This window comes from Asparagus officinalis, chromosome 7 (assembly GCF_001876935.1).
Source record: "Asparagus officinalis chromosome 7, Aspof.V1, whole genome shotgun sequence".
NCBI classification, from domain to species: domain Eukaryota; kingdom Viridiplantae; phylum Streptophyta; class Magnoliopsida; order Asparagales; family Asparagaceae; genus Asparagus; species Asparagus officinalis.
In genome coordinates, this window is record NC_033800.1 from 35,260,942 (window position 1) to 35,333,030 (window position 72,089).

Here is a 72,089-nt window from a genome sequence, read left to right on the forward strand (position 1 = left end):
TACAAGTAAAAGTTGTTTTGATAAAAATAAAATGAAAATATGGTAAGTATCAACTTGAAAAAAGTTAAATTGGTTTTCATATAAAAACCCTATTGAAATCGGTACATGTAATTGTTTCTAATTGATCCCTCCAACAAAGATTAGCAATGCAATAACATGATATAATAGTAGGGACCTAAAGTAATTTCAATAAATTTAAAGACTAAAATATTAATGTAAAAACCCATAATTTCTTTGAAAATATTATGAAAATAACATTTAATAATTTTTTATTATAGTTGATACTATTCTGAGGTGAATGAGTATGTTAATAACCAGTTTGGGATTGATTAAGTATGTATGTGAAGAAATATAGTGTAAACATGCACGAACACATGAGAAACTGTCGCTTGAGACCACCTCTGATCAGTCGACTGATTATTAAAATCAATGGACCAATAGGTATTGGTCGATCGACTGATAAATGAGCATCAGTCGACCGATCAGTGCACGAGTCTGGGTTTCAAGTTGGGTCAGGATTTGTTTCTGTTTGGGTTTGTTTGTACATATATGAGTATATATATTCAAAATTTTCATTTTTCTTCATATTTTTACGTAAACAACAGCCACCCCTTCCCTCAAAACCCCTAGAGTTGGTTCTCGTGAGTTTGAAGAGCTTTGTGAAGCTAAAACCTAGAGGAGGGCGAGTTTCTCGGCGTTTGGTGAAGGACGATCATATCTCTCGCGTGTTTGAGGAGCTCAGCATGATTTTGAGTCGAGTTTCATCTCCTCTAAACTCATCCCTGTTGTTCTTAGTTTTATTTGGTTTTGTTGGATTTTACAAACCTGGTTGACGTATAAAGATCACTCTTTAAAATTGTTTAATACAAAGATTTGATCTTTTTGATTTAAAATATTATGAACTGGGTTCTCTGATTTGGGTTTAAGATTTAAATGTGATTTAACATGAGTTTTGTTAAAAATATCTATTTTCATGATGAAATTACAAATATAATCAATTTAAATGTGATTTAACATGAGTTTTGTTAAAAATATCTATTTTCATGATGAAATTACAAATATAATCAAGTTAGGGTTTCTAGTTTCCTTCGAAATTGAATATCTATTTTCATGATGAAATTACAAATATAATCAAGTTAGGGTTTCTAGTTTCCTTCGAAATTGATATTTATGTTTTCAAGTAGCAAAGTGAACCCTAAATACTATAAACAAGATTTTACACATGAAGTTTTATTGAGAATTTTTGATTTTTGATAAATTTATGGGAATATCTAACCTTAGTTGAAAACTAGGTTTTCAACTCTGGTCGGTCGATTGATCATGATGAATCAGTCGACCGATAATTTCATCAGCAAACAGGGTTTTGCTCTGGTCGATCGACCCAACCCATATCACCGGTCGACTTATCCAGGCTGTAGTTCTTGTGCACGTTTTGTGCAAGCCATTGGTTGACTGATGGGATATAATCGGTCGACCGGTCATATGCGGTTTTGTGAACTTTGTTTTTTTTCTCACATGCTTTGATCGCGAACATGTGCATAGTTTGTGAGGGTTCAAGTATTGGATTTGAGCATGCATGAGCTTTTGAAGGTGCGTAGTCTCTATATTTTGAATTTTGTCATGATAGTGAGTGACACATATTGTATTTTATGATAGTTGTGAATGCTTGAGTGGTTTATTGTCACTCCGCAATGAGACCATGGGGGACTACACTTAGAGCGGGTTAGTTGGTATAGTACAATGAGACTGTGGTAGATTACACTCTATGTTGCATCATTCCGGATCGAGCCAATATGCCTATTTTCACAGGGTGATTGAGTAAGGTAGTTGATGCCACATGATATTGTGAGCGCCTTACTCAGCATTATTATTATTTTCTGTTAGAGGATCACACAAATTTATTTTCATGCTCCCATGTTATTTGCCCCAAGAGTAGGGTATAAGATTGAGGTTATTTTACACGATATATATTAAGTGAGATTCTTTTATCAGATTATTATTTTTGTGACTGTGCCACCTACCGAGGGTAGTGTATGTTATTTTGACACGATTTATTTCGGATGAGGCTTGGTAACGTATTATCCTTTGTTTTATTATTCTTATTCATAGGATTTGGAGTTGGTATTTAGCAATTCATAATTTGAGATACGAGGTATATACATGAGGATTTCCTTGTTTGGATTATTTAGCTCGACGCATCCATTCTTGTGTTGTGGATTTCTAAATATCAGTTTCCTCTTAGTTCAAGATAGATGATTTATGTATCTATATGTACTAACTTATATTTTTATACTCCTAACATCCTTCCCCCTAAGGGCGGTGGAGATGATCTCGCTAGAGCTTTGACGGTCGTTGTTTCCCCACTTTTCAATCAACGAGTTAGGCGTTCGGAGAGTCATAGGTCGACAGAGATTTAGCTTACTTCCGTCATTTATTATTAGTAGTTTATTTGTGCTCCATAGTAGTTACTTATTGCTTATTGTTAGACTTTAGAGATGCATTTCATGTTGGAGGCAAAGTGACTTAGTATTCTTTTCATTTGACTCTATGTATTGAGATATTTCACATTTGTTATAGACATCGGAACGCGAGCGAGCCCGCGATGTATCAGACTGAGGAGAAATAAGTACTAGACCTTTTTTGCTCAATTTAATACGCTAAGCGTCAAGCAATATAATGTGAAGTCACAAGTCCCCGATCACAGTTAGCAAGAATATAATAAACAACTCAGAACAAAATAATCCATATCATAAAAGAAATATCATCCAAGACATAATACTCAGATCATACATGCCATAATACAAAACTATCCAACTAAATACTGGATAAAATATAAAAATACATCGACCCAACGGGAATGGAAAGTGCTACAAGGTAAACCAAAGACCATCAACTAATTAAAGAAATAACTAAGCTTCAGCTTCTACTCTGTCTGCAAGGCACTCTTGCTGAGGATACTCTGGCTCTTGCACGTCTCCAAGCTGAACCTGTCCGTCCTCTAAATCTTACGTACAACCCGAGAGAACAAGAGTACGCCAGCGTACATGGCACATGGTAAGATCCCACAAGGAAGAATAGAAACGGTCGAATAACCAATGCAATAATAGCCTGCAACTGGAATTCGAACAATCTAGATATAATCCACCACTAGAGTATAATAATCAGAAGAATCCAAAAATCAACCAAGTAACGAGGTCAAGCAGCTAGCCTTCCTATAATAGATCATTGGTCCACATCTCAAATAAAGTCAACATTCATATTATCGGATAACTGACTATTTACAAATCCTCTATGTGCATCCAAACCCGCGAAACGGTTTAGTGAGAGGACTACACACAATCCGATTTCAGCCAGGTACAAACTCAAGCAAAACTCAGGTGACGAAACGATTTCATTTACCAAGTGCGAAATGATTCACTGGCCCAATAGACCAACCCAATGCGAAACGGTTCATTGGTGCGAGTCTGGAAGATACATCAATAACCACATCCAATCACATGAACCAACACCTTCCCATCCTAACGTTTCTTATGTTTCTAAGTCAACACACACACACACACACACATGTCTCAAGGTCTTGTTCATAATACGCAAGGGTCAGTAAGTCATGAACTCCTATTGGTTCTCAAACACGACAAGGAGTAATAAATACAACTAATTTTATGTAATAATATCATGGCATATCAAATACATTAAAATAAAGATCGTAAAACATGAATAGTAACTATGAATAGTACAATATGTATGGACAGTGACTGTGAACAGTATATGCATGCAAACTGATTTCATCAATATTTTACTATTCAGATCTCTAAACTTCTCATAAAATTATTCTAAAATAATCTTTTAAAATAATAAATTTATTTATTTAAAATAATCCTTTTGCAAAATAAATTCTTTTAATTTATTTCTCATTATAATAATTTAAAATAATCCCCTTTTCCAAAATAAATTCCTTTAAATTATTTATAAAATTAATAATTCAAAATAATCTTTAAAAATATCCTTTCTTTCAAAGACATCTCATAATTAATCATAATCTAGTTTTCAACATATACACTCATCATATATGGGCTTAAAAATACATATCATGCTCATCACTTCATAGATATAACTACAACAATATTATTTATCATATTATTATTATTTAATATCATTCATCAACAAACCCACACATATTATCACAATATATCCTACAACATAATCATATTACGACCTGATTATGCACATAATTAATTCACATCAGATCTAAAAATTATAATGACGAGTCAATAAGAAAAGGACCTTACCTCGGGGACGTCAAGGGTATTGTAGAGGAGAAGTGGGGGTCATCAGGGTGGCTGTGCTGTTCACAACGGGTTTCGTGGCCTCGCCGGAAGGTCAATCGGTTAGAATACAAAAGAGAGATGTAAGTAATGATGAGTGATATTCGAAGCGATATATTGAGAGGTAGACAATAATCCCAAGAGAGAGGGAAATATCATGTGATAGATAATATAAAGGGCTACACACCGGCGAAGACAGTGACGGAAATAGAGATCGAAGGTGATCGGAAAGCACGTACGAAGTCGGCACAAAGCTGCAGTTTTCTGTGAACTGTTTATCATCTAGTGATGTTTAGGATGATATCGAGAGAGATAGAGAGTGAGTTAGAGCATGATACGAATTGGAGGTGATAAACGACATATAGGGTTACTCATCGGAGAAGACGGTAGCAGAAACGGAGGTCGGAGGTGATCGGAAACTGCGTGCAAAGTCAGCACAAGGCTACAATTTTCTGCGAACTGCTTACCATCCAGCGATATTTAGGATGATACTGAGAGAGATAAAGAGTGAGTTAGAGTGTGATACAAATTGAAGATGATAAACAACATATAGTGCTACTCACCGGAGAAGACGGTGGTGGAAACAAAGACCGGAGGTGGCCGAAAAGTGTATGTGAAGTTTATGGCACATGGCTGTCGAAATCTGCTCACTGTTCGGTCATTGTTCGGGCTCGTTCCTCACTGTTTGGAGTATTTCCCCACTGTTCGGGCTTATCGAAGGTGGGAGAAGGTTGCCGGGGGGAGCGGCAGGTTAGTGATGACATCAGGGAAGAAGAACGAAGGAAGAGGGAGAGAGCTTGAGCTGGGGGAGGGAGTAGAGAGAGATGAAGAGGGGAGAGAGGGGGTTCTTTTGAGGAGAGAGATGTAGCAGGAGAAACACGAGGGAGGGGATGTGCGGGAAATGAGGAGGAAAATAAGGAAGTGGGGTAGGGAGAGATGAGAGATTAGAGAGAGAGAGAGAGAGAGAGAGAGAGAGAGGAAAACACAGGAAAAAAACTCTTTTCAAAAAAAATAATATTTAAAATAGCAAAAAAATTATTCAAATCAATATTAAAAAATTTATAGTCATTACAGACATGCTTATATTTACTTTTGGATCTTTTCTCTATATTGTGTTCATTGGATTATTATCATTGTTCTATCTGCTTTGTACATACACTTGATCATTGTTTGACACCCACTAGAGAGATATTATTGTGATGGTGAAACATGTTATTGCATAGTGTGGGTGCATGGCATGTTTAACATCTTTAGGTTCACCCTGAACTGGGTTCACCATGTATATATATATATATATATATAAAAGAAAAAATACACTTTGTGAAAAGGATGGTTTTGGATGGTCGGTGGGATTCCTCTACGGGCTGTTTGGTTGCTTTCCACCATTTTTCATGTCTAACAATCCCACTTTTTGGTGTTTTTTCACTTTCATGAAAGTTATTTCTTGTGTTTATTTTGTCAAAAACATGGAAAATAATTACTTTCTATCACTTTTATTTGTTTGGTTCAATTTAAAAAAAGAAGAAAGTAGTTGATGTATGAGCAAATTCCTCATTTTGTAGTATTTTTTTGCAAACTAGAAAATAAAGAAAACATGATTGTGGTTACCATGGTGTGATTACCGCCCATATAGGACAAATTTATTGGCAATAGAAATTGAGGGGCCAACATGCTTTCCATCACACAAAAATGTGAATATTTGAGGGAGAAATTTTAAAACATTTAAAGATATGAGGGAGTAATTTGCAAAAATGTTTAAAGATTTGAAAGTGTTCACATATGAATGTTTGAGGAAATTTTTTTTTTTAAAACTTCAAAGATTTGGGGGGACTTAATTTTAACTTTGAGGACATAATGTGATCCCCAAATACTGTAGAATAAGTTCTATTATGCTCAATTTTGGTCTATGTCGTCATAATATGTCTCGCCATGAAATCTATAGTAGCAATGTTGGTTGTATATATTGCCCCACCAATAGATTACTCGTATAAACTTTGGTTGCATACAGTAAAAAAAGACCATCATCGTAGCATAATATCACATACTCAATGTCATAACAATCATTTCAACCAACTAATAACAAATATTCTCAATCTTAATCCTAAAACCAAATTGTATAACCAAGAATCAATTATATAACCAAGAACTAAGAACTAAGTTCATGGAGAACACCTGATGAATCAACTAGAGTTATTAACAATGCTAACATTTATAGCAATCTGCATAAGTCAAGCACACAACCAGGAAGCCTTTCAAACCATCACCTTATCTAACTTGTAAACTTGTCAAACAAGTATGCATAAACAATCAAATTCTCAATATAACATTGTGACTATCTATGTTCGAAACACCCTAAAAAAAGACTTGTAATATAGCCAAAAATAATTATTAAAAAAAGGGAATGAGGAAAACCTACAGCATGGAGATTCCACTGTCTTAGACTCCTAGTGATGATTACCACAAGAGTCTGCAGATAATACTATTCTTGCAAAGTTCTAAGTTACTGCAAGTCAGTTTAACACCTAATGTATATATAGTTCTAATCTAAGGTGACAAGAAAATTCAATCTCAAATATGCTCATTCACCTATTAAGAATTATCATTAGGTTCCTGTCGATAAAACCTATATGTTTAATAAATGAACACAGACAATATTAGCAACATATTAAGATTTGGAGGATTAACTGTATTGGGCATAAATAGTAACACATTCATAATCCGGCATTTCCAAATAATACAATGCTATGCTTCTGTTAGAAATATCACATTTATTGTAGCTTAAACAAGAACAACTTATCACCATGAAGAATTACTAATGAGAAACGAAGGTAACTTTCACAAAATTACCTGACTAGCATGTACTGTCAAAATTGCAGGAAATACAATGAAATGTTGAACATTATTGCAAACAGTATTAACAGCTTGAAATAAAGGATCTAAAAGTATCCTTGAAAACATAAGCAGAGGAGAACATTATAGAAGATATATATATATGCTAGAGTAGTGTTATATACCCTTAAACATCCAATACTCCAATACATTTTTATTGATTATTAATTGAGTTTATTATTGCACATGTTGTTTGGGTATCTTTTTATATAATTGTTATATTACCCTTAGAGATTATTTTCTTAGATCATGCACTGTGATGGTCACTTGCTTGGAGATATGATCTAATTCAGAGATTTCTTAAATTTGTGCTTAACCTATAACTAGTAAAGGATAGCTTAGTTATGACAGGTTATTATGCATGACAACAACATATTAGATGTGATGATTGATCTTAGCTATCGGGAATGAAGATTCCCCCGGGTGTATGTCATAAGCGCATATTTGATATGTGTAGCGCAAGACCTTATTTGGATTCTCTAGGATGAGTCACCTAAGAGAGAGAGAATCCGAATTGTTACATGGTCCCTTAGACTTGATGATATTATCATTTTTTATTTGATAATCTAATATACTTTGATATGATGGTTAAGCTTGTTTTACAAGTGTTATACAGCCTGAAATATTGGGTTATTAGATTTCATTTAGGGAAATGATGGATATCTAGATAGGATCCAGTATACTCATTTTTATGAGTTAATTTATTATGCATATCCCATGAACATTTTTATGAGTTAATTTATTATGCATATCCCATGAATATATTAAATTCCCGTCGACGGGTGGTTTTTTGAAAATTATTTTTCTAAATTTATTTTCTTATAAAATAAAATATTTTTGATGTTTCGAAAATGGTTTTTATTTATGATCATGGGATTATAATTTTAGGAATGAGCAAGTAGGTGATTTGTCTTGCTCAATAAAGTTTCCTAAAACCTATTGATACTGGAGAGGACTGAATGTAAGATAATATTATTCATAAATATTTAATCCCATATTATGGAAGAGCTTTTATGAACAATTGGTTGGATAGGGATTTGATTGTTAAATTAAAATTATTAATTTGATTAATAATTGGTTCTCGATATGGGACCCAATTGGTCTCACTAATGTCATTAGAAGAGGTATACATACAATGCAATTCTAATTTTATCCTTAATTATTATGGATAAAGTTTTTGAACAAATCTATTTCCATCCTAATTGTTAAGGAAAGAATATTCTATCTTTAAATATTATGGATAAGAGTTTTAAACAATTAAGAATTGTTTTAAAATTGAAATCCATAAGGCATATCCAATCCTATATATAGGGTTCATATGTAGCCTCAAAAGGAGATGAAAAAAAGAAATAGATTTTGAGAACCTATCTCTCTGTATTGTTCCTCTTCGGTGACGGGTGGATTTCAGTTGGAGGTTTTTTCTCTTGAGAAAGCTACTATATTGATCTTGGGACGGATTATCAAAGAAATTCAGAAAGCGTTTCAGGTATTTTTCTAGATTTTAATTAATTTCGATTAATCTACGAGCACAATCCAAAACTGAAATATGACAGATCAATCACAAACACAGAGATATACGTGGTTCGGCAATTTGCCTACATCCACGGGGAGAGGATGGGGAGATTCTATTAAATCAATGAGAGTACAAAGGTTTACAATCTCACAAAACTCACAAACTAACCCTCAACCAAAGCTCTCAACTTGCTCACAATATATCCCTCTCATAATGCTCAAAAGTCTATCTAATCTTTGATTACGACTCTCCTCTTTTTGATGATCCTAATCTCTTCTAAGGCGTTTCATATATATAGAAAACCTAAAACCAAAACAGACTAGGAATTTTAAAACAAAAAATAAAACAAATTAGGAATCCTAATAACCTATTACTAAAATAGATTAAGAACCTGCTATCCAACAATTCTCCACCACGGCGAAGTATTCCCAAAACTGAACCGACATCAACATGAGCACCAATACGTCGTCTCACCAAATTCGGTTGTACCAATGTGGTTGCCTACGTACCCCTTCTCCCAAGGGATCAAGCCGCTCGTAGTTTATCCAAATGACTGCTAACGGCCTCAACAATCATGAATGTGCAATAAGCTTCTACAATAATCAAACTTGTTGCTCGGAACCACCTTAGTGAGCATATTCGCCGGATTATCCTTCGTGTGGACCTTCACAATATCCACATCACCATTTTCAAGAACATCTTGAATGAAGTGATAACGAACGTCAATGTGCTTCGTCCTCGTATGAAAAACCTGATTCTTCGCCAAATAGATAGTTCTCATACTATCACAATAAATAGTGACGAATCGCTACGATATACTAAGTTCCTCTAAAAGTCCTTGAAGCCAAATAGCCTCATTCACAGCCTCCTTAATAGCCATATACTTTGCATCCATCGTAGACAAAGCCACCATGGACTGTAAGGTGCATCTCCAACACAGCGACACACAGGTCAAAGTGAACACATACCCCGTCGTAGACCGGCGCTTATCCAAATCTCCGATAAAATCCGAATCAACATAGCCAATGCATAACTGCCCACCTGTAGTGTCCCGCTTATTAACCAAACCAACATTGAGCGTACCTCAAATGTACCTCAAAATCCATCTCACGGCATCCCAATGACCCACTTCTGGATCGTGCATGTATCTCGAAACCATGCTCACCGCCTGTGATAAATCTGGCCTCGTACATACCATCATGTACATCAAGCTCTCAACCGTACTCGCATATAGAGTCTTCAACATCAACTCTCAATCTTCAACTGTCTTCGGTGAGAGGTCAATTAAAAGCTTCAAATGGGCTCCCAAAGATACACTAACTGGCTTCGTATCCATGCTAACATGAAATCGCTATAGAACATTCTTCAAATAAACCACCTGTGTCAAATAAATTCTGTCATTCTCTTTGTCTCTACCGATCTCCATCCCCAAAATGCATTTAGCTTCACCCAAATCTTTCATCTCAAACTCCTTTGAAAGTTGTGCCTTCAACTCATCTATAAAAGACCTAAAAATGGAGGCAACCGACATGTCATTAACATAGAGCAAAAAATAGATGTACGCACCACCTCCTTTCAACTTATGAAAATACACGCAAGGATCAAACTGGTTTCGAGTGTACGAATGACCAAGCATAAAACCATCGAATCTCTTATATCACTGTCGAGGAGACTGCTTCAAACCGTATAATAATTTCTTCAACCTGCAAACCAGGTTTTCCTTCCCTGCAGCTTAGAATCCCAATGGCTGAGTCATATATATTTCTTCATCAAGATCATCATGAAGAAATATCTTCTTCATATCCAACTGATCTAACTCTAATCTATACTATGTCACCAAAGCTAATAAAATCTGAATTGAAGAATGCTTCACAGCTGGAGAGAAAACCTCATTATAATCAATACCTTCCTCTTGTGCATAGCCCTTCGCAACTAACCTAGCTTTAAACCTCAATGGAGTACTCTCAATGCCCTCATTCTTCCTGTATACCTACTTGCAACTAATTTCCTTCCGCCCCTTTGGAAGCTCAACAAGCTCCCATGTATCATTCTTGTGAAGAGAGTCCATCTCCTCCTGAATAGACACCTGCCACAAATCTGCCTCTAAACTTTGCTCGATCTCTCTGAATATAGTAGGCACCAATTCATTGATACTCATGTAGGTAATAAAAATTGTCTTTAATCCTTATCAGAGAAGTTCAGAACAAAACTGCTAAATCCTCGCCCGAAATAGCAAAAAAGAGGGAAAACGCTGATATCTCTCAAACCGGAAGGAATTTGGCAAAATAGACAGAAAAAACCGAACCCTATGGGGTTGGTTTGGTCAGCTTCGTCTCATCGAGATAGCTGATTTTTATATATAATTCATCCAATTCTGACTTACGGTTTGAAAGTTATGGCCTATTCTTCGAAGCATGTTCAGTAGCTCGCCTAAAGGCTGAAGCTCGCCTGTAAAGGGGGAAAACGCTGATATCTCTCAAACCGGAAGGAATTTGGCAAAATAGACAGAAAAAACCGAACCCTATGGGGTTGGTTTGGTCAGCTTCGTCTCATCGAGATAGCTGATTTTTATATATAATTCATCCAATTCTGACTTACGGTTTGAAAGTTATGGCCTATTCTTCGAAGCATGTTCAGTAGCTCGCCTAAAGGCTGAAGCTCGCCTGTAAAGGCTAAAGCTCGCCTTCAAGGAAGTCCACCTGCAAGGATAGAGCTCGCCTAACAGTGTTGAAGCTCGCCTGGATAAGATTTGCCTGCACAGCTCACTTGCACAGCCTCGCCTGCACATGCTCACCTGCACATTGAACCAAGCTCGCCTGTAAAGGCTGAAGCTCGCCTGCAAGGACGTCCGTCTGCAAGGATAGAGCTCGCCTAACAGTGTTGAAGCTCACCTGGATGAGATTCGCCTGCATAGCTCGCCTACACAGCTTCGCCTGCACAGCCTCGCCTGCACAGCTCGCCTGCACAGCCTCACTGCATATTAAACCAAGATCGTCTGAAGGCTTAGCTTGTCTGACAGCTCGAAGCTCTCCTGTTTAGCCGACTTGCCAGCATGAAGGTTCAAGCTCGCCTGAAGACCAAGCTTGCCTGACAGCTTGCACCTCGCCTGCGTGGACTAAGCTCGCCTAACAACTACAAACCCGCCAGCATTGTCAGCTGCCCACTTAGAGTATGAGAACAGTCACATCAGTGGTCAAATCCCACGAATCAAGGGAGAAAGCATGACTCTCCTTACCTAGCAAGAATAGGGTGGCTGACAAGACCCCTAAGTGGTCACATCCCACAACTAGGGCGGCTGGCTCCCTCACCCCTACTAGTGACAAATCCCACAAATCAATGGATGACCCATGCCATCCCTTGCCTATTTAAAGCCACTTTCAGCCAACATGAAAGGGGTTGATTAGCTGCTGCTAGCTTAGCTGGCTAATCTTCCAAAGGTTGAACCTTGGCTCATTTGCTAAAGGCTCTCTCATTTGAAAAGACTCGTCTGAACTCTCAAACTTGAGGCTCTTAGGCTCTTTGCAACCTCGATCAAGCACAAGCCTCCGTTTGGCCTCAGTTGATCGAACTCACCCAATCAAGCTTCTACTGCGTACTGAAGCTCTAATGCAACCTCGATCGAATCGTCCAAGGGAAGCAAACTCGGTGTAAGAACTAAGCGAGGCATCCTATCGCTACCAAAGACCCCACGTTAAACAAGGAGGACATTCCCTCCGTTTCTGTTATAATTTTGATTCATTTAGTTTGTAATAAACTGTTCTTATCAATACAAACAAAATCCATGTTTCGGGATATCAAAATTTACCCCTACAGAAGATGGCGACCACAGTGGGAGAAACCATTCATTCATATGAATTGGTGGTGGTGCAGTTTGACAGAGTTGCAGAAGGGACTATCGTTGAGTCCCTCTTCATCGAGTTTGATCAAACGAAGTATGAAGAATACTTGTCTTCGACTTCCTCTTACGGCAAAATGTCATGCAAATACCGAAAGGTTGTGCTTGTAAGTCAGCCCAAGCAAATCGAGAGCCTTACCAGCGTAATCGTTGGGGGCTCTATTCCCCCCAAGGCTATTGATGCTAAGGACGAACGTTAAGTTCCTAATTCTGGCGAACTACGTCAATCAGGTAAGCCCACTTATTCAGACAGGCTTCTCTCCATTGGCAGAGTTTCCAAATCTGGCGAACTCAGTGTCCTAAGCGTGTCTAACAGTCCAGGTGAGCTTTGCGTTGTGAGCAAGGTTCCCAATTCTGACCAACCGCTCAAATCAGGCGAGCCTACCAAATCAGGCGAGCTTACTTACTTAGGCGGGCTTCACTTCATTAGCAAAGTTCTCAAATTTGACGAACGGCCTAAATCAGGCGAACTTAACAATTCAGGTGAAGTTCCCAATTATTGCAAACTTCGCAAATCTGGCAAACTCAATAGTTCAGGCGAAGTTTATCAAGCTCGTTTGATAGCCCTAGCTCGCCCGCAAGTTCAAACAGGCGGACTTCACCAAGCTCGCCTGACGGTTCAAGTTCGCAAGATGGCCGAACTTTGCCAACAAACCCGAGCTCGCCTAATGGCACAACTTCGTTCGCAAGCCGCTTTGCAAGAAAGGCAAAGCTGCAGGTTGCCCAACAGGCGAGCCTCGACAGGCAGAACCTCGCCAGATTTCAACACTTGGAGATTTTCCCAAGTGTTCTCCCAAGTGCTCTCTTGAGCCCTCTTCTTGCAAGCACTCGTTTGGTCTTTCTGACACTAGGGATTGTCACTATCAACCTACATGGGATCTCAGGGGACGCTTGACTTACAAACGCACGCCCCATGAGACTTACGATGATGTGGAACTCCCCGTCGCAACTGTCAATGTGACGGGGAAGTCTAAGGTCGTTGAGCGTGAACGTATCCACCAACGCACTCGCGCCCGAACGGGGTTGGCCATTCCGTTTGACTACACACGCCTAGTTTCCATCTCTGACAATGACGATGATGATTGCTCGGAAGTGGCGGCATCACAAACCTCAAGCTCAGTTCAGGGTGAGCACGCAATTGTGCACATGACCGACATCCCTGATGAGATATCCAGGAGACTCAACGAGCAACAAGTAACCATCGATTCCCTGAAGGAGATGTTGGAACAGCTTTTGAGCGAGAAGAAGAAGATGAAAGAGAGGACTTCGCGGGCTTCGTACAAATCCACGAAGCACAAAGAGCGGGTGCCTACTCCTTCTCACTCCTCATCTGAGTCATCTAGAGGAGCGTCATCTTTAGATCATAATCCGAGGGACAAAAGGCTAGACAAGTTCCAAAGCCAACTCGACGCCTTGAAGCTCCAAAAGCATATGAACAAGCTGGAGATTGTCAGACCATATCCAATCGAATGGGATACAGTCTCCTACCTGGTGAAGTTTCAGCCACTGAACCCCTGCAGTTCGATGACAAGGCTTCTCCTATCCAGCACATCTCTACTTCCAGGTGCAAACTAGACACATAGTGGGGAATGATCCCACTATGACTTGACTGTTCATTGGCACCCTTAAGGGGGTCGCTTTTGAATGGTTCCGTAGATTGGAGCCTGAATCCATCACCTGCTAGAAGGACATAGAACAGCTCTTCATGGCCAGATTCTTTGACGATGACGAAGAAATATCTGTGGCCACCCTGCTAACTGTAAAGCAGGGGAAGACAGAGTCTGTAAGCGACTTTGTTAAGAGGTTCAAGAATCGATCACTGCATACACGTGATCAAGTTTCTGAGGTCACTCTCATTGAGATGTGCCGGAACAATTTCTTCATCGACACCCTATCTAATATGGGCGTAGTCATAGCTCACTCGTGGAAAGACTTAATCTGCCAAGGAGAACATGTCGAGAGCATGCTCAAGCGTATGGATGCTGAAGAGCCATGTGAATTTGAAGGAGATGATGATCAAAGCAATTTCACTTTGATAGTAGAAACCACTTCCCCTCTCGATGCCTTCCAAGGATGAGAGGTCCACTTTCTAGATAATCAAACCTTCTCACAGTCCGGTGCATCTCAAATCTCCCACCTGGTCAAATCTTCCTACAGTTAGGATCAAAGCCAAATTTCCTCGTCGATCCTTACTAATAAGACGACGGGTCCCTGAAACTATCAAGTTAACTGCTACCTCTGATAGCTATTTCTCCATCAGTTTCGTTCAACTGGACGATGGATCTATTAAAACTATCAAGTTAACAGTTACCTCTGATAGTCATTTCTCCATCAGTCTCATTCAACTGGACGATAGATCTATTAAAACTATTAAGTTAATTGTTACCTCTGATAGTCTCCTCCAAATTTCCCCCGTCGATCCTCTCCAACAGGACGACGGGACCACTCCCACTGTCATGTTAACACTACACATCTGACAAAATCAACTTACCAATCCTCTTTAATAGTATGGTAGGTCCTCAAAGTCGCTCCGATTGTGATAATTCCTATCACGTTAACGATTACCTCTGATTCATTTGAAGAGACTCGTCTGAACTCTCAGACTTGAGGCTCTTAGGCTCTTTGCAAGTTCTTGCATGGTAGATCTCTCCAAGCAGTTAGCCGACAAGCACAAGCCTCCGTTTGGCCTCAGTTGATCGAACTCACCCAATCAAGCTTCTACTGCGTACTGAAGCTCTAATGCAACCTCGATCGAATCGTCCAAGGGAAGCAAACTCGGTGTAAGAACTAAGCGAGGCATCCTATCGCTACCAAAGACCCCACGTTAAACAAGGAGGACATTCCCTCCGTTTCTGTTATAATTTTGATTCATTTAGTTTGTAATAAACTGTTCTTATCAATACAAACAAAATCCATGTTTCGGGATATCAAAATTTACCCCTACAGAAGATGGCGACCACAGTGGGAGAAACCATTCATTCATATGAATTGGTGGTGGTGCAGTTTGACAGAGTTGCAGAAGGGACTATCGTTGAGTCCCTCTTCATCGAGTTTGATCAAACGAAGTATGAAGAATACTTGTCTTCGACTTCCTCTTACGGCAAAATGTCATGCAAATACCGAAAGGTTGTGCTTGTAAGTCAGCCCAAGCAAATCGAGAGCCTTACCAGCGTAATCGTTGGGGGCTCTATTCCCCCCAAGGCTATTGATGCTAAGGACGAACGTTAAGTTCCTAATTCTGGCGAACTACGTCAATCAGGAGCTCGCCTAACGGCACAACTTCGTTCGCAAGCCGACCTTTGCAAGAAAGGCAAAGCTGCAGGTTGCCCAACAGGCGAGCCTCGACAGGCAGAACCTCGCCAGATTTCAACACTTGGAGATTTTCCCAAGTGTTCTCCCAAGTGCTCTCTTGAGCCCTCTTCTTGCAAGCACTCGTTTGGTCTTTCTGACACTAGGGATTGTCACTATCAACCTACATGGGATCTCAGGGGACGCTTGACTTACAAACGCACGCCCCATGAGACTTACGATGATGTGGAACTCCCCGTCGCAACTGTCAATGTGACGGGGAAGTCTAAGGTCGTTGAGCGTGAACGTATCCACCAACGCACTCGCGCCCGAACGGGGTTGGCCATTCCGTTTGACTACACACGCCTAGTTTCCATCTCTGACAATGACGATGATGATTGCTCGGAAGTGGCGGCATCACAAACCTCAAGCTCAGTTCAGGGTGAGCACGCAATTGTGCACATGACCGACATCCCTGATGAGATATCCAGGAGACTCAACGAGCAACAAGTAACCATCGATTCCCTGAAGGAGATGTTGGAACAGCTTTTGAGCGAGAAGAAGAAGATGAAAGAGAGGACTTCGCGGGCTTCGTACAAATCCACGAAGCACAAAGAGCGGGTGCCTACTCCTTCTCACTCCTCATCTGAGTCATCTAGAGGAGCGTCATCTTTAGATCATAATCCGAGGGACAAAAGGCTAGACAAGTTCCAAAGCCAACTCGACGCCTTGAAGCTCCAAAAGCATATGAACAAGCTGGAGATTGTCAGACCATATCCAATCGAATGGGATACAGTCTCCTACCTGGTGAAGTTTCAGCCACTGAACCCCTGCAGTTCGATGACAAGGCTTCTCCTATCCAGCACATCTCTACTTCCAGGTGCAAACTAGACACATAGTGGGGAATGATCCCACTATGACTTGACTGTTCATTGGCACCCTTAAGGGGGTCGCTTTTGAATGGTTCCGTAGATTGGAGCCTGAATCCATCACCTGCTAGAAGGACATAGAACAGCTCTTCATGGCCAGATTCTTTGACGATGACGAAGAAATATCTGTGGCCACCCTGCTAACTGTAAAGCAGGGGAAGACAGAGTCTGTAAGCGACTTTGTTAAGAGGTTCAAGAATCGATCACTGCATACACGTGATCAAGTTTCTGAGGTCACTCTCATTGAGATGTGCCGGAACAATTTCTTCATCGACACCCTATCTAATATGGGCGTAGTCATAGCTCACTCGTGGAAAGACTTAATCTGCCAAGGAGAACATGTCGAGAGCATGCTCAAGCGTATGGATGCTGAAGAGCCATGTGAATTTGAAGGAGATGATGATCAAAGCAATTTCACTTTGATAGTAGAAACCACTTCCCCTCTCGATGCCTTCCAAGGATGAGAGGTCCACTTTCTAGATAATCAAACCTTCTCACAGTCCGGTGCATCTCAAATCTCCCACCTGGTCAAATCTTCCTACAGTTAGGATCAAAGCCAAATTTCCTCGTCGATCCTTACTAATAAGACGACGGGTCCCTGAAACTATCAAGTTAACTGCTACCTCTGATAGCTATTTCTCCATCAGTTTCGTTCAACTGGACGATGGATCTATTAAAACTATCAAGTTAACAGTTACCTCTGATAGTCATTTCTCCATCAGTCTCATTCAACTGGACGATAGATCTATTAAAACTATTAAGTTAATTGTTACCTCTGATAGTCTCCTCCAAATTTCCCCCGTCGATCCTCTCCAACAGGACGACGGGACCACTCCTACTGTCATGTTAACACTACACATCTGACAAAATCAACTTACCAATCCTCTTTAATAGTATGGTAGGTCCTCAAAGTCGCTCCGATTGTGATAATTCCTATCACGTTAACGATTACCTCTGATAGCCGACACCGTTATTCCGTAAATGTCGTTGTCCAATCAATCGTCATGCTCATACGTCGCTGAATGACTTGATCCATTCCGAGTGTTCTGATATTTCCTTAGAACAATCGATGGGTAGTAGCCTACCACGCGATGACTCCTATAGCAATCAATCGTCACACTAATACATCCCTGAACGATTTGATTCCCCCATCACCGTCTTTCCCGTAAAAGGCGTTGTTGTTTGATAATGACCTACCATGCGATGTGCCGCTATTTCAAGGTTCGTCTTTACCCCAAGAGAAGACAAATCAGGATTCGTCTTTGCTCCAAGAGAAGACAAATCAAGGTTCGTCTTTGCCCCAAGAGAAAACAAATCAGGGTTCATCTTTGCCCTAAGAGAAGACAAGCTTCTCTCCTTGACTCTACTGGGTATACGAGTATAAACTATTTCCCAAACCTCCAATTGATACATGAGCATAAACTGCTCCCTTATACTCCAACTGGTGCAAGAGTCTAAACTGCCCCCTTATCCTCCAACCGGTGCATGAGGCTAAACTACTCCTTTCCTCCAATCGGTGCACAAGTATAAACCGCTCATTTTCTCCAACCGGTGCACGAGGTTAAACTACCCCTTTATACTCCTACTAGTGCAAGGGTCTAAACTGTCCCATTATCCTTTAACCGGTGTAGGAGGCTAAACTGCTCTTTTCCTCCAACCGGTGCACGAGTATAAACTGCTCATTTCCTCCAACCAGTGCACGAGGCTAAACCGCTCCTTTCCTCCAACTGAGATAAGATTCTTCTTTAACTAAGAAACAAATCTCACCTCCTTCAATTCACGGACTACTCCATCGTGTATCCGAATCCTCATAGTACATATCCCACAAATGCCACATGATTGATCATTTCCTATAACAACAACACCCCCATCGAGTCTCTCAAATGATGAAAATAAATCTCGCCTAGGAGTCACATGATAAGTAGCGCCAGAATCAAGCATCCAATCTGATGCATCCAAGTGGTAGGAGTCACATGATAAGTAGCGCCAGAATCAAGCATCCAATCTGATGCATCCAAGTGGTTCACCTCCGGAGTAATCAATAGAGAAAAGAGCGCCAGAATCAAGCATCCAATCTGATGCATCCAAGTGGTTCACCTCCGGAGTAATCAATAGAGAAAAGATTGAATCATCGAAATCACCGCCTTTCGCAACATTCACCTCATTAGCCTTCGAGCCCTTCTCCTTGCTATTCTCCTTTTCCTTGATCTTTGGACAGTCTCTCTTCCAATGTCTCTACTCCTTACAGAATGCACAATAGTTCTTTCCTAGTTGATGATGACCTCTTGACATTGACTTTCCTCTATTATCACCTTTTGGAAATGGGCTTCTACCTCTCGTCGACAAGGTCTCTCTTGAAGTACTAACGCGAGAAGTCTCTTTGTCCTTCCTCCTCAAATCATAGTTTATCAAAGCATTAGTAACTTCACTATAGCTGATAGAAGATCTCTCATTCAACAAAGTAAGCACAAATGTATCATACTCCTTATCTGGTAAGGAGCCCAAAAGAATAATAGCCTTGTACTCGTCCGATATTTTATCATCCACATTAGCCAAGTCCGACAATAACTTAGTGTAGTTGTTCACATAAACTGCTAGTAACATCTAAAATCTGAATAACCTGTGCAGCAAGTACAATCTGTTCTCAACACTCTTCGTAAGGTACTTGTTGTTGAGAATTTACCATATCTTCATTACAGACGTTACCCCAATCACATCATATTTCAGCTCTTGTTCTAAACAAGACCTAATCACCCCATAAGCATTCATATTCATCTTTTTTTATACCGACTTTTCATATTTAGGTGGACTCTCATTGACCATGAAGGTCTCCTCCAAATTCTGAGTATTGAGCGCATTCTGAACATCGCTCATCCACAAACCAAAATTAGTCTTACCGTCATACTTCACCACACTAATCTTAGTGTTCTGAAACCTAATTTGAACTGTACCTGTCATCTTGTTGCTTTCACTAACTTCTTTACCCATAATCATAAACTCCAAATTGCAAAGAAAGATTCAAACTTTGAAAAGAATAAGAAATTACCCAACTGAACCCTAGATTAGATTCCAAATAGAACTCCTAACCACACGAGGAAAGCAAGATCTCCATTGACAACTTCAAATCCTATCTCTACCAAAGCCTAAAACTCCAAGAGCCAAGCTTCCACGACGAATCTTCCTCCACCTAATGTCAAAACCCTAGATCTAAAATCTGAACTCTGATACCAATTGTTGTGCTCTGATACCAATTGTCGCACGCTTATGCAGAAACATGCTCGCTCACCAAACAACTCGTAAGCACGGGAGAAGAATAACATATCACACACGAGCATGATCCAAAACTAAAATACGACAGATCAATCACAAACACAGAGATATACGTGGTTCCGTAATTTGCCTACGTCCGCAGGGAGAGGATGAGAAGATTCCACTAAATCAAGGAGAGTACAAAGGGTTACAATCTCACAAAACTCACAAACTAACCCTCAACCAAAGTGAAAGCACCCTAATACCACTAGGAAAGAACCCTAGAGGGGGTGAATAGGGTTTATGCTAATCTAATCCGATTTATGTCAATTTAAAACTTTACCAACAAATATATCCTAGCACAAGAGATATGAACAATATATGTGCAAGGATAATAAATTAACACAAGGGTGAAATAAACATAAAGAAGATAAACAAGATAGTAGGCAATATAAACAAAGACCAATAGACAATGGCGATATAAACAATAAGTACGAATATAAATGAATGCCAATGACAAACTCAAACAAATGATATAATCATAGAGTTCGGTCCCCACGAACTACGTCTCCGTTCCTCACCTCGAGGAGATCTTCACTATCACACCGGGTTTTCTACGCTTACCCGAAAAACGTTTACATCTCACAATGTCGGTTTTTAACCCTCACCGATCAACGTTCATAATCACTCACAATGTAACTACACTAACTACCACCATAAGTATTGGTCTCTAGCTTGTGTCTCCCTCAAGTGTTAGGAATTAAAACCTCTCTCTAGGCATTATCACCTACCTCACTCCTATTAGGACGCCCCCGTCTCTCACCACACACTTCTCTTAGTGTACTGGTGTAGTACAATATGAACCTCACAATATAGCTCAACAACAAATAAATGTTCTCTATACAATATGAGAACTTAATTAAGCACAACTCAAAGTTATAATCTCTTATAGCCCTATAGGCTATCTAAAAATTACTGCAGATAGCTGATCCCCATCAAACACCGATGATGGAAGTTATAATTTGACGGTTTCCAGAAGGCTATAATTTAAAGATTTTCATATAGATCGATGAATGTTACAATCTGACGATCTTCACAACAACTGATGAAAACTCTAATCAACAGCCTTTATAATCAGTAGCGAGAGTTACAATCTGACGACTCTTACATATCAAAGAGCTGAAGCAAAGATTACAAAATGACGATCTTTGCAACGCACTGACAAAAAGAGACCACAAATTTACAGTCTCCTCAAACCAAGATGTGGAAGTCCTCCTCATGTTTCAGCATCAAGACGTAGTGCCAATTCAACCACGGACGCAGCTCCTTATCAGCCATCACTGACGAAGTTCAAGCCCATGGACGCAGCTCATGTTCGGTCGCAAATGCAGCTTTCGAAAGCTGCCAACGCAGCTTCCAACAAGATGCCAATGCAGCTTCCAACAAGCTGCCAACGCAGCTTCCAAATTGCTGTAAACGCAACTTCCAAATGCTACAAGCGCAGCTTCCAGACACTGCAAACGAGCTTCCAAACACTGCGTTTGGACGCAGAATTCATACCAGAACGCGGATTTTGTGTTTGACTCGTTCAAACACGAGCTGAACGGTTTCAAAACCGTTTCCTATGATCTGAGGGGATCACAACTCCACTCAGGAGTGATTTAAGGGGGCAATTACATCCCATTAGCCCCACAAAGGAGCGATTTTAGGGGCGATTACACTCCTAATCGCTTATAAATAGCTTAAAGACCAGCTTAGTTCGGATTGGAGAGGGGGTGGGTATCTTTGGATCTTTGAGAATTTTGGAGATCTAGAGATCGGCTTCTGCGGATCATCTTCTTGGCAACAAATTCTTGGGGCTATCTTCGCACTTAGCTTGTCTAACCTATTATGATTAAGATTAATCAACTCTTTTACAGGAGTTTAAACTCGCTCTGAGTTATCAACTCGTTCAGAGTTTTAAACTTGCCACGTAAGTCCTTCACAATGTCAAATCGTGATGAGAAGATACCATTCCAGTAAAACAAGATGTTCGGATCGTCAACAAGAAGCAAACTCAGTGCGAGCATTCGAGGGAGGCATCTTATCGCTACCGTGAAGAACCCAGACTTAAACAAAGGGGAAATTTCACATCAATTCTCCTCTCTTTTGTAATCGGGAATTCAAATTGTAATTGAGATTGAGAAAATACAAATCAAATTTCTTTCATTTTTATTTACTATAAAATTTCCACTAAACAAACCATTGGATGTGTCTGTTAATAAGGTAATTAATGCATGTGTCTGTTGACTGTTTGACTGAATCCTAGCCATTGGATGATATTGGTTTTTAGTATTTAGGCTAAGTAGGTTTTTATTAGAACCTCCCCATATATATAAGGAAAAATTAATGAATTTAGGAGCAACATTGGATTTATAGCCTAAACAAAATACATTCATATTCAAGATATATATGTGAAAATATGCAAGCAAGACTAATGTAATCATAACTAGATTAGCACAAATAAGATAACTTGGATCTTTAACTCAAGGCGGTTAGACCTTAAATCAAAGAGCACCAAGCTCTGATACCAATTGTTAGACCCTAGAGGGGGGGTGATTAGGGTCTTATGCTAATCTAATCCGATTAAATGCCAATTAAAATTAATTAACAAGTTATCCTAGCAAGTATGAAATACCACAAGAATTATGAGCTAGGATAAGCAATGTAAACAATGAGATATATCCTATATGATGAAATATATATATATGCAAGGATATATAAACTAACACAAGGGGTAAACAATGTGAACTAGATAGTGGATCATATAAATAATGAGCTAATGACAATGGCGATAAGAAATATAAACACAAGTATAAATAAACGCCAAAGCACACTCAAACACAAGATATGATCACGGAGTTCGGACCTTCCGTCCTACGTCTCCGCTCCCCACTCCCGGGGAGAAATCCACTAACACAATCCGGTTTGGAAGCCGGAACTTCTTCTACACACTCGGTTTTCTAGCTAACCGAAAACTCTACAACTCACACTCTTGCAATCACACTCTACACCCACTAAGTGTTGGACCTAGCCGTGTCTCCCTCAAGTGCTCGGTTACAACCTCTCTCTAGGCACGTCAACCGACGCCACTCCTCTTGGGACGATCCCCGACTCTCACCACACACTTCTCACTCGGTGTACAAGTGTATTACAAAGTGATTCTCACAATTAGGCTCAATATAACAAATGATTGTTCTCTCTAACAAGGTGAGAACTCAATTAAGCACAACTCTAAGTCACAAACCCCACAACCCAAAATATACTATGAATGTAAATACTATAAGCTCAATATGTTGTGTGTGAACAAAGAGAGAAAACAATATAAACTCAATATAAAATCTAGCTTATGAAATTAAGAACAAAACTTATAAAATGCTAGAATTGAGTTTAAGGAAAACTTCTCTATAGATGACAAGAGAGAGGGAGAAGAGTGATTGCTCAAACACCAAATGATGATCTCCACTTGCTCTTGTGAAATTGTCTTCACAAACCAAAACACTCAAATGCTTAAAAGCTTCTTAAACCAAACTTAAACAAACACTAAACAAGTTTAAACCCTTGTTAAACTATTTTAAAACATTCTCATGTATGTTGAAAGAAAACAACAAAGGGGTATTTATACCCACTCCAAAACTCAGCCAAAACCCCAAGCAAAAGTCCAAAAAGCCCCAGAAAAATCAGCTCAGAAAATAGCCGTTGGAGTGCAACGGATCTATTGTCGGTCGACCGAAAATTCTGTCGGTCGACCGATGGAGAATTTCGGTCGACCGACGGAAAAATCCGGTCGACCGCGAGCAGGTCTGAAAAACAAAAAACAGGCAGAGACTTCGTCGGTCGACCGGTGCGGTCGACCGATGGAGCTTTCGGTCGACCGGACCGTTCGACCGACAGACTCTCTGTCGTATAGTAAGAAATGAACAAATGATCGGTCGACCGGTGCGGTCGACCGAAATCTGACACATGAAAAAAACTGTTTTGCTAATTTTAAAACACTATTTAAAAATATCAAATAAATTCCAAAAAATGTAAAACTTTGGTGAATGATTGTAGACATAATAATAAACATGCTACAATGACTGGTTTCGAAAAAGGACTTCCCAAATGAAAAATATCATCATTTTACAAAATAGTCCAAAACATGAAAATGTAAACACATGAGTTTGATGTTTTGACCTAAACCAACTTTTAAAACTTTACAAAATGATTTTATAGACTTAGTAAAACATGTATAAACTGATATTGAAGTCTATAAACTAAGAATACAATATTTTCACAAATACAATAGAAAATGAAACCTATGAGTATGTATATGAAAATATATTTGTTTCATATCTAAGTAGATAAACCAAATCACAATATGAAACATGTAATTTCATATTTATAAACATGAAAACTAAAACTTGTGTTGTATATATATGTGACTACATATATATACAAGGAAACCAATAAAATGTGTGTGTATAGATAATTGAGCTTAGAGTACTTAACACACATAATATAAATCCTAAACTTTACCAAGCATTGATCTTGATCTTCATTGAGCTCAACTTGGTACACGTGCGGATGAAGCTTGAACTTGATCTTTAACTTGAATTGCAAGGCTTCAACCCGACATTCCGCCAACCTCCTTTGGATATCATCGTTGAAGCGCAATCTATCCAACCTCCAACAATGTTGTTTGTCTACAATAAATACAAAAACACAAATACTAGACAAACAACATTAGTGGTAAATTATTTGTTAAATATCATCAAAACAAGAAGGCCAACAATCTCCCTATTTTTGATGATGACAAACAATTTACAAAAAGGATATATGCATGAAAGGAAATGAACATACAATGTATAATATATCATGCATATAAACGAGAAAGAATATACTCATAATATTTCTCCCCCTTTGACAACATCAAAAAGGGGACAAAAGAATAAGAGAGCGAAAGCTCCCCCTATCAATAAGCACGGGTGAGTATCAAACATAAAAAGATATAGGGATTGCTCCCTTATCAAAATACCATATAGAATATGTGAAATGAAGATCATGACAAACATATGTGAGCAAGCATAGATGAAAAATATGTTAAACACCACTCACATACAAAAGGACAATGAGAACACATATAAATATGTTAATATGAAAGAAGTGTCTCATTAGCACAAAAAAATATAAAAACCATATAAAAGAATAGATTTATGAAATCAAAAGAAGAGGAACATGAGAAACATGCAAAAAGTTTTCAAATAAAAACAAATCAACCAATGAAATCATAAATCAAAGTTTAAATCCAAAAACGATGTTTGATCAATGAAGAACTTGATCAAACCACTCATAGAATACATTATAAACCACGAATAGATGATCCATAAGCACAAACACATAAATATCATCATATAAGTGAAGTATAATGAATTCAAAGCAACCGATCAAAACTAAATTTTTAAGAGAGGCAACAATTATATCAAGCTCTTGAGCTTGTTCTAACCCATATAATCATTTTAGCATCCCCCAGAGGGTTATATAAGTACAAACCTCTCATCAAAACAAAACAAATAATCATGAAAACAAAAGATTTTATCAATTATAAATTTATTTTCATAATCAAAATATTTTAAGACATAATTTTAAAACCAAGAAAGGAAAAACTAAGAACACTAAAATTATTGGTTTAAAGTTTAAATTTATTTTGGTACCCAAAAACTCTTGGTACCAAAAGATTTAGGGACATGACCCCTATCATTTAAGCTCAAAGCCTTAGGGTTATGAACCCTCTTAGGCATATATGGTGCACTAACTCGGTCAAAGCAATATTTACTCAAATGACCCTTCCGATTGCAATTTTTGCAATGAAAGAGATCCATTTGTTTTTGTGGACCTTTAGCTCGTGCACGGGAATCATTTGCAAATAAAGATTTTCTTTTAAAATTATTTTGCAAATGAGAAACATTATTAAACAAATGTGGTCCTTTTGAAGCAAATTGCAAATTTGAAGCATTTTGCAAATCAAAACAAAATTTAGCAAGATGTCCAATCCTACCACAAACATCACATTTGTAAACATGTGGTCTACTAGAAACATTTGGCAAATGAGACTTATTTTTAAAATCAAAACAATATTTGGCCAAATAACCAAAACGACCACAAATATCACACTTGAACACACTAGCATGCTTATGATGAATTTTGTGAGAATGAGCATGTGAGTGTGTAAGTGTACAAGATGAAGAAGCTACATGAGATGCACAAGGAGCATTAAAATTCTTAAGTTTGTGTGCATCATAGCAAAACTTAGCTAAATGACCTTGACGGTCGCAAATAGAACACTTATAAGTTTTGCTATACATGTGTGCATAATGAGTGGATGATTTTGACTTAGTCTTAGCACACATGTCCATAAGCCTCTTATGATTATTAATGCATATTTTTAAAGTTGAATCTAAAGATGAAATACTATTTTTCATAAGATTCAAATCTTCATTTTTAGGCACATATGCATTTTTAGAGGTAGAATATAAATAGTTATTAATAAAAGAAGCTGTATCATTCTTTATGTTATCTACTTCTAACATGGAATCAATCTTAGCATGAGATAGGCTAGCAATAGATGAAATCAAATTTCCATTTTCCAAATTTAATAAGTCATTGCTTTCTTTAAGCATAGTATTTTCATTTTCAATGACATCAAATTTGGACACTAGCTTCTCATGATCGGATTTTAAAACATCATGCTTGCTTTTTAAATCATTAAAATCATTTTACAATTTGTTATAGGCATGCGATAATTTTTCACTAGCACAAGCAAGTTCATCACTAGATAAATCATTATCGGGTTCGAACTCGCAAACCTCACTAGGGCTATCGCCTAGTGGCCGTGTGCATGTTGCTCCGTATGAACTTGAAGTTAGATCCTCCAAAGCTTGTTAGATCGCCTCCAAGTCCCCTTGATGTGCTTCTATAAATTTCCAAACTTTGTAAGCACTATAAAAATGAACAAACTTGTTAGACATAGATGAATTAAAAGCATTTTGCAAATATTCTAACAAAATATTGTTCATTGTGCACATACGATGATCATTTTTGTTCCACTTGGATTTCTCCAAAGTGGGCACAGTATAAGCATCATCTATAATTTCCCATAAATCAAAGTGTTTAGATTGAATAAAAAGTTTAAATCTAACACACCATTGGGCATAGGGGAAATTATCTAATCTAGGAGCAATATTGATGGCATAACCTAAACCATGCACATCCATAATATAAAAGGCAAGCAAGATACAAATAAAGCTCAAAATTAGATTAGCACAATAAGCTAACTTGGATATTTAACTCAAGGCGATTAGACCTTAAATCAAAGAGCACCAAGCTCTGATACCAATTGTTAGACCCTAGAGGGGGGGTGATTAGGGTCTTATGCTAATCTAATCCGATTAAATGCCAATTAAAACAAATTAACAAGTTATCCTAGCAAGAATGAAATACCACAATGTAAATGAGCTAGGATAAGCAATGTAAACAGCAATGAGACATATCCTATATGATGAATATATATATATGAAAGGATATATAAACTAACACAAGATGATATATCCTATCAAAGAGATATACAATATGATATATGCAAGGGTATATAAACTAACACAAGGGGTAAACAATCTAAACAAGATAGTGGATGAAATAAATGATGAGCTAATGACAATGGCGATATAAGATATGAACATAAATATAAATGAACGCCAAAGCACACACAAACACAATCAAATGATCACGGAGTTCACACAATCCGGTTTGGAAGCCGGAACTTCTTCTACACACTCGGTTTTCTAGCTAACCGAAAACTCTACAACTCACACTCTTGCAATCACACTCTACCCCCACTAAGTGTTGGCCCTAGCCGTGTCTCCCTCAAGTGCTCGGTTACAACCTCTCTCTAGGCACGTCAACCGACGCCACTCCTCTTGGGACGATCCCCGACTCTCACCACACACTCCTCACTTGGTGTACAAGTGTATTACAAAGTGATTCTCACAATAAGCACAAATATGACAAATGATTGTTCTCAAAACAAGGTGAGAACTCAATTAAGCACAACTCTTAGTCACAAACCCACAACCCCAAATTATACTATGAATGTAAATACAATAAGCTCAAAAGGTTGTGTGTGAACAAAGAGATATAAATCAAAACTAAACTCAATGTAGTTCTAGCTTAATAACAATGATAATCAAATATATAAAAAAGCTAGAAATAGAGTTTAGAAAACTTCTCAATATATCAAGAGTTGGAGGGAGAATAGTTGAATGCCCAAACACCAATAGATGATCTCCTCAAGCTCTTGTAGAATTGAATCACAAAAACAAACTCTCAATTTGCTTAAAAGCTTTTTAAACACACTTAAACCAAACTAAAACCCTTGTTAAAAACTTTATTAAACTTGATTAAAAAACTCTCTTAATCAACTTGAAAAGACATCAGCAATGGGGTATATATACCCACTCAAAGCTCAGCCAAAAACACCCAAAACAAAAGACAGAAAAGCCCCCAGAAATCTGCTCAGGAAATAGCCGTTAGAAGTCCAACGGCTACATTGTCGGTCGACCGAAAATCCCGTCGGTCGATCATCGGTCGACTGGTGCGGTCGACCGATGGAGCTTTCGGTCGACCGGACCGGTCGACCGACAGACTCTCTGTCGCCCAATGCTGAAAAACCAACTGATCGGTCGACCGGGTCGGTCGACCGAAATCTGACACAGCTGAAAAACCTGATTTGCTGATTTTAAAAAGCTGTTTAAAAATATCAAATAAATTCCAAAAAATGTAAAACTTTGGGGAATGATTGTAGACATGATAATAAACATGCTACAATGACTGGTTATCAAAAAGGACTTCCCAAATGAAAAATATCATCATTTTACAAAATAGTCCAAAACATAAAAATATGATATACTTGAATTTTGATGTTTTGACATAAACCAACTTTTGAAACTTTGTGAAATGTTTTTATAGACTTAGTAAAACATGTATAAACTGATATTGAAGTCTACAAACTAAGAATACAATATTTTCACAAAATTGCATATTCTATGCAATGTTTTCAAAAACACAATAGTAAATATGAAATATGTGATTTCATATTATAAACATGAAAACCCAAAACCATGCATGTATATATATAACTAGATATATATATACATAGAAAACAAAACTTATGTATATATATATATAACTATATATATATATATATATACGAAGAAACCAATAAGTGTGTGTGTATACGATATTGAGCTTAGAGTATCTAACACACATAATATAACACCTAAACTAAAATTACCCAAGCATTGATCTTGATCTTCATTGAGCTCAACTTGGTACACGTGCGGATGAAGCTTGAACTTGATCTTTAACTTGAATTGCAAGGCTTCAACCCGACATTCCGCCAACCTCCTTTGGATATCATCGTTGAAGCGCAATCCATCCAACCTCCAACAACGTTGTTTGTCTACAATAAATACAAAAACATAAATACTATACAAACAACATTAGTGGTAAATTGTTTGTTAAACATCATCAAAACAAGAAGGCCAACAGGATACACATCTTAATGTATGGATTGAGCTATTTCAATAGACGTTTCGCTTCATTCATCGTGATCTAAATGCCTTAAAACATCTATAAAATAAAAGTCATGATGTTTGAATATTTATTATATATATTTTTAAATTTTGTCTTTGTTGTTTTGTCGTAAAATCATTAATTTTTCTATCACTTGATGCATTAGTAACTACAACCCACTATGCCTAATTTTTGGTTTGTATACCATCCAAATCATTTAGATCAAAATAAACGGAGTGGATCAAGTAAATTGATTGTGTATAATATAACTTTGAATATGCATCCTTAGATTCAATCTAATGTGGCTCCTTAAAATCATATTTCCATACGCGCGCGCGCACACACACAAACTGAACATACGCAACAATCCAAAACCCAAGAAACACATCCGTTCCATGAGGAATTTCATCAAACAATGAGCATGCAAACTTGTATTGTGATTATGCGAGCCAAATACAAGTTCGACGAGCTTGATCAGTTCCATTGGTTACTCGATGAAATGGGTAAAAATGGATTTTGCCACTGATTTGCATACTCTATAACCATACTAAACAATTCCTCAAAAATCTCATATATAAAGTCATAAAAATCCCACCTTTCTAAGGAAATACCGAGAATCCTCTTCACCAACAAACTTATTTGCCAATAATATATCAAAAAATCAAGTTTATAGATCAATGATAAACATAAATCCATCAATAATTCCTTAAAAAAATAGGACAGAGATCTATGAATCTGTGATTATATATGATAATTTGCCAAATATTTGCAAAAACTAAAAATTAAAATAGCATATCGGAGAACAAAGGATGTACCTTTAATGGTGGAGAGAGCGTTGGAGTTGGAGATCAGACAGAGCGGTGCCGCTCAAAGAACCAACAAAAGGTGGCAGGAGAAATTAGAGGGAGAGGGTGAAATGAGAGGGAGAACGACACGATGATGGTAAACCCTGGAGGGAAAGGAGAGCGGAAAAGCAAACAGTATGATTCCTAATTTTTTTTATTCCCTTGGGTTAGTTTTTGAGCGATTTTGGAGGTTTTGTGAAGGAAAGACTCTTTTTAGTTTATATGAATTGGCAATTGTTTTCGGTTCCCCTTTTATTTTTTTTCCTGACAGCCCAAACACAAGAAAATAAAAGTAAAGATGTAATTTTAGGTCATTTTCTTGGTTGTTAGTTTTCTAAATGAAATATACCCCAATGATCCAAAAACATGGGATCCTACATGAGACATGTGAGATGTCGGCTCTCTGTCTCATGATGCACTGTTACACCTCACATGTCCAATGTAAGGTCTCATGTTTTTGGGTCTCTGTAGCACCATCCTTTTTAAATAGATCTTTCTTCATTTTTTTAGCCAACAAGCTCTTACAGTAAGGGCGTGTTTGGTTCTCATTTTTTTTGGTTGAATCCCTGCCATAGTGTCAGAAACATGTCAGAAATCACCCCAAAACGACTTTTTTTGGGGAGATTTTGGAGTGAAACCTGCCACAGATGGGACACTGTGGCAGGCTTTCCCCTGTTTTCACACTAAAAAATAGGAACCAAACAGCGCCTAAAAGTAGCTGTCTCTCCCTGCCACGTGGGCTCTAGTTCTCGACAGTCTGGCTATATAACTGCCCTAGGACATCGAGTTATCTACGAAATTGTCCTTTATCTTCTATCCACATACATTGCATTATCGCTGGCGGCGGCGTCAAAATCTTTGTACCGACTGGAGTTAAAATGGTCATTTTTGTATTTTTTTCCGCTCATTTTCTTGGCGTTTTAGTAATTTTAGGAGGCAAACCAATCGTCCTCCGCACTCTGACAAAGTTAAAATTAAGACCGAGGACGATGCAGTCACTGTAATAGTATTGTTACCTCCTTATTTGTTTTGTCGTGACTTAGACAATTATGAGAGCGTAGGTATGCGGTAAAGTTATCGGATCATCGCGGTGACCTGATGAAAATTTTGATTAAGAGGAGGATATTTACGTCATTATCTGGAATTTAAGCTAAATTCGAGTAGGGGCAGGTGGCGAGGTAAAGGAATAATCGAAATTTACAGGAATGCAGAATTGTTGTTGAAGTATTCTTTAAGTTTCCTTTGCATTTTAATACCTTTTTAAATTCTTCCTTTTAATTACTATTTAATACAAACTTTAATTTGCAACGGGAAGAAAAATGCTTATAAGTAAAAAGAAAATGAAAATTACATATACAACTTAAAATTACATATGTTATTATTAAATTATACACGTTGAATATAAGTGGCTGCGTCATTTTAACAAAATAAATTATCAAGAATTATGAATAGATCTCAACACCATTGGATATAACTTATCGGCGTATATTTCACCCACTGCTTAATTTTTTATAGCTTACTTAAAAAGATGAGTTCTCAGCTCATGCATGTTATTAGTTTCATTGATATATCATATATTGGGCAACAAATGTTCTTGAAAATACTAAAAGACTTTGAGTTTTTTAGATATTAGTCTCTTAAATCATAAGTAATTTGAGCTAACTCTCTTAAATCTTTATGTTTTGTATTAGACCCTCAAATAGTTAGATGTATTGATATGAGCCCCTATGGTTAAGTTCATAATTTCATATTAGCCCGTCAAATAGACATGGTGTTTTGATATGAGCCCGTCATATTAATACATCATAGCAACTTGATGGGCTAATATGAAAATATGGAGATGTAAGGGGCTAACATCAAGTTACCTTCAATGTAAGGGGCTAATACTTACCCAAAGATTTTTGGTGTCAACTTTTGTGGGGCATAGTATTTACTACATAGCATCTATAATGAAAAAGTGTAGAGGGTTTTAAATGCAAAAGAGAATAGAATAGTAATATGTGGGAAGAAATTTTCATTTTAAGCCCAATCCAACTTTTATTTTTTAAAACCATCCCACCCTCATTTTAATTATCGAAATCGATCCACTTTGTGGCCACGTCAGCAATGTGGCCACGAAGCGGGTTGATTTTTTTAATATTGTCTCTAAATAGTTGGGGTTACCAACCCTGACTATTTTGCTAATATTCTAGCTAAATTTCTAGGGGTTTGTAACACTTGACTAATTTAGGACTCTGTCTAATTGGTCGGGGTTGGCAACCCCGACCAATTTGAAAGCCGTACTTCGAAATGGTCGAGGTTCCCAACCTCGACCATTTTGCCTAGCTGATTCCAGCTCGACTCGTCAGCTAGGTGCAAAGACCTTTGCTAAATGGTTGGGGTTGGGAACCCCAATCATTTTGAACTATGACTTTCAAATTGGTCGGGGGTGGCCAACCCCGACCAATTAGACATGATCCTAAATTAGTCAGGGTTGTCAATCCCGACTAATTTAGTTAGGACATTAGCAAAATAGCCGGGATTGTCAACCTCGATTATTTAGAGACGAGATTAAAAAAATCGATCCGTTTTGTAGTCATGTTGCTGACGTGACCACAAAGTGGGTTGGTCTCTCGAAATAAAAACAGATTGAGTTGGTTTTTTTTTAAATAATCTCTTAATGGATTTAAAACAAAATTTTCTTCTAATATGTGGAGTGGGTTTGATTTGAAGGGTCAAGTATATATGATGATAAAAAATCCACCTTTGACTGTTAAATCATACCCACCACACTCTCTCTCCCTCTCTCTCTCTCTCTCCCAAAACCTTTTTCTCTCTCTAAAAAACCCCCCCAAAACACCAAGTTTGCACCTCCAAAATCCCAGGGAAGTAAGAAATCGCAAGGAATCTCCATTATGCATCAGCGAATTTGATCGAGATCGGGATCCGATTGCTGCCTCGATCTCGCTGTTGGATTTCGTAAGGGTTTTCCTTTTTTTTAATCTTAAAAAAACTCTTATTCGTGATCTTATACGATTTATGGTAGTTCTTGCTTGGGATGAGTTTTTTTTAGCTGTAATCTACTGGATCGCCCCTCGCTTTGGAGTATTATTGGCAATTTCCGTCCTTTTGGATTTGGAATGAGAAATTTTTGTGGGGGAATTTGAAGTGTGGTGTTTGCTTTGTGGTTCTGGATGAAGATTTGTGCTTGGTATTAATTTTGTTAGGCATCCATTATTAGATCTTACTTTGTGCTTCCCCCCTTTTCGTGGTTAAAGGAACATTTTTGAATCATTTAGTTAACAATCTTTTTGGGCAGTCTTGAAAATGGCCTCTATTCTAGATCTTACTTCATGTCATGTTTTAATTGTATTAAAAATGATTTCTTTTTCACCTGGAGGCGGACTTTAGTAATCTGAAGCTAGACTCTTTATGATATGGTTAATGTTGTGTTAAATTCTGCTGAAAGGCTTTATTTTTTATGATGGTTTTATGATGAATTTAACTCTTATCGGATAGGCACTAAAATTAATGGGTTCCATTTATGATTGTATTATTCTCCACGTTTGAGTTTCCCCTCAAAACCTTAAATTGAACTGACATGTTCTGAACTTAAGAATTTGGTATAAAACTTCATTATGTTATTGTCAATTGTCTCAATGGCGAGCTTGGATAAAACGTGAGTGCATAGTGTTTTACATGATTATGGTGTGAATAATGCCAACACGTTCAATTTTGCTTTTAGTGATGTTTTGTATTGCCACAACTCGCTTGAGCACAAGTTTCGTATCGGTGATCTCTTGGTTGGTATTGCTTCTGTGAATCTCAGATTTGGTCCGTCAAGTGCTTGTCATAGGAAAGCCTCCTGTGCCATCCTTTTTTTTTTTAGCATTATGTGTATGCCTTCTTTGGAGCAGCCGGGCATTGAAAATTATGTATCTTTGGGACATGTTATTTGGTCCTGCCAAAAAAAATGTATAAGCAAGGAGTTAAGCAATGGAGTTGTTGGGCTGAGAGCTAGAGGTTTCACTGTTGACTATTTATGCTCACTGCCCTAATGATCCTTTTCCCTTTTCGTGCTGCTTCTGTGTCCATTTGTGTTCGTTTTTCTTGTTGAAACTTACTGTTTTTTGCAATTGTGTAATCACCTTGACAGTTTATCTGCACCTTTGCTGAGAAGTGTCAATATTTTTGGTTTCAACAGGTTATGAATAATCGCATATAGGAAGAACTAGGAGGTGCACGCCTGGTGGATTTGAATACTCTTTAATTTCCATCTAAGAGATGGCCTCAGTGAGTGTGGTGCCTTCATCAGGGTTGAAAAATGCCAGTACTAATACTATTGGCATGGACAAATTGCCAGAGGAGATGAATGACATGAAAATCAGAGATGATAAGGCAACTATGTGTTGAATTGAAATGGTTCATTTTTAAATTAGGCATATGCCAAACTAGGCAGGCATTAACTTATCTAATGTGAGATTGCAGGAAGTGGAAGCAACTGTAGTTGATGGAAATGGTACAGAAACTGGCCATATAATTGTGACAACAATTGGTGGAAGAAATGGACAGCCGAAACAGGTAGCTGAAGACATTATCTGCTGTTATTCCAAATTAGTATTTCATATTTCATGTGATGGTTGGATCAACTGTTACATTGAGAATATTTGGCTCAATTGACTATATATTCATAAAGAATTGACTTGCATGGGCAAGGGAAGGTCCTTGCTAATTCTCTCTCAAAGGAGAAATCCATGTTTTTGAATTAACTCCATTGGGTTTTAGTACCTAACTATTCTATTTAATTATGATGTCAGACTATAAGCTACATGGCAGAGCGTGTTGTGGGACATGGATCGTTTGGGATCGTCTTCCAGGTTGGTCATAGTAAAAGCTTGAATGGAAAATTTTTATGATCATTTTTAATCTTTTCTATTTATGCATGCCTCTTGCCTGAACCCACAGGCTATTTTTTCTCATGTAGATCTATTATGGGCATATGCCGCCTTGGTGCTGTGCTGTGTTGCATGTTAATGCAATTTCTTAGAATTCCAATTTTATGCGCATTTCATTTAGACCAGTGATTTCTGACTTGCCTCTCTTTGTTATTCAGGCTAAGTGTCTGGAGACAGGTGAAACAGTTGCAATTAAAAAGGTTCTTCAAGACAAAAGGTACAAGAACCGTGAGCTGCAGACAATGAGGCTTCTTGACCATCCAAATGTTGTTGCTTTGAAGCATTGCTTCTTTTCAACAACAGAAAAGGATGAGCTTTACCTAAATTTGGTTCTTGAGTATGTGCCCGAGACTGTTCATCGTGTAATCAAACACTACAACAAGATGAATCAACGCATGCCACTTATATATGTCAAACTTTATACTTATCAGGTAACTATCATATTTATGCTGCTCTCTTTATTTGTAATACATTTTGCTGATTATTTGTTTATATTCTAGTTATTTGGTCATTAGTGGCTGATTTCAGTGAAAAAAATTATTAATAAATTAGTTACTATATCTTATGTTGATGCTTCTGATTTCTAAGTGTCAAGTTCAGCTAGCGATAATGGATCAGTTTGTTATTGTTGAACGTAAGGAAAGTGTTCCTTCAAGCAGTTCTGATCTCCACTTACTGTCTTGACAGATCTGTAGAGCATTGGCTTACATCCATGGTAGCATTGGGGTGTGCCACAGGGACATCAAGCCACAGAACCTTCTGGTATGCATGTGCTATACCATTTATTTTCATCTAGTTTGCACAGAAAGCATGTGTGTTTTGCCCTTTGGGTTTACATCATTAAATCCACAACAAAACAGAACTAAGTTTTTTCATCTTTTTATAAATTTCAAAAAATAGAATCACTGGGAGTTTACATTTTCTTTCTTTCAGTGATTTCATCAAGGAAAATTTTAGGGACTCCTTTTCCCTTTTTTTCTTTTATTTTATTTATTTAAATGTATTTATGGTTGCATTTGGGATATTGCTCTCAGACAAATAACATAATCTAGTCCCCTTATTGTAACAGGTCAACCCACATACCCACCAACTGAAGTTATGTGACTTCGGAAGTGCAAAAGTTTTGGTATGTTTACTTGCTTTTGGAATTCTGCTGGATATAATTATCAATTTGCTTTGGTTCTTATTTCTTGTTTTCCCTTTCCACTTGTTTCTAGGTGAAAGGAGAGCCAAATATATCTTACATTTGTTCCAGATACTATAGAGCTCCTGAGCTTATATTTGGTGCTACTGAGTATACAACAGCAATTGACATTTGGTCTGCTGGTTGTGTTCTAGCTGAGCTCCTGCTGGGGCAGGTTGGCCTTCTCATCTGACAGCTACTTGCTATTTTTTATTCTTCTGAAACGTAAATTATAAATTATATATCATTATATGACTGAAACATTAACATACTTGGTCAGCCTTTATTTCCTGGTGAAAGTGGAGTGGACCAGCTTGTTGAAATAATCAAGGCAATGCATCTTTTTCTCCTGTTTTCATCTTATGTTCATTATTTGGCATTAGATTCTATTTTTTATCTGTTCTTCAATTTCTCAACATATTCCTTTTCTCTTGCACAGATTCTAGGTACCCCAACAAGAGAAGAAATCAAATGCATGAACCCTAATTACACGGAATTTAAATTTCCTCAGATCAAAGCACACCCATGGCACAAGGTATGATGTGCTATTAATCGGATCATATACTACATATCTCCCTTTGTGTCTGCTCCTTTCTGCTTCACTCATATTTCCCTCTGATCGCAACTTTATTTCTTGTTTCCCAGATATTCCACAAACGGATGCCACCAGAAGCAGTGGATCTTGTCTCAAGGCTTCTTCAGTACTCGCCTAACTTGCGATGCACTGCTGTAAGTACAGCAAGTTATCGAACATTTGTGATAAAATGCAAACAAAAGTTTGCCGCCTCATTATGTGAGATGTTAAATTTGTATCTGTGTCGTTGTAGTTGGAGGCATTAGTTCACCCTTTTTTTGACGAGCTTCGAGACCCGAACACTCGGTTGCCGAATGGACGGTTCTTGCCTCCACTCTTTAATTTCAAACCACATGGTATTTATACTTTTTATTGCTAATTCTTTTATCGGCGATTTCTTCTATATTTTTTGCACTTGTTTTATGTTTACTAAGAATTAGCAATGTTGAGCAGAGTTGAAGGGAATTCCAGCGGAGATTCTAGTGAAGCTCATCCCTGAACATGCAAGAAAGCAATGCCCGTTTTTAGGTTTGTAAGATGGCTTACTCGGATGGAGAATTTGAGTAGAAGCATGATCTTGCCATTTTAGCAGCTATCATGTCGAACCTAATGCTTTTATATTACCGTGTTTTCTTTCTTTCTTTTGTTGCGTGTATGGGGATCCTTGCTATGTAAAGCAGATGGAGAAGTATGTCTTCTAATCTTCTGAAAACTTTGATGTGCCTGCTAACTACCCCTGCTTCCCATCTTTTACCCACACGGAAGATTGTAACATTATAGAGGATAAAATATTGTGTTTATTTAGGTGCTTTTCTTTTGGTTTTATGAGACAACTGTGTTCAGTACTGCTTCGACGGAGGCGAACTCATGAATGGCCATGAAGTTGAAGTGTTTATGTTTCAGTTTTATTTTTTTACTTGTTGCACTAGAACCATATGTTGTGTCAGCTCTGTATTGAATCTGGCTCATCAAAATGTTATGGATTTGTATGCTTTCCACCAATATTTCAGTTATGGTGTTTCTTGTTCTTGCATTGCATCTCGGTTGTCTTCCAAATTTGTGCACTTGTTCAAAGAATCTCGAGTATTTTGATATTGGTCTTTATTATTGTATTTGGATCTTTCGTTGGTGTTAACCAAATATTTAGCCACTGCATTTGGATCCCTTTTAAACTTTGCTCCGGTATTTTGCTTTTTCGAGTTCTGAGTGTGGACTTCGTGATGTAATCTGGATCATCCAGTGCGATTGAGCTTGTATGCTAGCTCCACTATTTTGTGACTTGATATTGCTCGTTCGAGTTTTGTATGCGTGAAGCGCCCGGTGTCAGTTAATTACTTAATTTGTATGCTTTTCGAGACTATTTTCCATCTTGGTAACAGCTTGTTTGTAAATTACGTTTGAATTGGCTGGTGTCTGTGAACTTGTATGCAACTCTGCTATTTTGAATCTTGGTGTTTCTCATTCTCGTCCCTGAATTTGTATGCTTCATTGACTCTACTATTTAGTATCTCGGTGTTGTTCTTTCATCGCCTTCGGTTTCATATGATGAATCCACATTGTTAATTCGCTGCAGTTCTAAACGTATGCCGTGTTTTCTCGTCACTCTGGCAAGGCTATTTAGACAAGGCTATTTAGAGAAGGTTAGCCAGGTTTTCTGTTTCGATAGTGGTCGGAGAAATCGTAGGGAGTATGGCAATCCTCCTTTTGGAATGACGTTTCGTGGTTGTATTGAGTCTTTATTCGATGGGAAATGAAAGTGTGATATTTCTCCTTGAGGTCACAATTTTCATGAACATATTGTGGAAAGTGATGTTATTGACCTTTAACCGAATTCCTTTGACGGCTAGAGTGGAGTCTGTTCAAGATAGTATCGTGCTTCTTGTTATTATATTTCACACCATGGTAAAGGAGAAAGGTTACTTCGCATAGTTGGCAAGATATTATGAATGTGCTGAGCTGAACTGGGGAGGAATATGTGTTTTTTAGGGGGGAAATTGCTTCTAGCCCCTAAAATTAAGTAATTTATTTGCTTATCCCCCAAGACTTAGTCCACAGTCTCTTTACCCCAAAACCAACCTATTTATTTGTAGAACCCCCTTAAGTATAATGCCAACTCATGGGGGAAAAAAAAACCTTGACTATACATGTGACCCCCTTTTTTTGGATTTTTGTGCGCCACTCTCTATCATTCATTCTCTCTCCTCTCCCCTTATCTACTTCTATTAAACGCAGCCCACTCTGCTATTAATTCTTCTCTCCCACTTCAAAAAAAAATCTCTATCTTTCTATCTTCCCCTCTAAAACTAGGGTGAGGTTCGATTTTCTCTATGGTGGCTAATAAAAGTTTCATATCAAGAGATCGGTTTCATTCTCTTTTATGATTATGGTGTCAGACCCGCTATTGTTGAGCATGTGATCTGGATGTAAGGATCATTGTGAGCATTGGTGGATGGTATAAACAAAGAGAGGGGAATAAGAGAATTGTTGTCGAATTGCAAATTGGTTGAATATTAAAGAGGGTAGATCAGAGACTTTGTAATAATACTATAAATATTTACAAAAAAACTGTCATATTTTATTTTACTAGTTGGATTACACGTGCAATGCACGTGGTAAAATTTTAATTTTATTATTTTATTATTGATTCATTTTATTATGATTTATTTAATTTAATCCATGTTTCAAACAAATAATCCTTATTGCAACATAAATAATCCTAAAAGTAGAAACCCCTGTAGGTTTTAAACAAATGTCTGTACAAGTATTATAGTAGGTTTTAGACAATGAACATAACCAAACAAGAAATGCAAATAAGTTCATTGTTATCACGTTTCATAAAATAAGGTGTTTTGAGATGAGCACCCAGCTGAAAGCAAAAACATTTAATCAATAATCTATAAAACATTGGCAATCTGTTTTTCAGAGGAATACATTCACAACCATACCAAGAGCACTCCCTGCCAACAAGAAGACAATCTTAAGGATTAGAGAACACCAATACAACCACACAAATTGTGAAAATATCAGGTACATACTTGGCACATAATTTCCAAGAGCAATGATAGCTGCATAGAAATAATCGAAAGAGAAGTTCCACTTGTTTGACATCCTAATGAAGTATTTTTCAGAGGCCTGCCATTACCAAAAACCAAAGGATGAAGTCATTCCCTCATGATAGCAAATAGATGAAACCCAATCTAAAATGAAACATTTTTGGTACCTTGATGTAGGCCAGAGCTATATATATCATGCCGACCTCGCTTGTGATGCCAGGAGGGTATAAGATCAAAAATGTGTTGTATCTGAAATTATATACTCACATTTAAATTACATGAACACATGTAAACAAGTAGTATTATGTCAAATGCAACAAACATGTACCTTAGCCATAAGAGCCAGGATGATCCAGATCCAAACGCATACTATACGACTAAAAATATTGTATTCTTATGATTCAACAAATTGCATAACCTAGAAAAAAATCTGACAGGCATAAAAAACTCAAGTTTCTGCCAAAAAAATAAAATAAAATAAACAAAACAATCTCTGTTTAACAGCTTGACTAAAATATCATACATTTGAGATTGCAATTGCTTCATCCAGTCCTGGGGGAGGTGAGTCCAGTAACTCTCCTAGTTTGAGTTCTCCTAGCTTAACCATAACAAACTAAAATGTAAGTAAAACACAAGAAACATATGCAAAAACCTCACCATATAGCAAATCAGTCCTCCAACAAATAAATTCCATACGCTGGCATAGAATATAAGAAAAATGCATAACTATGAACAAGGAGATATAATTCCACTTGTATGAAAGAATCATTGAACCTAAAACTTGAGCAAATCGCACACTTAAGAATGAATTCCCTAAAGTAACTTTCAGCTTATTATAGAGAAAGCAATGTGCCAAAACCTGTAAACCTTATGCGAGAAAGTACTGGAATAAATAGTACTCTTGAGGACTTTAATAGACAAACAAAAAAATAAATTTCTTTCAGTCATTGTTGCAATCTATGATGTCATTAAATTCTACCTGGTCAGCAAGCATTCCAAAATCTCATTATATGATTGCTCATATTTAGGTTCCTGGTCATTTTTGTAAACAACACCTCTCTAGAGGAAACTTCATAAAAAAAGATCAAACACTATTATGGGTGACACGCTAAACTAAATCTTCATAAATGAGAGAAATGAGTGCTGCCTAGATGAAATTGTCACTATATCAAAGCAATAATTCAATAAAAAAATCATCATATATTCATTACATTGTTTAACTTGTCATGTGTTTTTCTCAAAAGAAAATAAATGGTGCGATCGTGATGAGTAATTGAGTATATCAATAATAGCAAGAACAAATAATTGCATAGCGTGAAGGAAGAAGTTTACCTTGAATGCAATGTCTCTAGGGGCCATGGCCAATCCAGCACCCATTGACTCATAAAAATCACATTTAAGTCATCCAGACAACAAAATTGGTAACTGTTCTTACCTGAATTAACCACCTCAGCCACTTACTCTCAGAAATCCAGCTTCTTTGTAACTTCTTCTTTCCAAGCCATCCTGAAAAATAGTTTAAAACATTTAAAAGTCACACTTTGAAATTTAATTATGGGCAAATAGCAAGCAATTGGAAATGTCAGTTGATCAACCTTAGCCAGCTTTAGAACATCTTCAGCAACATGTCTTAACAAGCCATCCCCAAATGGCGTCTTTAAGCCAATCATTGGTACCTCTTGAGACTCTAATGATCAATTTCTCAATAACTGAAGACATTCAACGCGTATAGCACAAATATTTAAAATATAAAGGTGCCCACATAAATCGGACAGTAGTAAGCTGTGTGCAATCTCAAGCAATATGTTTAAATAAAACTTTAAACCTTTCTCCTCAACATCTCCCTTTCTTCTTTTACCTGTCAGCAGTCATGTTTAGAACATTTTGTAATGCTACCTCATCATACAACAAGCCAACCCGCAACAATATAAACACAAGGACAACAAGTTAGATCAGGTGTACATTAAAGCTAGAGACATTTCAAAACATGAATGAAACAATTAGAATAAACATGTTTGAATTCAACTTGACAAACTCATCAATAACATACATACCTTCAAATTATCGAGATCTATATGGCTTGTTTCCATGTGCATTGTTGATGTTGATATACCTGACTTTGACATTTGTTCTTTAAAGAAACATGATGATAAATCAAACATTGAACTAAGGATGCAGAGGCATTTAATAGGAGTGGTTAAGTAGGACATATGACATAATTTTCATGACCCTTATCTATGTGTAAATTATATGGACATTTCATGAAATTATTTGAATTCAAGACTTCCATAGGGATAGAATACCGAAAAAGGGCATATCTTTAATCTTTAATAATAGTAATATGTAATAGATATATAGTATGGAATAAGTGCCGTTCATATCATCAAATGCCGAAATTGATCTTAAAAATGATAAGCCATAAACATATGGCTGAACTGAAGGTAGCCTTGCATTTCAGTTCAATCTAGAAATCTGAAAGAGAACATAGTATTAAGTCATGAGATGCATTAACAGAAGGATATACTTATAATGGATGTGGCAATAATAGAACAATTGTGTTGGCTTTATAACATCGACTACAATAGTTGGAAAAATGGCTTGATGGTCGCAGACAAATGGACAATTGTTTGCTGTATCATAAGTCTTGAGATTCATTTACAGATACTTATACTGGATGTGGGAATAATAGAACAATCATGTTCGCTTTATAACTCTGACTATAGTTGCTGCGGAAAAGGCTTGAAGGTTGCAGATAAATAGACAATTGTTTGATATGTCTTGCATAGATAAATCATGTGCCAGGTTTGCTGTAGTATTACAAGAATTTGGGGGATGAAGGTGTAGGGCTGAGGAATGAGAACACTATAATTGGATGATAGATTAAATCTAGAATTTTCATGGACTCTCATTTGTTGGTTACCTGAATAAAAAAAATAAAAACTTCATTAGGCATATAGAATATGCTTTTAAATTTGAAATCAATATATGCCAACTTTTCTTATATTTTTTTCTGATTGCAAATGCCGCAATGAAGGGGAAAAAATAATTTCTACTTTTGACATATTTTAGTTACCTTCATTTGGTGTAATTTTTTCCCAATATGTAGTCAACAACGCCTCTTCTTTTAATATGAAAGAAACAATAAACAGTTTATGTTTGTTTTAGATAGTAAGAGTGTGAAAAATATCCAATGTTTGTTTTAGATAGTAAGAATGTCATAAATATCCTATATTTAGTGCTTCAAAGTATCTGGTTTATAATCGTGGATTAGCCAGAAACATTGAGGCTGTTTTGTTAAGAATCTTTGGGGCCATATCTAGGATTTAGATTTGTGATTGTAAATGAGGAGAAGGTGGGATAAGCTATTAGGGGGCACAAGGTCTGAAAGATCAAAACTTTGAGTTCATGTAGCTCTGCAAGTAGTTAATGTGGAAGTTAATGAGTGTTTATTGGAGTAGGCTGGTTATGCTGTTGGAGTTGAAGCGGAAGAGTAGGGGAGTTTAATGAGCATAGAGTTTTTATTTTGATTTTTTAGGGGGTGGGGGTAGCTGAAGTGGAGTAATTTCTATCTTTTTGTTCTTATTCTTAGAAAACTTCTTAGAGTGCGTGGTTGACAAGGTGATTTTCTGAATTACCATGGCGATTGCCAACTATAAAAATCCTAAGTGCACCACATTCCGTCATAATAAAAAATTGGAGACGCAAAGGAAAAGACTGTGTCGGTAAAGTATCCATAAGAAGTATGCGATGTAACTGTTTACATCTGAATATAACAGATCCTAAATCTTACACTGGTCATTTGTAGAAGGAAACAAGGATTACCTGTGCATATGCATTGTCTTTGTCATATTCCTTCACTCCATAGTTGTAGGTCAATTCCAACACTGCACTTCTGTCTTCAGGACCATATCCCATCATTGCTATTGTATACTGAAGATTAGCACATGTAAACACATTATAAAAATTTGAATTTAAAAATAGATGATGTACTGCAAACATACATAGTATGCATGTATAAATACCAGCATCCAAAATTGTGACAAAGTGGATATTAGAGGAAAAAAATTTCATAAAATAGGCCTTTTTTGTTTCTTTGTTTAATACATAGAAATGTGCCCAATTCTTAATAACAAATATAACTAAAATTTGCCATTCAGAACCTTATCTCTGTTAATTTTCATCACTAAAATGTTCCCTCTCTTGACCACCGATCTCTGTTAATTATAATGTCTTGAGGTTACAATCACCTCAATCTGAGGACAAACAATAAAGAGGATAAGTTGCATATTACAGGATAGAGAGGGAGAAAATTTTAGGAGGTGAATATGGGTGAAAAATGGAAGTAAGCAGTAATCATTAGGGAAACCCGTACATGGTAATTTTCCATACCTTGACCACTCCTAGGGAGAAACCCAGTGAACAATGGGACTCCAAAATGAAGAATGTTGCCATGGTCCTCAACACTCTTCACCTGTGCTGTAAGAACCTGAGTGAACAAAATTTCTGAATTATAATCACATCATTTCGTGCAATTTTCTAGCTTATTTCAGACTTCCACTAAACCAAAATGTGGCTTATAGCCTTATAGCATTTGTTCCAAAAAGTTCTTAGTAACTTATATCTATTTTTAGTTACTCAATAACATTATGCACCTCATACTTAATACCTCAAAATATAATTTTTCTTAAAGTTTCAAGTAAAAGTGCAAAGGTTATGTCCATAAGCAAATAAATGCAAGCCAGAACGTGTAAACAGTTTGCATATGAATGTGGATAAATTGTGTTGAAGCACAATAAGAAAAAAAATAAACGATGAAGAACTAAGATGTCTTTAAGAATCTGATGTTGACATTAGTGGAAAATATAAGCATTATCAGCTAAAATATCCAAAGAAAATGTAGGATAAAAAACTTATGGCAAATCTTCGTTCGTCCTCAATGCACAGCACCAAGAGTTACCAAATTCACTGGAGGAGAAATTAATCTAGTCATGTGTTGTTCGTCCTCAATGCACAGCACCAAGAGTTACCAAATTCACTGGAGGAGAAATTAATCTAGTCATGTGTTATGTGTCAACGTCACTACTAAGTTTGAGTTACCAAATTCACTGGAGGAGAAATTAATCTAGTCATGTGTTATGTGTCAACGTCACTACTAAGTTTGACTTGGCCTTTTCTGACCCTTAGGATTTAATCCATTCATAATTTTACTTAATGATCAGAAGCAAATTGTGAATTTGACTTCATAACAAAACTTTCTATCTCCCCTCTCACCTAATTGAGCTAGAGTCTTTTTGTTATAGGGGAACTTGGAGTGTCGTCCTAAGGTTGCAAAAGATTAAATTGCATGGTCAATAACCTAAATCACAGAATAATGTCCTAATTCATAGTCTTAGCACCAGTTACAAGAGATTTAATGATAATTTAACGCTACCCTTCCGTATTTCCAGTAATTTATCACAACCAAAATAATAAAAGAACTTCTTCTATAAAATCATACATCTAGAATCACGAACATTATAAGCAGCAGAACATGTCCAGGCCTTGGTTTCACAATGCTTCAATAAAAAAACAAAGGAACATAATCAAGTTCGATATTATTAATAACAGCCGATATCGCAATACCTAGAACAATAGTTTGTGATTTCACAATCACTGTTTCAATATAGTAATAATAACAGGAAAAAATGGGGGAAATATAAGGAGTAGGCAAGAATTTGGGGAAGAGGAAAATGGTAATGAGACAAAGTAGCAGGCAAATGAAGAGGAATAAAGAATGTAGTAGTAATATCAGTAAGGCGCATGGAGGTGCATCAAGGCGTGAGGCATAATAAGGCGTATCGAGGTGTGCGCCTCACTTACACAATGCACCCCACATCTCATGCAGGGCACGGTTTCAGTGCCCTGAAGTGCCTCAACACCTAAGCCGATTGCCTTGGAGCGCCCAAGATAACACTGGAAGGAATTATGCATTAACAGGAGAGGTGTGGATTTGTACAAAGACACGCCTACATATCAGGTGGTCCAAAACAAAGAATCTCAATCAATAAGGGCATAATGGAGGATAGGATGCTACAAAGATGGGTAAACTAAACTCTATTAATGAAAGGGTCAAGCACGGAATTCTTTTACTACAAAGGCAATAGATAAAAACAGATTAATGAGATTAAAAGTGCAAACAAAGGCTGGAACCAGAAAACCATATTGCATGAATAGATCAGTAGGTGCCTGCACTGGAAAATATAACAAAGTTATCCTCATCTTTCATTTCATTAACTTAACAAAGATACCCTTTTTCCCGTTACTCACAAATCAGAAGATGTAAAGCCCTAAATCTTCGTTCCTTTCCTTTTCCATTCCATCTGTTACGAATTTCCTCCGGCAACGCAGTACCATTCTCTCTACCTCATCAATTGTCGGTTATCAAATTGCAAAGATGATTATTATCGTCCTCAAGAAGCTTATTATTATCCTCATCATCCACAAACCTTCTCGTCCATCTTCTCCTCAAATATCAGATTTTAGGGATCAGGAAGTGAACTAATTGAGCAAGGTTTTTTTAAGAGAATAATTTCTGGTATGTCTTGATCAATTTATAAATTTTGATTTTGATTTTGATTTTGAAAATTCTTAGATTGTTTGATATCTTTATGTGATAAATTTCATGATAAATTTCATTTTGAAATTTTCGTTTTTTGAAATTAAGCATAACACCAATGTAATTGTTTTCTCTGAGGCAATTTAGGTTCTATTCATTAGAATTTACTTTTTTCCTTAGACTATAATTAGTATTTATGGAAATTGATATTTTTCCAATTTTTTTAGTTTTCTTGTATTATTTACAGGATTAAGGATTTGGAGGTTGCTGACTCTCCCATCTATCAAGGTAAATATTAATATTTGGTATACATTTAATTTGGTTGCGTCTTCACACTTTTATTACGACGGAAGTTCACTTCCACTAGAAGTCGAGGTTGTATATTCAAATTGCTAATGTTGAAGTTAAAATCTGAAACCCATTCAATTCCAGTGTCTCCTGCAACTATGCCAAATTTGCAGTTATAGTGAGCATGAAGGGACTTATATATATCCTTCTAATATTTGGATTATTGTGTAAATTAAGGAACTTTCTGCCTCTTTAAGGCAATACAAAACTAAACCATGATTTAATAAAATGTGAAAGTAAAAATTCATAGATATCTCAACTTTAATGTTGGATAATGATGTAAGCACTGGAACAACTTCAAATTGCTACAAAAGTTGACCATTCGGCTACTGTAAAAATCCAACGATTATTTCTAAATATTGTCTATTGTTAATAGTTAACATTAAAGTCTCACAAGATCCTCAATAATCTGGTGTTTATTTGAGGGTCTTCCAAGATGCTTATTGTGCTAGGAGATCTTTGAGTGAAATATCAAAATTCTTTCAAATCTAAGCAAAATATGTTGGAAAATATCACTTCGCTTGAAATCTAAGTATTCATGTCATACTTTGCAGGCATGTTATGTCCCCCCCCCCCCCCCCTTTTTTTTTTTTTTGGGGGGGGTTCAGTTGAAGAAAAGATGAACTAAAATTTTAGATTTTCGCTTCCCGTCTAACCAAACAACGGAAATTTATTTTCCTTTTTCTTTTCTTTCATTTCCCTTTAAACCAAACAAACCCTGGGGACAGTAATGATGCATTAGGTTTCGACCTGGAAATGGAACATAAATTTTCACCCCTCATCCCCATTTCCAAATATTGTTTTACCTTCACAAGTTAAAATTATGCTTGTGGACCATATAATTTAACAGCATAAGGCATAGAAATGAGCCACAGAATTATGTTTCCAGTTTGTTTAGACCACAGCATAAGGCATTGAAAAAAAATACTTTTAACTGGTTAGATTTTTAAATGTACTCATAACATTCTCCTAATCTTCTTAATTCAATCCTTAAATTATGCTATTTATCACCTTTGTTAAAAGCCTTAAAGGTAATTGGACTACTATTCTCATCATAATATAACAACTTACTCCATCCTTAAAGTATCTCCTGTTTTGCTTTATTACAATGGGAAAACGTTATGATAAACAACCCTTTAAAACATTAGTTTATTATTTGTTTGAATTGGTATTGTTTCTGAATACGCGTCAAGAACATCTTTGTGTCCATACATGCACATTTCATCCTTCTCCAAATTTTACACATTGGATTACTATTAGTTTGACTGGTTATTAAACACTATCTAAATCTTGTTATTTTCCAATGGCGCTAGTTGGTTTTGTCTTTTGAAATGAAAAGTAAATAACTATGTTTTCCTACAAGAAGCGAAAGAAGTATGCAAAGCAGGTTAGCCAGTACTCAGAAGTTTGAGATGTTTGTCATTAGAACATTCCAAGCATAGAGAATTACATTGCATTAAATATATCTGATAACGCGCATGAAAAATTAAAAGCTAACAGCAGAGGATCATTGGTGAGACTTTAAGAACAGAAAATCTTTTGCAGCTCTTGTTTACTGAAATAATTGTAGCATACCATCCTATCTTGAACAGCATCAAGAGTGAGGCCTTTGTACAGCAAACTAAGACACAGAGACAGCCAAATCCTTTTTTGTCCACTTCCTTCTCTCTTATCATCATCAACTGTTAGTACTATGCAAGATACAAGTTGACCAACGTGAAAGAGGCTAGGAAGTATGTAAGTTTAAGTATCCTGAGATAGAAAACAAAGAGATTGATGATATTTATTAGTTTAACAGCTTATATCTTAAGGATTACAGAAGCAACTATCATATCCCGAATACAGATCCTGTTCCAAGTGTCATCTGACATCCTTAATGGACTTTTTGCAAATTTACCTTATCCACGTTATCTAACACAATGTCTGAAATTTACCTTATCCACGTTATCTAACACAATGTCAGACACATCCTCTAAGTATTTCTCCTAAAGACATTATAATTAACCTGATCTCTTGAGCATACCCATGACCATGGTCATTCCTCATCATGGACAAGTTTCTAGGTAATCGGAGCCCAGGTAAGTTCTGTTGAATATCATTTCTCCATGATAATGTTTTGATGATAACAATTTATATTGTGTGTGCACTAACTTTCATATGCAGATTTCAATATCAGAATATGTACAAGTGCAAGTGGATATCAAGGAATTTTGAAGTGAAGAAAATGAAGAACAAAAGATAATGTATTTGAATTTTTCTTTACTTAGAATATTTGTACAAGCCTTGATCACACACACACGCACACACACACAATTTTAGAACACACTAACACAGGCTTAGTGTGTTGGTTAACTATAGAAATCCCCTATGTTAACCATTAGAATAGTAGTTAAAACTTAATTATAAAAACTCATTATTTCTGAATATTTGATCTTAATAGTCGACTAATTAGGATAGTAGTCGACTACTCATGTATATAACTCAAATACAAGTTTCTGTCTGTTTACAGTATAGTCGACTAATTAACATTATAGTCGACTACTGAAGAAAATGTTATTTTTCAAGTTTCTGTCAAATTACAGTATAGTCGACTAATGATCATTATAGTCGACTACTGAGAACATTTTCCGAAAACACAGAGTCTGTCTGAACTCAGTGTAGTCGACTAATGACTACAGTAGTCGACTACAAGAGACAGTTTTTCAGTTTTCAGAATTTGAATATCTGACAGTTTTTGGCCGTTTTTAAACGTTTTTAAACTTTAAAAACTTGTCTTTTCAAGGGCTATAAATAAGTTATTTGTTCAGAAAAAAAATTGGCAAGGAGTTTGTCAATTGGTGTTGCAATTTGCAGGGACTTGCAAATTGGTCAGGTTTGCGTTTGATTTTGTAAGTTTATTCAAAATCATAGTGAAAACTCTCAAGCGGGATTTGCTTGGGGACTGGATGTACACCGGTTTGGTGGAACCAGTATAAAATCCTTGTGTTTGTGTTTGCAAATTTCTGAGATTGCCATTTTTCTTTGCAATTTATTATCTACTTTGCAATAATTTTAAGAGAATACTATTCACCCCCCCTCTAGTGTTCTAGTGTATCTATTTCAGATCCTACAAGTTCAACTAATTTCTCACTAAAGATCCAACCTTTTTCTCAATTTAAAAAAAAATTCACAAAAAAATAACAACTGATTTTTTACCTGATGAAACTGACACAGGAGCAAGATGAAGACTTGAAGCAAGTCCTAATTCGGACAACCCTTGACCTATTGTTGAATTAGAACAAAATGAGATGATGGCTAATTAGAACAAAATTAAATGAAATTTTTCTTTAAAATTAAAACAAAATGAGAGGAACGAAAAACAAAAAGGTGAGATGGTGAATTGAGCAAATAAAATTTAGAAATACCTTCTTCAATGAAATTCCTGAAATCCTCGAGATCGTAAACCCTAGCCCCTTGACCTAAGAACATCAGCCTCTTCCTGCCATTTCAGCATCCGCGGTCGTGACCGACACTGCCGTGACTGCCGGAGGTACCGCTCCTTCTCCGATGACTCTCTTGTCCGTCAATGGTAGCACAGCAGCCACCGCCATGTCAGAGGACCTCGCTCTGCATTTAGATCCCTTCTTTCTACAAAGAAGGAAGAGGACATCGATGACAACCAAGAAGACAATGACGGAATCAAAAGTAAAATTTAGAAAAGGAGCAAATCATACCTTCGTCAATGAGTCTCCTTCGTGATCGTAATTGATGCCCAAAATTTAAGAACTGAGGAGATGATGGCAGAGGAGCTGAGGAGGTGCGGTGATGATGAGGGCAATAATACTCATCGTTGGCAATTAATGAATTGAAGGATTAGGGTGTAACCGATGAATTGAAAGGAGGAGGAATATAGGCGTAACCGATGAAAGGGTAAAGTGGTTTATGAAATCAGGATATGATTGGTAATTAAATTTGGTGGAAGGATATTTTGGGGGAGAGTAAAGTTTTTCATGAACTCCCTCTTTTGAAGGGTAAATAGATTTTTTTTTTGTAGGTACAATTGCGAGATTTACACGTACTTATTCATAAAAGCAATACTAGAAGGAAATGATGTTTTGTAGCTTACACCAGATTATTATATGACATGGGTCATTAGGGCAAAGATTGCTGCTCAATTACTCATCAAAGGGAGAGAGCAGAAGAAAATGAATGGTAAATGTGATGACGATGATGATAATTTTTTTCACGAGCAGGGAATGAACCGATAGAGTTCGAAGGAGATGTTTAGAGTCATATTGTGGGTTGTTTTGCGAACTTTACAATGTAGTTTGTTTTGAAAATAATTGTTATAAACTTTTTTCTTCATATGTTTGTTTGTGGGAAAATTTGTAGTAAAAAGACAGTGAAAGAAAATTAACTTGTATTCTCTCAAAATCGATTACAATTTAGATTTCCTGATTATAAAAGAGAGGAGAATGAGTTTGATTCTCCCCTTTGTTTAAAACTGGGTTCTTCAGGTGGCGATGGAATGCCTCCCTCGAGTACTCGCGTCAAGTTTGCTCTCCATTGACGATCCGACGTTTTGATTCACTGGAACAATATCTTCTCCCCATGATTCGACGCTGTGGAGAACTTGCGTGGTAAGTTTTAGAACTCTGGACGAGTTGATAACTCTGAACGAGTTTGAACTCTTGAAAAAGAGTTGATTTAACTGAATGTCGGTTATAAGCCAAGGATGAAGAAGCTCCTCGTTGTCGAACGTTGAAGATGATCTTCGTTGGAGGATGATGCTGATCTCCTCAAAAGCTCGCCCAAGGATCTCTCCTGTTGCTGCCACGCCGAAGGGTCAATCCGAGCCAAGAAATTCTAACCTTTCGCTGCCAAGTCCCAGATCTAAAAAGCCAGCCCGAACTCAATTGAGTTTACCCATATTTATAGGGAATTAAGGGGTGTAACCGCCCCCCTTAATTCTCTCCATAATGGGGTTGAGAGGGGTGTAACCGCCCCCTTAATCCGCTCCTAAGTGGGGCGGAAATCCCTCAAATCGTGGAGGGAAAACAGTTCCTGCAACCGTTCAGCTCGTGTTTGAACGAGTCAAACGCCCACGTTGGCATTCAGGACCCTAACTCTGCGTTTTAGAATGGAGACGCAGAGTTGGGTACTCGCTGGGTGTTGAAAAACGCGAGGGCCACCCGCGTTTGGTTTGCTTAGGATTGGAAATGTGGGGATCGCCTGCGTTTCAGGAATTGAAATGCGGAGATGACTTCCGCGTTTAGAAGGGGCTAGTTGACTTGTAGCTTCTTCTGTAGAGCATTGTAAAGGCCATTGTTGAATGATCTTCACCTTGGCTGCTCGAAAATACGAGAGTTGTCAGATTGTAACTCCTGATATTGATTGTGAAGACTGTTGAACTAGAGCTTTCATCGGTTGTTGTGAAGGTCGTCAGATTGTAATCTTTATTAATCTACGTGAAAGTCTTGAAATTATAGCCTTCTAGAAGTCGTCAGATCGTAACTTCCATCATCGGTGTTTGATAGGGGGTCAGCTATCTATTTTGATTTTTTAGACAGCCTACAGAACCCCCTCCAAAGTTTTCAAAAGTTCACGGTTGACTGGGACGAATTTTTGAAATACTTTGGATCTCAACTCTGATCTTGGAGCTGTTGATTCCTTGTCGTAAAGGAATCGTTCTCTGCACTCGTTTTGAATGCATCTTGGTTGATGAGATTTGCCATGCAGGACCTGTGTGAAGGTATGCATCACAATCCTACTTTTGGAATGCGGAGGATGAACCTGCATTTTGAACTTAAGACGTGGGTCTCACCCTTGCATGTTGAATTTGGAACACGGGTATGACCTCAGCGTTTGGTTTTTGCATCGCGAGTCTGACCTCAGCGTTTTGACTTAAGACATGGAAGTGACTTCCATGCATTTTTGACTAAGTCTTTAAGACTTGTCTTTAGCTCATCTATTTTAAGTCCCGGCTCACATCCATTAAGCTAATGGACCTACGAACATGCATAGGATTTTTGGCAAACCCTCAGCCATCAACGGATTTGATAAGCCTTTACCGACTACCGTTTGAGTCGGGCTAGCATGTGAATTATTTGAATCCATTTCACATGTAACGTTGTGCTAAGAGAATGAACCCTCTTAGACTTGATGCTATGATTTTGAATACATAGACTTTGTCATTTTTACAGAAAAAGACTAACCGACAACGCGTGTTAGGCGTAGGCTTATCTCTAATTAGGAATCGAGATAAAGTCCCCCATGCGTATAAGGCATGAATTTCGGCGTTATTAATAACAATCTGCTACGATGTTGAATACATAGACTTTTGTCCTTTTTACGGTGAAAGACTAACTGGTAACGCGTGTTAGGTGTTGACTTATCCCTACTGAGGATTCAGGATAAATTTCCCCATGCGTGTAAGGCATGGATTTTGGCATTATTAATAATGACCTGCTACGATGTCGAATACGTAGACTTTGTCATTATTTCTTCCTATGTTATTTGAAACACTGAAAGAAAGTTGGAAGCGCCAGAGGTGTAATATTAACTTGGCATGAATTTCCACTTAGAGTGAAATTCATAAATTTTCTTTATTATCAATAGGATAATTCCAGAAAATATTTAATCCGCTAGGGATTTTATAATAAAAACTTGCTATTCTTGTTGAAAAGAGATTAACAAGTTCATTGGGGGATTTGACTGTTAGAGGTGTGATGTTAACCTAACAGTATTTTATAGGCTTATCGCTCTATTGAAGAGAGTCGATAAGTTGGTTTGATTGTCAGAGGTATGATGTTAACTTGACTAAAATTTATGGACCTATCGCTCTATTAATGAGAGTCGATAAGTTGATTTTGTCAGAGGTATGATGTTATCATGACAAGAATGTATTGCGATCGGAGCAACTTTGTGGACTTATCATCCTATTAAAGAGGATTGATAAGTGGGTTGTCAGAGGTATGATGTTAACGTAACAGGAATGTGTTACGATCGGAGCAACTTTGTGGACTTATCATCCTATTGAAGAGGATTGATAAGTGGGTCGTCAGAGGTATAATGTTAACGTGACAGGAATGTGTACTTGTGACTTGCACAAGATTTTGGGAATTAGCGTCTCGCTGGGGAAACTCACTAGGTGAGTTTATCATCAGAAGTGATGAATTTTGATACTTGTGATTTGAATAAGATTTTGAAGACTTAGCGTCTTGCTGGGGAAGATTGCGATTTGAGCAATTTTGAGGACTTATCATCCTATTGTCAAGGATTAATAAGTTGATTGTTGTTAGAGGTATAGCGTTAACGTGACAAATTGGGAGTGATGCGAGTTGAATGCATACTCTGTGGGGATGATGATCGTCAAAAGTGTAATGTTAACTCGACGATGTGAAAGATTCATTACTCTTAACCCAGTGGATTCCAAGTAACCAACCCCCAGTCTCGATTAAGACTTAGTAGGGGAATAAAAAGAGGTAGACAAGGCACATCGTCCAGTGAGGCACTATCCATGAAGTCGGAATAGAGTCACATCACCAGGTAGGCCATTATCTGATGAGTTTGACTATCAGAGGTAACTGTTAATGTGATAGTTTTTTGTGGACCCGCCATCCTACTTGAAGAGGATTGACAAGAGAATTTGGAGGGAATGGACTATCAGAGGTAATCATTAACGTGATAGTTTTGATAGACCCATCATCCTACTTGAAGAGGATTGACAAGAGAATTTGGAGGGAATGGACTATCAGAGGTAATCATTAACGTGATAGTTTTGATAGACCTGTCATCCTACTTGAAGAGGATTGACAAGAGAATTTGGAGGGAATGGACTATCAGAGGTAATCATTAACGCGATAGTTTTGATAGACCCGTCATCCTACTTGAAGAGGATTGGTAGGGGAATTTGGAGAAAACAGACTATCAGAGATGATCATTAACATGATAGTTTTAGTAGACCTACCATCCTATTAAAGAGGATTGACAAGAGAATTTGGAGGGAATGGACTATCAGAGGTAATCATTAACGTGATAGTTTTGATAGACCCGTCATCATACTTGAAGAGGATTAACAAGAGAATTTGGAGGGAATGGACTATCAGAGGTAATCATTAACGTGATAGTTGGACTATCAGAGGTAATCATTAACGTGATAGTTTTGATAGACCCGTCATCCTACTTGAAGAGGATTGACAAGAGAATTTGGAGGGAATGGACTATCAGAGGTAATCATTAACATGGTAGTTTTGATAGACCCGTCATCCTACTTGAAGAGGATTGGTGGGGGAATTTGGAGAAAACAGACTATCAGAGGTGATCATTAACATGATAGTTTTAGTGGATCTGCCATCCTATTGAAGCGGACTGACAAGTTGATGGACTATCAGAGGTAAATATTAACGTGATAGTTTTGTGGATCTGCCATCCTATTGAAGCGGATTGACAAGTTGATGGACGTGATAGTTTTGGTAGATTTTGTGGTTGACAGAGGTATTCTATTAAACATAACAACTTAGAAAATTTATTACTCATAATCCAATGAACTACCAATAAACCAACCCCAGTCTTGAACAAGTGCAAGGGGGAAAAGAGAAGACATGACACATCGCCTAGTGAGCCATTATCTAACTTAGAGGTAACTATTAACGTGATAGTTGTGGGCCCCGCCATCCTACTGGAAAGGATTGGCTTCAGTGGCCGTAGTATCTTCCCCATCTGACTGAGAACATCGGGCTTGGTCCGATTGCTCAGGCTGATCCTGCCTATTTTGTTCTTCAGCTTTGATCCTGGTAATAATCTTTTGAGCCTGTTCGCCTTGAGAAATTAGTTGTCTTCAGGAACGGCATTCTCCAACCCTCATTTGTGCTAGAAGGTCGGTCTGCAAGTTGTGTCGACATGTCTCCACTAAGGTAGACTGTGTCATATATGACGAACACCGGAGAGCCATGGTTCGGAACCTCTTGACGAAGGATTTGACGGACTCCCTCTTCTTCTGCTTAGTGGCGAGAAGGGTATGAATGGAGACTTCTGTATCCTCTTCAAAGAATCTTGACAGGAAGAGTCTCTCTAGATCTGCCCACTTTTGGATACATCCGTTAGGCAATTTTCTGAACCATTCAAAGGCAACTCCCTTGAGGGTGCCAATGAATAATCGAACCAGTATGGTGTCATTTGATATCACATTCCCAGTCTGTGACTTGAAATGATAGATATATTGGTTCGGTGATCCCGTGCCGTCAAAAGTTTGTAGCGTCGGGACCTCAAATTTTGGAGGATAAGGGGTTGCATCCCATTCGGCAGGATAGGGCCTGACAACTCCCTCATCTTGGAGCTCGCTTCTGTCAGCAATGGCATTGAGACGGGCTTCCAATTCTTCCATTTTGCCAGACTGTAGATTCCGCTCGTTCTCAGTCTCTTTTTCTTCATCAGAGGAAGATTCCGGGTTATAGGCTTCTTAATCAGAAGCAGCACCATCAACCACTTTTCCCTTTCCTTTGCTTGTGTGAGGTCGGGATGAAGACGCTTTTCCTCTCCGGGAAGATTTTTGCCTAGGTGGCGAATCTGTCTCCTGAGATTTGGCCTTGTCTGCGACGATTTGAGTCAACAGGGCCATAAATTCATTGATGGCTTCCTGTTGAGATTTGAGCATGGCCTCCTGCTCATCAAGTCTCTTCGCGAGATCATCATGATTTCCTGTCATATAAGCAGAGCTCTCATGTTCAATAAAAGAGCTTGATGATTGAGACTCTGCAATGGCTGAGTGTTCATCATCGGAATTGGTTCCTCTGGCTAACCTCTGATAGTTGACAGGGGGAATGGCTCCCGTTCGAGTCTGAGTGTGTCGGTAGACTCCTTCAAACTCGTTAGTGATTTCTCTAATGTTCGGTGAACGACTTGTCTCAGAGTCATCGGAACTAGGACCTAAGGTTTTCCCTCTGCCGATCACATTGATAGTGACCCCAGGATACTCGGTCTCTGGAGACTTCTTCCTATGTGAACGTCGTCGTTGGTTAGGCAAAACAACGTTCGTTGGTCGGTTGAATATCGTTGGTTTGGCCTCATATGAGTAGCATTGGCATATCGAGAGGACCGTAGGGATCAGTCGTTCATATTGGAATGAACGAATAATTTGTTGCATCGGTCTTTTTCTCGATATGAACTCTCTCAAATCTGTTGTAAAGATTCGAGGAGAATTACTCACTGATCGTGAGGTTTGAACTGGAACCCCCAGTCTATGATTGGACAGGACTAGTTCTTGGTGGACATAAATATGGTTTAGATACCTTGAATCCATGAACTTCTTATATCCGCCCCTCAATCTAGTCGCGCTACGTAGAGTATTCAGTGTCGACGCGAAGGTCACGTTTTGACTGGGAAACGCGAAGCTGAAGTTCGCTTTCAACGTAGACTTAAGGTCCGCGTTTTGGCTGTAAAATGCGCCATTGAGGGCCGCGTTCAGTCTGGTTCTCGCGAAGCTCATGTTTGGGCTCATAAATATGAGGCTTGCATTCTAAAGTAGAAACGCGGAGCTCGGGGTCGCGTTTAAACTTACGAACGCGAAGTTCGCGTTGGTTGGAGGAGCGACTTTCTCAGAGTTGTGCTCGTCGCTGAGACCTTCTTCTTCGACGAGCAGCGTTCTTCTTAGCCTGTTTTAAGGCTTTTGCATGGGCATCATCGACGTTGATTGGATCTATCTCCGTCGTAGGCCTTTTACCACCCATGACACATCGTGTTGACGCGGGTGTGGAGTTTTCAACTCGTTGAATGAGTTTGGCAGAGGCAGAGCCCAGTCCTTCAGAGGAGGGGCTGTTTGATGAATTTTGGCCAAAGGAGAGGAATTTCTTCGGCACTCCAGCAACAGTTGGAGATTTAGTCTCCTTGGAGATTTTGTGGATCTTGCGCATAGCCTTGGGGCTAAGGGATCCGGAGGAGATAGCCTCCTCAAACTTGGCTTGATCAAACTCTACCACGAGGGTTTCTACGGTTGTTCCAGTGAGATGAACATCGGATTGCACTACCACTTTTTCGTCAGAGAAGCTCTTCCCCAGCAGAGTCGCCATCTTTTGTTTGTGGGAAAATTTGTAGTAAAAAGACAGTGAAAGAAAATTAACTTGTATTCTCTCAAAATCGATTACAATTTGGATTTCCTGATTACAAAAGAGAGGAGAATGAATTTGATTCTCCTCTTTGTTTAAAACTTTGGATTTCCTGATTACAAAAGAGAGGAGAATGAATTTGATTCTCCTCTTTGTTTAAAACTGGGTTCTTCACGGTGGCGATGGAATGCCTCCCTCGAGTGCTCACGTCGAGTTTGCTCTTCTTTGACGATCCGACGTTTTGATTCACTGGAACGATATCTTCTCCTCACGATTCGACGCTGTGGATAACTTGTGTGGTAAGTTTTAGAACTCTGGACGAGTTGATAACTCTGAACGAGTTTGAACTCTTGAAAAAGAGTTGATTTAACCGAATGTCGGTTATAAGCCAAGGATGAAGAAGCTCCTCGTTGTCAAACGTTGAAGATGATCTTCGTTGGAGGATGATGTTGATCTCCTCAAAAGCTCGCCCAAGGATCTCTCCTGTTGCTGCCACGCCGAAGGGTCAATCCGAGCCAACTCCTGTTGCTGCCACGCCGAAGGGTCAATCCGAGCCAAGAAATTCTAACCTTTCGCTGCCAAGTCCCATATCTAAAAAGCCAGCCCGAACTCAATTGAGTTTATCCATATTTATAGGGAATTAAGGGGTGTAACCGCCCCCCTTAATTCTCTCCATAATGGGGTTGAGAGGGGTGTAACCGCCCCCTTAATCCGCTCCTAAGTGGGGCGGAAATCCCTCAAATCGTGGAGGGAAAACGGTTCCTGCAACCGTTCAGCTCGTGTTTGAACGAGTCAAACGCCCACGTTGGTGTTCAGGACCCTAACTCTGCGTTTTAGAATGGAGACGCGGAGTTGGGTACTCGCTGGGTGTTGAAAAACGCGAGGGCCGCCCGCGTTTGGTTTGCTTAGGATTGGAAATGTGGGGATCGCCTGCGTTTCAGGAATTGAAATGCGGAGATGACTTCCGCGTTCAGAAGGGGCTAGTTGACTTGTAGCTTCTTCTGTAGAGCATTGTAAAGACCATTGTTGAATGATCTTCACCTTGGCTGCTCAGAAATACGAGAGTTGTCAGATTGTAACTCCCGGTATTGATTGTGAAGACTGTTGAACTAAAGCTTTCATCGGTTGTTGTGAAGATCGTCAGATTGTAACCTTCATTAATCTATGTGAAAGTCTTCAAATTATAGCCTTCTGGAAGTCGTCAGATCGTAACTTCCATCATCGGTGTTTGATAGGGGGTCAGCTATCTATTTTGATTTTTTAGACAGCCTACAATGTTATATTGTAGTGATGATTACTATGTTAGATACGTACCTTAATTTGAATACAATTATAAACTTGTAGTCAAATTGTTAAGTTTAGTAGTTAGTGGTTAACCTTAAGAGTTAATTGTTAATATTATGAGTTAGTTGTTAAGCTTATGCATTTGTTGTTAAGCTTTTTTATCAGTTGTTAAGCTATGCATTGGTTGTTAAAGTTATGTGTTGGTTATTAAGATTTTTTATTAGTTGTTAAGTTTATGTGTTGTTTGTTAAGCTTTTTCCTTAGTTGTTAAGCTTATGCATTGGTTGTTAAGTTGATATGTTTGTTGGTTAAGCTTATGCATTGGTTGTTAAAATTTTTATTAGTTGTTAAGCTTATGCGTTGGTTGTTAAACTTTTTGTCGGTTGTTAAGCTTATGCATTGTTAAGTTTTTTCATCAGTAAGCTTATGCATTGGTTGTTAAACTTTATTGTCAGTTGTTAAGCTTATGCATTGTTAAGTTTTTTCATCAGTAAGCTTATGCATTAGTTGTTAAGCTTTTTTGGTCAATTGTTAAGCTTATAATTGATTGTTAAGCTTATGTTTTTGTTGTTAACTTTTTCATCTCGTAATAGAGAAAGGAGGGGGAATAGAGGAAAGAGCTAAATAATATTCATCAGTTGTTAATTATAAAAAAAAACTTAACAACAAACACATAAGCTTAACAATCAATGCATAAACTTAACGACTAATGAAAAAGCTTAACAACCAATGTATAAGCTTAACAACCAGTAAAAAGCTTAACCAACATATAAGCTTGAAAACCAATGCATAAACCTAACAACTGATGAAAAAGCTTAACAACAAATACATAAACTTAACAACCAATGCATAAGCTTAGCAACTAACGAAAAAGATTAACAAACAATACATAAGCTTAACAACTAATAAAAGAGCTTAACCAACACATAATCTTAACAATCAATGCATAAACTTAACAACTGATGAAAAATCTTAACAACAAATGCATAAACGTAACAACTAACTCATAATATTAATAATTAACTTAATTATAAGGTTAACAACTAACTGCTAAACATAACAATTGACTACAAGTTTATAATTGTATTCAAATTAAGGGTCGTATCTAACATAACAACCACCACTACAATATAACATATGAAGAAAAAAGTTTATAATCATTTTCAAAACAACCTACATTGTAAAAGTTTGCAAAACAACTCACAATATGACATCTAAACATCTCATTCGAACACTATCGGTTCATTCTTTGCTCATGAAAAAAATTTACACCGTCGCATCATGTTCACCATTCATTTTCTTCTGCTCTCTCCTTTTTATGAGTGATTGAGCAACAATCTTTGCCCTAATTACCCATGTTGTATAATATTCTGGTATAAGCTACAAAACATCATTCCCTTCTAGTCTTGATTTAATGGATAAGTACACGTAAATTGTACCTACAAACAAAAATAAAATAAAATATGGTTAGTTTTTTTCACAAACATTTATACTATTATTTTACAAAGTCTCTAATAGTTGAGGGTGGCTCTACAAAATTCAACCAATTTGCAATTCGACAATAATTCTCTTATTCCCCTCTCTCTGTTTATACCCTCCGCTAACATCACAATGATCCTTACATCCAGATCACAAACCTAACAATGGTGAATCCGACATCATAACTGAAGAAGAGAATGAAAATTGACCTCTTGATACAGAATTTTTGTTAGCCACCATAGAAAAAAATTGAAACCTCACCTTAGTTTTTGGAGAGGGGAAAGAGCGAATGGAGGGAGAAATTTTTTCAAGAGAAATAGAATAATTAATGACAGAGTGGGTTGGGTTTAATAGAAGCGGAGAAGGGAAGTGGAGAGAGAAGGAATGAGAGAGAGTGGGGCACAAAAATAAAAAAAGATAATTTCAGTATTTTATATATTTTTAGTGGCTATGGGTTGGTAATGTACTTAGGGGGTTCTACAAATAAAAAGGTTGATTTTGGGGATACAGAGACTATGGACTAAGTCTTAGAGAGCTAAATGAATAAACTTTTTGATTTTGGGGGCTAGAAGCAATTTTCTTTTTTTTTTGGCACATGAAACGATAAATATACGGCATCCACAAATTTGCCCCATGGCTAGCTTGCACTTATATGTCCTAAAGTTTCACTAACTTTATGCCTAAGTGACCTCTATTTTAAAACTGAGCAAAACATACCTCAAAGTATTTAAGTGTTGTAGATGAATACTCCATAGCTAAGAAAAAAACTTAAATAGTGTTATAAATTTTCTCTACATAGCTAAGAAGATCACATAACAGAAGGTACTAAATTGAAACTTTTAGAATCTTTACGATATTTAATTGAGGCCATTTACAAACTAATGATATTTATATGCAATATGAGGTAAACAAGATGGCCCATTTGTGCGACATTAGGTTAATAAGAGGGCACCAACATGTAATATTTTGAAACTTATGGTGACATTTATCTACAATACTTAAATGCTTTGAATCATTTAATTGCACAATGTTAAAACAGGAGACATGAAATTGAAAGGTCTTTGAAACTATAAGACATTTAAGTACAATTTAGCCTTGTCCATACATTTCTTTGTTGGACCCTAGAGGGGGAGGGGGGTGATTAGGGTCAAGAGGCTATAATTATGCAATAAAAAAAAGACAAGCAAACCACAGTATTCCAAAGCAATCAAAATAGAGGAGATAGAGTTAGGAATCGTTATCCTGTGACGCGCGATATGTTAACGAGGTTCGGTCCGCTGACCTACGTCCCCGCTCCCCACTCTCGAGGAGAAATCCACTACACAGCCCGGTTTGAAAGCCGGAACTTCGTCTACACAACGATCCCCTCACGATCTCACACTACACAGTTGATCTCACAAGATCACTCCCACACAATTGATCTACACAAGATCACACTCACAAGATAATAGAAATGGTGTAAGACTCTCTCTTTACAACGTCTCTATGGCAAAGAGGAAGAGCACACTGAAGCTGGGAAGTGAACACATAAAAAACACAGAAAGAACAGTTTGAAAATTTTGCTCAGTGAAAACAAACGTCTCTGGTTTTTGCAAAAGCTAGGACACTGAGGAAGAGGAAGAGGTGGAGTTTAAGTAGGAGAAAAACAGTTGTTTAAACTCATCCCTTAATCCCCCAAAATCTGGAAGCAAAGCGTCGCTGAGATCTGTACTGAGCGGTGCTGGAAAAGGACCAAAATTACTGTTTGAATAATACGACGGTCGACCGGCGAAATTTTCGGTCGACCGCTATCCAGATCGAAAACGAAAAAAAACAAACAGAGACTTTATCGGTCGACCGGCGCGGTCGACCGACAAAAAAATCGAGCTCTCGGTCGACCGCATCGGTCAACCGACAAACTCTCTGCTGCCCACTGACGAATGATCATATGAGCGGTCGACCGGTGCGGTCGACCGCATTCTGATACATTTCAGATAAACAGTTTTTGACTCAACTAAAATATTTGGAAAATATTTATTTGACCTCTAAAAATTATGAAACTTTGTAAAAATATTTTTAATACTAAAAACAAACTGTTTGGAAAAGGAATTTTGTAGATAAGTCCTCATACTTGTGAAAAATAGTATTTTGTGAAAAACGCTTAAAAACATAAGTATGAAAACGTGTGTGTGATATCCCAATAGCTTCAAGTGAAGTCAATAACGCTTTGCCTACATTCTAGCACTAGAGAGAGAAAAAAAGATATTTGCCTACATTCTAGCACTAGAGAGAAAAATAAAAGATAGCTAATATCCTCATATAGAATGCAATGCTTGAGTCTTGATATAGCTTGAATTGGATGAAGCTTCTATTTGAATTTGTTGTTCTTGAAATAACGTTGCTTCATCACTAAGCCTCCTCCTCCTTTGGATATCATCGTTGTAGCGCATATTCCATCCAATCCTCCAATTGTGGTACTAACAAGCTTGATATATGAATTCACTACATATGTACTTAATAAGCCATTAGTACCGATAATGGTGGTTGTAAAACATCATCAAAACACAAGGGCTAACAATCTCCCCCTTTTTTATGATGACAACCAACCATTATATAAGAGCAAAAAAAATAAAGATAGCTTATAGATAGGTGCTTCCCCTATCTATGAGCTCCCCCTAAGTATATGCAATCAAATGAGGAGATTTCTCTCCCCCTTTGTCACCATCAAAAATGGGGTAAAGAGAAATGCAAAATGCAACTAAACAAGCAAGCAATGTAAAACTTTCACATAGTGCATAAGTCCAAACCATTTCTTATGCGACAAAAATCATCCTCTCCAAGAGGCTTAGTAAATATATCCGCTAATTGAGATTTTGTGTCAACAAATACTAAGGATACATCTTGTCTCTCTACATGATCGCGTAAGAAATGATGACGCACATTAATATGCTTGGTTCTAGAATGCAAAACTGAATTTTTGGAAATATTTATAGCACTAGTGTTATCACAAAAGATTTTTATATTTTGAAAATTCAAATCATAGTCAACTAAGCTTTGTTTCATCCATAAAACTTGAGCACAACATAAGCCGGCGGCAATGTATTCCGCTTCCGTAGTGGACAATGCAACACAATTTTGTTTCTTGGAAGCCCAAGAGACAAGTGAATTTCCTAAGAATTGGCAAGTTCCACTCGTACTTTTGTGATCTACCTTACATCCGGCAAAGTCGGCATCACAAAAACCATATAAATCAAAAGAGGTGTTTTTTTGGATAAAATAAACCAAGATTAAAAGTTCCATTAACATACTTAATGATTCTTTTAACCGCAATTAAATGAGACGCTTTGGGAGAGGCTTGAAAACGTGCACATGCACATACACTAAACATGATGTCGGGTCTACTAGCGGTGAGATAAAGAAGACTACCTATCATACCTCGGTATAGTTTTTGGTCCACATCTTCACCACTCTCATCCGCATCAAGCTTAACACTAGTACTCATGGGAGTAGGCGCATGCTTAGAATTCTCCAACTTGAATTTTTTCACCAATTCCTTCGCATACTTGCTTTGAGAAATAAAGATCCCGTCCTTAGTTTGCTTGACTTGGAGCCCGAGAAAGAATGTAAGCTCTCCCATCATACTCATCTCAAAGTGATCCTGCATAACTTTAGAGAATTCCTTGCACAAAGATTCGTTAGTAGCACCGAAAATGATGTCATCCACATATATTTGAACTAAAATGAAATCATTTTTCCTTTTTCTCACAAAAAGTGTGTTATCAATTGTTCCTTTTGAAAAACCATTTTCAATAAGAAAACTAGAGAGGCGAGCATACCAAGCCCTAGGAGCTTGTTTCAACCCATATAAGGCTTTTTGTACCCGGTAAACATGATTAGGAAAAGCATGATCTATAAAACCGGGGGGTTGCTCAACATACACTTCCTCTTCTATAAAACCATTTAAGAAAGCACTTTTGACATCCATTTGAAATAGTTTGAAATTTTTAAAGCTAGCAAATGCCAAAAACATCCTAATAGATTCCAACCTTGCAACCGGTGCAAAGGTTTCATCATAGTCTATGCCCTCCTCTTGATTGTATCCTTGGGCAACCAAACGAGCTTTATTTCTAGTAACAATGCCATGTTCATCAAGTTTGTTTCTAAAAACCCATTTTGTACCAATTACACTAGCATTGTTAGGTCTAGGAACTAACTTCCAAACTTCATTTCTTTGAAAATTGTTTAATTCTTCATGCATAGCCAAAACCCAAAAACTCATCATTTAAAGCATCATTAATCTTTTTAGGTTCTAGTTGAGATAAGAATGCAACATTACCACACACACTCAAAGCTTTTGAGCGAGTAACAACTCCTTGTGAAGGGCTCCCAATAATTTGTTCCTTTGTATGGTTTGATGCAAATTTCCAAGCTTTAGGAAGATCAACTTGTTCATGAGCATTGGAGCTATCCACATCATTTTGAGCTTCTATAGAGAGAGTATCATTGATTTGTAAAAAGTTCAATCCTCCCTCAACATCATAATCATCATCTTTCCAAGGTAAAACAACTTGAGAACCAACATTAGTCTCATCAAAAGTAATGTTTATAGATTCTTCAACAACGAGACTTCGTTTATTGAAGACCCTATAAGCCTTACTTCGAGGTGCATAACCTAAGAAAATACCAACATCAATTTTGGAATCAAATTTATCATGGTGATCTTTAGTATTTAAAATAAAATATTTGCAACCAAAGATACGAAAATAACCAATAAAAGGAGTTTTTCCATAAAAAAGTTCATAAGGAGTTTTCTTAAGCTTTGGTCTAATCAAAACACGATTTAAAACATGACAAATCGTATTGACGGCTTCGGTCCAAAAATATTTTGGCAAATCAAATGAATTTAACATAGTGCGTGCCATCTCTTGTATGGTGCGATTTTTCCGTTCAACAACACCATTTTGTTGTGGTGTTCTAGGAGCGAAAAGCATGTGAGTTATATCATGATGAGCACAAAAATCATAGAAAAATTCATTTTGAAATTCACCACCATGATCACTTCTAATTTTCACAACTTTCAAATCTTTTTCATTTTTAATTCGTTTGACATGATTAGAAAATTCTTCAAAACAATCATTTTTATTTGCAAGAAATATTGTCCATATAAAACGAGAGAAATCATCAATAATCACAAAGACATAGTGTTTGCCTCCAAGAGAGGTAACACGCATAGGACCAAACAAATCAAGATGAAATAATTGCAAAGGTTTAGAAGTCGATACCTCATTGATGGATTTGAAAGAAGATTTTGTTTGTTTACCTTTGGCACAATCCTCACATATGGTATCTTTGATGAAGTGCAAGCTAGGTAACCATTTTACAAGATTTCTCTTAGACAATTTTGATATCAAATCCATATTAGCATGTCCAAGTCTCTTGTGCCAAATCCAAGGGTTTTCATCAATTGCCACGAGGCACTTCACATCTTGATTCACTAGTTCATTCATCTCAAAAATATATACATTAGATTTGCGATTAGCAATAAAAACAATTTTTCCATTCATACTAATGATGCATTTATCCGGTTTAAAGGAAATATCAAAACCTTTATCACTCAATTGGCTAATGCTAAGAAGATTATGATTCAAACTATTTACCAAATAAACATCTTCTATAACGGGTGATGGTTTTTTTACTAATAGAACCAACACCAATGATTTTACCTTTCTCACCACCGTCAAAGGAGACGTTACCTCCTTTAATTCTTGATAGGGTTGCAAATAACTCTTTGTTGCCCGTCATATGATGTGAGGAACCACTATCAAGATACCACATCTCCTTACGTTGTTGCCGTGATGTTCCCTACAATAGATGAAGATGAAGATGTAGTAGCTTTAGGTACCCAAGTCTTGGGTCCTTGGTGGTTAGTAGTCTTGGTACCTTTGGGTACCCATGTCAATCCAAAAAATTCAAAGTTGTCTTTAATTCTACAATGAGTAGAAATATGACCATGCTTCATGCAATATGTGCACACAAAGTTTCTCTTGTGTGTATGAGCATGAGATCTATGAAATCTATTTCTACCATAGTGATGATGATTAGCATAAGCATGAGTGGGTCTAATCCTACCACCCTCAATTTCTAGTTTTTCAATCTTTGATCTTAATTGCTTATTCTCGAAATCGAGATCTCCTAGCAATTCATCTTTTAGTGCAAGAGAGGTTGTTAATTGTTCTAGCTTGATATCACAAGAAGCATGCAATTTTTTAAAAGAAGAGTATTCTTTTGACATTCTCTTAAATTCAAAGTTCAATTCTTCTAGAGCCGTAGCTATGTCACATTGCATGTAGAAAGATTCACTTTCGGTCTTGGATATTACCTCTTGCTCATGAGCCATGAAACAAATGTTGGGGTCATGAAGAGCAAGTTTGGCTCCTTCTTCATCACTATCCGAGTCACTTGGTTCGGATTTTTCCCATCCGGCATACATAGCCTTCTTCTTCTTGTATTTCATGTACTTCTCCTTGAGCCTTGGGCAATCCTTAGCAATATGGCCTAGTTCATTGCATTCAAAGCATTTTCCTACATGAGAAGGAAATTTGTTGTTAGATCGTGGGTTAAATTTCTTGTTCATTTTTATGAGTCTAGAAATTCTTCTAGAGAGATGAGCCACTTCTCTAGAAAAATCAACTTCACTATCCGATGACGAAGAGGAGTTATCACTAGCTCCTTTGAGAGCTATGGTCTTCAACTTTGGTGATGGCTCCTCAACATCCCGTGAGGGCACTTCCTCCTTCTCCTTCCTCTTGAGCTTCTTCTCATGGACCTTGAGCTTTCCGATGAGGCCATCGAGACGTAAAGTGGTAAGGTCATGAGCTTCTTCTATCGCCGTCGCCTTAGGTTCCCACATCAGAATCAATGAACGAAGAATCTTGTAATTCATCTCTTGAATAGTCAATTTTTTGTCAAGACCATGCAATTCATTGATAATGTTAGTGAAGCGAGAAAATATAGCATCAATTGATTCATTTGGAAGCATTTGAAATAACTCATATTCATGCATAAGTCCACTAATCTTGGATTCCTTAACTTGGGGGGTTCCTTCGTGTGTAATACACAATTTCACCCATATTTCGTATGTGGTTGCACACGTGGAAACCCTATTATACTCGTTGATGGAAAGAACACAAATTAAGGCATTCATAGCCTTAGCATTGAGATTAGCTTGGTGCCTTTCTCCATCGGTCATGTTCCCGACTTTGGACTTCTCTACATACTTCTTCTCTATGAGCTCTAGGATGTTAAGATCAATGCAACGAAGGTAAATTCTCATCCTAGCCTTCCAATAAGCAAAATTACTACCGGTGAAAAGAGGTGGTCTAGTGGTGGATTGTCCTTCTAGCATATGCACATTCAATAAAGCCTCCATAGGATCTTTTCTCTAAGGTGATTAAACCAAAAACTAATATAGAGACCAAGCTCTGATACCAATTGTTGGACCCTAGAGGGGAGGTGATTAGGGTCAAGAGGCTATAATTATGCAATAAAAATAAGACAAGCAAACCACATTATTCCAAAGCAATCAAAATAGAGGAGATAGAGTTAGGAATCATTATCCTGTGACACACGATATGTTAACGAGGTTCGGTCCGCTGACCTACGTCCCCGCTCCCCACTCTCGAGGAGAAATCCACTACACAGCCCGGTTTGGAAACCGGAACTTCGTCTACACAACGATCCCCTCACGATCTCACACTACACAGTTAATCTCACAAGATCACTCCCACACAATTGATCTATACAAGATCACACTCACAAGATAATAGAAATGGTGTAAGACTCACTCTTTACAATGTCCCTATGGTAAAGAGGAAGAGCACACTGAAGCTGGGAAGTGAACACACAAAAAACACAGAAAGAACAGTTTGAAAATTTTGATCAGTGAAAACAAACGTCTCTGGTTTTTGCAAAAGCTGGGACACTGAGGAAGAAGAAGAGGTGGAGTTTAAATAGGAGAAAAACAGTTGTTTAAACCCATCCCTTAATCCCCCAAAATCTGGAAGCAAAGCGTCGCTGAGATCTGTACTGAGCGGCGCTGGAAAAGGACCAAAATTACCGTTTGAATAATACGATGGTCGACCGGCGAAATTTTCGGTCAACCGCTATCCAGATCGAAAACGAAAAAAAAAACAAACAGAGACTTCATCGGTCGACCGGTGCGGTCGACCGACAGAAAAATCGAGCTCTCGGTCGACCGCATCGGTCGACCGACAAACTCTCTGCTGCCCACTGACGAATGATTATATGAGCGGTCGACCGGTGCGGTCGACCGCATTCTGATACATTTCAGATAAACAATTTTTGACTCAACTAAAATATTTAGAAAATATTTATTTGACCTCTGAAAATTATGAAACTTTGTAAAATATTTTTAATACTAAAAACAAACTGTTTGGAAAAAGAATTTTGCAGATAGGTCCTCATACTTGTGAAAAATAGTATTTTGTGAAAAACGCTTAAAAACATAAGTATGAAAACGTGTGTGTGATATCCCAATAGCTTCAAGTGAAGTCAATAACTCTTTGCCTACATTCTAGCACTAGAGAGAAAAATAAAAGATAGCTAATATCCTCATATAGAATGCAATGCTTGAGTCTTGATATAGCTTGAATTGGATGAAGCTTCTATTTGAATTTGTTGTTCTTAAAATAACGTTGCTTCATCACTAAGCCTCCTCCTCCTTTGGATATCATCGTTGTAGCGCATATTTCATCCAATCCTCCATTTGTGGTACTAACAAGCTTGATATATGAATTCACTACATATGTACTTAATAAGCCATTAATACCAATAATGGTGGTTGTAAAACATCATCAAAATATAAGGGCTAACATTCTTTTCCACAAAATAGCACTTAAATACCCTATAGTGTAACCTTTTGGCAATTATATATCATAAGTTGTATTTCTTAACAACTGTATGAATTCAGATCCTCTCCAATTAAGTGGCAATTGGAGAGCCTCCAACTCCATCAATCATGGACACATACTCCAAATTCAATTGATGAGATTAGACCACATAAGATTCCGCTATTTTGATAGTGGTTTTCAAAGGATAGCAGTTTTTAGAAAATGCTATTTTTAAAAACCATAGTGGTTTTATGCTGTGATCTAATCTCGTCCATTGAATTTATAATCGTGCAACAATGATTAGAGGAATTGAACTCTCGGATTACCACCTAATTGTAGAAAATCCGAGCCCAAATATATACACCTAACCATCCATGAATATTACAAAGGGTGTTAAAAATAGGAAAAATTGCTTCTAGGCCCCAAAATCTAACTTTCAATGTGCTCCAGCCCCCCAACTTTCAACAATGTGCTGCAGCCCTTTTTTAAAAAAAAAAATTATGTCCAGGCCCCTCTCCTCAAGTTCCAATGCAACCTCTTCAAAAATCCCGATTTTACCCCTCCCCTACACCCTCTCCTCCTCCTCTGTTCCTCCTCTGCCCCCGCCCCCGCCCCCGCCCCCAGCTCCGCCTCCCTCCCCCGCTCCGCCGCCTATCTCTCCCTACACCTCCCTCCTCCTCCTCCAGTCCCCCTCTGCCCCCTCCCCCGCTCCGTCACCGGCACCATCCTGAGGAACTTCGCGTGGCCGGCGGCGACCATGGTTATTATATTAACAAGTTAACTCTTAACAGTTAACATGTTATCTATAAGAGTTAACATGTTAATAGTAAGAGTTAACATGTTAACACTAAGAGTTAACATGTTAATCCTAAGAGTTAACATGTTAATCCTAAGAGTTAACATGTTAACCGTAAGAGTTAACATGTCAGCCGTAAGAGTTAACATGTTAGCCGTAAGAGTTAACATCCGCTAGCATGAGAAAGAAGAGGGTAAAATTAGGATTTAAGCCACCTGACATGTCTAATCATGAGCTGGTATGTCTAATCATCTGTTGGCATGAGCTGGAATCATGATGGAGGAGCCTGGAAATAATTTTTTCAAAAACAAGGGGCTGCAGCACATTTAAAAAAATATGGGGGACTGGAGCACATTGAAAGTTGGATTTTGGAGCCTAGAAGCAATTTTCCCTTAAAAATAAAGTCAATATGTGTGGACAAAATTGCCCTCGCTAATATAAAACCCCTAAAACCGGTAAAAAAACCCCGAGCACACTTTTTGCCCTCATTCTTGCGGTACGCCATCACTGCGTGCGGTCATCGGATCTCTCGAGGCGGAGGTTGGTCGGATTTCTTCAGCAAGTAAGCGCGGACCTCCATCACCGCCCGAAGCTTCAATCAGAGGAGAACCCCATCAGCGCCATCATCATCCTAAGCTTCAATCGAGGCGGAGGTTGCATAAACTTATCAAATGACTTTATATCTAACAGATAGTCCGAATAGTGAAGCCAATGCCAAGATCAGGACGCACATTTCTTAATTAAAAGAATAAAAGAAGAAGATGACTTCATACCATCCTTAAATAGAGATAATCTCTGGTCAAAATCCTCCCTTTCGTCTCTCTTCAGGCCAAACTTCTCAACTTGCAATCGCCCAAGAACCATAATTTGACAACCTCATAAATTTGCAATGATAGGGTTTTCTTTTTTTACTGACATCAAAGTTCCATCTAATGAAAAAAAAGCCTCATATTCCCCTTAATTTTTCTCTAGTCAATTCATAAACAGATAAATCAGTTCACTTAACAATTCTACGCAAGAGCGGCTCTGAGCAAAGCCTCTGAAGACTATCCAACTCCAAAGTTTCCACTATTAAAATGCAATAATTTCTCAAAAAAAAAGTTACAATGAAACCCATCAAGCCAAAGTTTATATAGTGATGAGTATATTAGTTTTAAATGTTGGAATATGATACCTAAATGGATTTGGCTTCTTCAATGTGGATCATTCTTTAGGTTTTTATGGGTTTGTGAAAAGAATGATGGTAGGTAAAAGAGTAAATATAACATTCAACTGGGGTAAAAGCTATTTAAA

The 72,089-nt window shown here is 37.6% G+C and overlaps 1 protein-coding gene and 1 long non-coding RNA gene across 10 annotated transcripts; one reads left to right on the forward strand and one right to left on the reverse strand.

Moving 5' to 3' along the window:
• LOC109849726 (shaggy-related protein kinase alpha) lies at positions 33,329-38,310 on the forward strand. The gene is made up of 13 exons (XM_020419590.1): positions 33,329-33,539; positions 34,765-34,958; positions 35,049-35,141; positions 35,378-35,437; positions 35,674-35,946; positions 36,203-36,277; positions 36,585-36,641; positions 36,733-36,873; positions 36,979-37,029; positions 37,138-37,233; positions 37,344-37,427; positions 37,526-37,628; positions 37,726-38,310. Exons 2-13 carry the CDS (start codon positions 34,845-34,847, stop codon positions 37,806-37,808), a joined length of 1,230 nt encoding a protein of 409 aa, XP_020275179.1. The 5' UTR covers positions 33,329-33,539; positions 34,765-34,844; the 3' UTR covers positions 37,809-38,310.
• On the reverse strand, positions 40,139-50,835 carry LOC109849727. 9 transcript variants are annotated; one of them, XR_002249224.1, is made up of 12 exons: positions 50,673-50,835; positions 50,464-50,529; positions 44,715-44,811; positions 42,380-44,255; positions 42,151-42,217; positions 41,921-42,034; positions 41,658-41,831; positions 40,849-40,923; positions 40,654-40,743; positions 40,493-40,574; positions 40,308-40,404; positions 40,139-40,229 (listed from the first exon to the last, which is right to left on the reverse strand). It is a non-coding gene; the product is annotated as an uncharacterized LOC109849727 (long non-coding RNA). The 9 variants fall into 9 exon arrangements; XR_002249225.1 differs by having other exon boundaries at positions 41,921-42,438; positions 44,148-44,255; XR_002249222.1 differs by having other exon boundaries at positions 41,921-42,456; positions 44,148-44,255.

Excerpts from the sequence above, each read along its gene's own strand:
- LOC109849726 (XM_020419590.1), top strand. The coding sequence starts at position 34,845 with ATGGCCTCAGTGAGTGTGGTGCCTTCATCAGGGTTGAAAAATGCCAGT. Across the intron at positions 35,438-35,673 it reads CGTTTGGGATCGTCTTCCAG|GCTAAGTGTCTGGAGACAGG; the intron begins GTTGGTCATAGT and ends TTTGTTATTCAG. Across the intron at positions 37,030-37,137 it reads AGCTTGTTGAAATAATCAAG|ATTCTAGGTACCCCAACAAG; the intron begins GCAATGCATCTT and ends TCTCTTGCACAG.